The 71,796-nt window shown below is 45.8% G+C and overlaps 1 protein-coding gene and 1 pseudogene across 2 annotated transcripts in view; both read left to right on the forward strand.

Annotated features, from left to right (window-relative positions):
* Positions 1 to 15,356: 15,356 nt before the first annotated feature.
* Positions 15,357 to 16,197, forward strand: LOC116884935 (annotated as a pseudogene).
* A 48,560-nt stretch (positions 16,198 to 64,757) lies between these two features.
* Znf24 (zinc finger protein 24) overlaps positions 64,758 to 71,796 on the forward strand; it is a 9,038-nt gene continuing 1,999 nt past the window's right edge. The window contains exons 1-4 of one of the 2 annotated variants that reach the window (XM_032885834.1): positions 64,758 to 64,879; positions 67,372 to 67,872; positions 68,102 to 68,249; positions 71,387 to 71,796. The exon at positions 71,387 to 71,796 is cut by the window's right edge and continues 1,999 nt beyond it. In XM_032885834.1, coding sequence (XP_032741725.1) covers positions 67,453 to 67,872; positions 68,102 to 68,249; positions 71,387 to 71,796 — 978 coding nt within the window. In that variant the 5' untranslated portion in view covers positions 64,758 to 64,879; positions 67,372 to 67,452. Of the gene's footprint in view, positions 64,924 to 67,371; positions 67,873 to 68,101; positions 68,250 to 71,386 lie in introns of both variants that reach the window. The other variant, XM_032885835.1, reaches the window with a different exon arrangement.

Below are 71,796 nucleotides of genomic sequence, written 5' to 3' on the forward strand. Positions count from 1 at the left end.
TCTTTCCATGCTTGCTTTGTTCCTTTAGGAGTCATTGAATCTAACAGATCTGAACTTGGGCTGATGAACCTGGCGGGCCAGAGCCGGGGGCAGTAGGTGGTGACCTCATTTTCATTTCAGAAAAATTTGCCGAACCATCGTCACTCTGGAAAGGCTAGATTTTGTTTTTCCTTTTACATCGATGTAACGGGAGATGGGAGGGCTGGGAGATGGCTCAGTCAGTAAACAGTGCCTGAGGACCTGAGTGTGGATTTTAGCATCCACCCAAAGAGCATCAGGGCACACAGTGCCTATTGCTGGGGGTGGGGAGGTAGAAGAAGGGAGGTCCCTGGGGCTTTCAGGCCAACCAGTCTAGCAGAATTGGGGAGCTCACGGTTCAGAGGGAGATTCTGTCTCAAAAATAAGATACAGAGTGACAGAGGAAGGCACCTGACATCAAACTCTACCCTCCACATGCATGCACACACACACAACATGTGCCCCTCCACACACATGCACACACACTACATGCGCCCTGCACACATCCAAATGCACACACTTTAGGGGGGATGTTTTTTGTGCACTGCGTATTCAAATCTTGGTTTCCGTACCCAGAGATCTGGTTGTAGTCCGGACTTTTAGTATTATCATTATTAGGAGGCACTTCCTGTCTCAGTATTTTGTAAAATGTTGTACTCTATCACTCTGATTGGCTAAAATGAAAGAATAAACAGCCTACAGCTGGGTAGCAGAGGAAAAGGTGGAACTTGGGAGCCCAGAGGGAGGGAGAGCATCTCAGGTGGGACGGCTCAGATGGGGACATGTGTGTCACCATCGGGACACACATGAAGGAGTTGCCAAAACAAGACTCAGAAGGCAGGTGGTGGGTCACATGGCTGGGCAGTAGTCTAAGGCCAGCACGGTTGAATTAGGATAGCTCAGAATCTGCCCAGCTACAGTGTCAGAGGTTATAATAAATATAAAGGTCTGAGTCGTTATTTGGGAGCATGGGTGAGCATAAAAAGCCCCTACTTATACTCACACTAACACCCACAGAGTGAGCTGGGGCTGTAAGGGCCAGAAGATGAGCTACTGTGAGGAAGGCAGTCCTGTTGCCAGTACCTGGTATCTCTTGGCAACGCAGTCCCTTTCTCAGGGAAGGACCCAGCCCTGTTCTGTACTGGGTGACAACCTGATTGACTTTCCCCCTTTTCTTTTTCTTTCTTTCTTTTCTTTTTTTGTTTGTTTGTTGAGACAGGGTTTCTCTGTGTAGCCCTGGCTATCCTGGAGCTCACTTTGTAGACCAGGCTGGCCTTGATTCACCTTGTGCTCTTGCCTCGTGAGTGCTGGGATTAAAGGTGTGTTGGTGGATTTTGTGAGCAGGTCACATACTGTCTCATCAGTACTTACAGAACATCATTCTTGCTACATTGTTGACCATGAAGGAAACAGTCTTGGGAACCAAAGTTACATGAGAGTGGGTAGCCCAAGCCTGTGCTGAGGACTCTGGGAAGGGAGAGTTGTTGGGCGATGGGGGAGCATGCTGACTCCCCACCTCACCACCCTTACCATTGCTGAAGATCGGATCCTGATGGAAGCTTCACATCCTTGATACTGCATTCTGGCTATGGGGGAGTGCTTACGTCCCACTGACATGCCTGGTCTAGTTATCCAGAAATCAGTGATATCCCATGTCATAATCCTTTCCCCACATCATGGCAACTCCTTCTCTGTTCCTGTTTCTTGGAGCAGCCAATTATCCCTCAGCCCTCAGTTCGGTGGTTGCCTCTTTTGAGTCTGCGTCCCTTCCCTGGCCCCGCCATCCTCCCGTGGATCTCTGCTCCACAGCTCTCTTTCTCACCAGGCTGAGACTGATTCCCTGTAGACTCTGAATGCGGTAGAGCTCTGGAAAGGTCTCCCATTGTAGTTCTGCATGGCCTGTAATCCCAGCACTGGACTGTATAGTGGATCAGGAGCTCAAGGCTTTCCTCAGCTATATACTGGTTTGAGACTATTCTGGACTCCATGAGACCAGAAAAAAAATCTAAAGAAGCAAAGAAAAACCCACATGGGGGCTGGGATGTAGGGTGGATCACAGAAGGCTTGCTTTGCTTAGCATGCGAAAACCCAGGCCCAATCCCCAGAACTACATAGACTCAGACCCAGTGGTGTACTTGTGAGGTAGAGTCATGAGGATCAGAAGTTTAGGGTCAGCCTTGGCTACATAGTGAGTTCCAGGGGCCTAGAGTGCATAGTAGTAACCATTAAGTATCACTAAGCTAAGAAGAAGGGGAGAGTTTCAGTGGAAATAACTAGAAACTTCTTGGCACCTGGTATTGAGCAGAATTTACAGAATAATGAGTGTGCTGGGGTGGGGGGAGGGAGTAGGCAGTGAGATGGTTCAGGGCCTAAAGGAACTTGCTGCTAAGTCTTATGTGTGGTGGAGGGAGAGAATTGACTCCTGAAGCTGGTCTCTGTCTGTCTCTGTCTCTGTCTCTGTCTTTCTCTGTCTCTCTCATGGCAGAGGGAGAGAATTAACTCCTGCAGCTGTCTCCTCTGTCTCTCTCTGTCTCTCTCTCTGTCTCTCTCTGTCTCTCTCTCTGTCTCTCTCTCTGTCTCTCTCTCTCTCTCTACACACACACACACACACACACACACACACTGAATAAATGAAACCTAAAGTGGGAGTATTGTAAGGATAACCCAAGGGGACACTGGGTAGCACCACTCATCTGGGTAAAATTGCCCATGTCCATAAAGAGGATGCTTGCAATTTTAAGTCTTCTTCCCCTGCATTTTCTAAACCCATAATCATCCTGTTGCTTCTCTAGAATCTAGTAATTGAGAGAGAATGTAGCCCTAACTACATATTCATAATATAATTTATAATTATATAATTTGACATATTATATAATTTTAAATTTCACATGATATGATTGTAGTAGTTTTATTTAAGAGACTATAGTCTACCTGATCTCAAAAATTTTGGTTGATAAAAATTCAAAATTATTTGGTTTAGATGTTTGACAGCACAATCAGTCTATTATGTGTCTGTGTCTATGTATCTATCTTCTATCTTCTTTCTTCCCTTCCCTCCTTCCCTCCCTCCCCTTCTCTCTCACGAGAGAGAGAGGGAGAGAGAGAGAGAGAGAGAGAGAGAGAGAGAGAGAGAGAGAGAGAGAGAGAGATGCATATGGTGCATAGGAAGGGCAGGGATGGACACCACGTGGCCCTGCTCTATCATTCTCCATCATAAAAGACCTTGAGGCAGTCTTACTGAACCTGGAGCTAGGCTAATGGCTAGCAAATCCCATTGATCTCCCTGTCTTTAACCTTACAGGGATGGGATTGGAGGTGCACAGAGCCTTTCACAGGGGTGCTGGGTATCCGATCTCTGTTCTTCAGGTATTCCTTTCACGTCAGGTGCCTTTCTCTGTGGAGACGTCTTTATCCAGCTCCACTTCATTTCTTTATCCAGCCATGAGGAATGAAGACACATCCTGCCAAATGAGAGTTTAAACGACGAGCAAGGAAGCTGGGCATGGTGACATACAAGTATAATCCCATCACTTGGGAGGCTGAGGCAGGAGAATTATGAGTTTAAGGCTAACCTGAGCACTACAGCAAATTCAAGCCAGCCTGACTCACATGAGTCTCAACCTTATCTCAAAAGGGAGTGAGGAAAGATGTAACAGTGGTAGACCACAGAAGAGGGATGGCCAAGAAGACAAGACACTAATAAACGTAGGTCAGAAGTATCCAGAAAGACGGTGGGAACTGGATTGAGCCAACCACAGTTGGCTCTCTTCATCAAAAATGGTGTTGGAATATTCAGGGGGAAAGAAAGTAAAAAAAAGAAGTGTATTGTCTTATTGTAATCACAAGCAGGGATAAAACAGGCTAGATTTTTGAGGACACAGAAAAGTTAAGAACAGAAAACTTTCCCTGAATGATAGTCATTTCCTACAGCAATTTTTAAAAAGTTCGTGACGTGTGTTGGAGAAAAGGACAAGGGAAAGAGTGAACAGGCGGTGGCCTGGTTTCCACAGCGAGGAGCCCAGGCCGCACCAGTGACTCAGGAGGGAGGAATGTGGCCCAGGCTGCCTGCAGCTGTGATAAGGACAGGATGGGGCTCTGCGGAGGACATCCTGCAAGAACGAACGGCCTTGGGACTTTCCATGTGGGAGCAACCCACAGCCCCCCCACCCCCCAAGGACTCTGGCCAGCACAAAAGGCAGAGTGCTTGAGGATAAGCAAGAAGAAACTGGAAGAGTGCTCCCCCCATCACTTCGCCCACTAGCGAAGTCCAGTGGACCCCGTGGATGGCAGTGCTACAGGGCGTGCAGGCTTCTGCGCATGCGCTGTGTTGAATGCTTTCCAATGCTACACAGGGGCATTCCCGGTCCTGCAGCCCTGAACCCATGGTTCAAATTGCAGAATGTTTCTGCTGCTGCTCTGCTTTGTGTCATATACACACCAGGCTTGTGTCTTAATGTATTTAGGATTCTCTGCTCGAGCCAGGATGACTCAGCGATGGAGCAGTTGCCTGGTATGTTCAGGGCCTTAAAGTTCAACCCTTATTACTAAAGACAAAACCAAAAACTGAAAAAGTAGAATGCTTTGCTAAACAGGCCTCATTCTGAACATGACTTGTACTTGCTAAGCAAATACCCACAATGATGAATGACCCACCTGAACGGCTGCCATTCCCACCATCCCCAGGACTCCTGAGGCTTGCTTCCTAGAGACGCAGTCTAGAACCTTCCGGGGCATCTACTCACTACATACCCAGTGAGTCCAGGGGGCGGGTACATCCTCCCTCCTGTGAACCAATCACTTTCATTCAGTGATGGGTGTCAATGGAGCTTCCTGGAAGACAGATGAGGCAGGTAGATCCTGTTGGGTTAAGATTCTCACTCTTTCTCCATTGCTGAATCCAGAAAGCAACCTAATGCCACCCACAATACAAAGTCACCTTGGAACTTTGTGCATCATTTCTCCGTGCACCCCTCCAGCTCTCTTGTCTCCTGAGCTTCCCACAGTGTCCTTCTGCCCTTCCTTTCCCTGGCCGTTTCCTGCCTTCATTTGCTTTGCTATCTAGCACGTGACCCGCACCTGTGTACGAGCCAGTACAGAAAGCAACCAGGCGTCTTTGCCTACGTCTGCATAGCTGCGCTTAGTAAGGGGTCATCAAGAAATCAGAGCAACTAACATCGACTTGTGAGGACTGCAGAGGTGGCTCAGAAAAGTGTGTCCCATGCAATCATCAATCATGAGCTTTGAGGGAGTTAATCAAGCGCTCGCTCTCGCTCTCTCTCTCTCTCTCTCTCTCTCTCTCTCTCTCTGTGTGTGTGTGTGTGTGTGTGTGTGTGTGTGTGTGTGTGTGTGTGTGTGATTTCTCAGATGCTGTCCATCTTGTTTTTGAGACAAGGTCTTTCACTAGCCTGTAACTTACCAGGTAGGCTAGGCCGGCCAAAGTACCCTTGGCTGAGAAGGGAGGAATCTGTCTCTGCCTTCGCCAGTCCTGGGGTTCCGCACCTATACCACCACCCCTAATTGGTTTTACAGGGATTTTGTTTAGTTATTTTTTTTTTTTTTGAGTGGACACCGAGGAATAGAATTGCTGAGTCATGAAATAACCGTATGTTTGGCTTTATCTGGAGCTACTGAGCTGTTTTGAAGACTGGTGGCTTCGTGTCACACACCCCCAGCCATGTACAAAGGTTCCTGTGACTTCATGTACCCTACAGCGCTCACTCATGCTGTTTTGACTTTGTGGTACGAAGTGTTACCTCACTGCGTTTTGTGCTGCACTGGTGATGTTGAGTCTCTTTCCCTGTGATTATCGTCCCTTTGTGTTTGTGGAAGAAGTGCGTGTGAGTCCTATGGCTCTTGGCTGTCAGGTTGGTGTCGGTTTATTTGCTGTGGAGTTAAACAGATCTTTCAGTATTCCGGATCCTAGACTCTTATCAGACAGATGGCCTAAGAATGTTCTGTTCTCTTCTGTAAGCTACCTTTTTGCCTCTTGTGATCATGTAATTTAATTCACAGGAATTAAAAGTGTATGGGGGTAGATGCTTGATGTGTACATGTATGTGTGTGATATGCATGTGGGGTGTGTGTGTGTGTGTGTGTGTGTGTGTGAGAGAGAGAGAGAGAGAGAGAGAGAGAGAGAGAGAGAGAGAGGCATGTTGTGAATATTGACCAACTGTTGAGTAGTCTCTCACCCTTTGCAATCAAATGGAATTTGTAATAATTTTATCTTTCAGTTATTTATTATTGGTACCTAGAAATGCAGTTAGTGTTTGTGGAATGCTCTTATATCCAGACATGCCTGAAGTTCACTCAAAGCTTCTTTTGAGTTCTTTCTAGTCATTTTTAGCCTTCAGTTTACCTTCTTTGTTCTTTCTTTCTTTGTTTCTTTTTCTGTTGTTGTGCCAGTGAACACTGGAGTCTGGTAAACGCAGACTGTGCTATTCAGAGCAGACAGTCTTGCTACACTGTCCATTTTCCACTTTCAGAAGAAACCTTCTGTATTGTATGGTGCTAAATGGAAGGTTTGGAAGGTTTTGTTAAAACTCTTCGCAGACTGAGAACATGCCCCCTTCCTACTCTGCTGAGAATCTGTATCGTGATGAAGCATTACATTTTTTAAAAATGTTGTCCTCATGTGTACCGAGAGGGTTGTATGGTTATTTTCTCATTAATTCTGATAATGTGATGGGTTATTCTAACTGATTGATGTTGAAATAATAAAACAATCTTGCATTCCTGGGAGCAGATCCACTGGGTCATGCTGTATTGTCTCTTAAAAAAATATGCTGGGTTCAATTTGGTATTATTTTGTTAAGAATTTTTGTGTCTGTATCCATGAGGAATATTGGTTTGTGGTTTTCATTTCTTGTAATGTCTTTGTCTGGTTTTGAATTAAGGTTTGTGTTGGTCAGATTTCTGTTACTATAACAAATGCCTGAGATTATGAATTTACAAAGAGAAAGGGGTTGTTTTGGCTTGAAGCTTTGGGGGTGCCAATCTGATGGATTGACCCTACTGCCTTGGGCCCTGGGTGAGGCAGCACATGACAAAAGAAACCTGTTGGACCTAAATTTTGTACCATATGGTTTAGCAGTGAAGGGGAGGAACAGGCAATATTTGGGGTCCCATGCAGTGTTCACTATGTCAACCCCATTGTATGGTTCTGAGGGAAGAATGAATGCAAACCAGCATGCGGTCTTAATGCACCAGAAGCTGACCCCTCCTCTTTCTTTTCTGTCCAGCTCTCAGGACTGAAGTCGGACACAGAGCTCAGTGTGTCTTGTGTCGCATGATGTCACATCTTCAGCAGGCTTTTTGCTAAGGCAAGGTGTTCTGCCTCCTTCATGGTCCCAGCCTCCTCCCAGAGCAGTCAGCAGCTGTCATTCAACTGCTCCATAAGCAAACCATGATCAACCCAATGTCAAAGATAGCACTGGTCCTTTTCCTGCGACAGAAATGGAAGCCATGTCCTGGGAACCTGCTATAGATTTGTGCCCTCCATAAACTCTTAGGTCAAAGACTAAGATCATAATATATTTGGAAAGAACACATATAAGAAGGCATTAAGTCTTCATGTCATAAAGGTGGAGTCCTGATCCAATAAGATCAGGGCAGTCACTTTTACTTTGATAATATAACACCTGAAGCTGGTTGCTTTACAGTGAAAGAAGTTTATATAGGCCACAGTTTGGGAGACCGGCAGTCCAAAATCAGATAGAACCACTGACTCAGCCTCTGGTGAGGAACTCCTGGCTAAGACACATCATGGTAGATGGCATCACGGTAAAAGTGTGTGTGTGTGTGTGTGTGTGTGTGTGTGTGTGTGTGTGAGAGAGAGAGAGAGAGAGAGAGAGACAGAGACAGAGACAGAGAGAGAGAGAGAGAGACAGAGAGAGACACAGAGAGAGAGATAGTGTGTGTGTGTGAGAAAGAGAGAGAGAGAGAATGAATGTGTGTGTGTATGTGAGAGAGAGAGTGTGTGTGTGTGTGTGTGTGTGTGTGAGAGAGAGAGAGAGAGAGAGAGAGAGAGAGAGAGAGAGAGAGGGGGGAGATTACTTGGGAGATAGGGCTTCCGTCTTGGTCCACAAGTACAAGGCAGAAAGAGAGAGATACTGGAAATGGCTCTGCTTTTTGAAACCTCAAAGTCCATAGACACACCTCCTCCAACAATGCCACACCTCACAATCCTCCCCAAAGAGTTCCACCACCAACCTCTGGCCAAGTATTCAAATATATGAGCCGATAGGAGCCATTCTTATTTAAAGCGCCATAGGCAACATCTCAATGACCTAACCACCTCTCACCAAGTGGTTACAGGCTTAACCACTTCAACACAACACATGGAGAGCAAGGTCTCATTCCAAACATACCCATGGAGTTCATGTGCTCTCCTCTCACCTTTCTCCCCGTCCTTCTCCCTCTCCCTCTCCCTCTCTCTCTCCCTCTCCCTCTCTCTCTGTCTCCAAGAGAGGAAGAGGGCCCTTACAGAAATCCAACTGACTATAGATCTTCATCCTCCTTTTCCAGGCTCAAGAACTATGAAAACTAAGGTCTTGTCCATACAACTCATTCTGTGGGATTCTGTTATGACAGCCCAAGCAGGCTAATATAGCTGTTCCATGAAACAGGCCCATTTCCTAGCTCATCAACTCAACCTCTGTGGCCTCTGATAGGTGCTAAGGATATGGTTCTATGGTTCACTCTCTAGCACTTCAGGACTGGACAAGCACCTGCCTTTCCCCATACCCATGGCCCACAGTGCCCGTCACACTTGGTAAATTAGTCTTTGACAACTCCCGCAATTGGTTTTGTTCTCCTCCCACAAACTGATTATCTTCTTCAGAGATTGCATTGAAGCCTGAAGTGGACCTTCCTTCCTCAGACCCTCACATCCACCCCAGTTTTACAGAGTTCTCACGATGCCTTAGGTGAGCAAAAGAACTCAGGACTACCAAGTTAGGGTCAGGTTGCATGTAGTATAAAGCAGATCTGGCAGGAGCATGCTGAAGACTGCACTGGCCTATGTCTCCTCTCTAACTCTAGGCCTGAGCTATGAGCCTTTGGGTTGAAGAGTTACAAGATTCTGCTGAACATGGTGGCTTACTGCCCACAGCTTCCATGTCTTACACATATCCTCTGTGGAGACTGAGGCTTCCAGGTGAAGGCTAAGGTGTAACTAAGTAGTTTTGTAGATCTGGCCTAGTGTAGGAAGAAGAGGGTGAAGAAATGGAAGGATAGTCAGGAGAAAAACGGGTAGGGAATAAAAATGGGGAACAAAGCCATGGAGGTCTGATCACAGAGGACTTCAAGTTACAAGGCCCTGGGATGAGGGGACACAGGCACTTGTACACGGCAGTATCTGAGCCATCTCCAGAGTCGTTAGCCTCTGTTTTAGATGCAGAGACACAGAAATTCTAACAGCGAGATGCCCATCACATAGATAGATGATCATGGACTTTACAGCAGGGCCAGGTGGCAGAGGGGAAATATATATATGTATATAAAACCTTTCCCACTGTGACTAAAATACATGACAAGGCTAATTTAAGAAAGAAAGAATTTGTTTTGGCTCACAGTTTGAGAGGGATACAGCCCATCCCATCCGGGAAAGCATGGCGGGAGGAGAGAGAGCCAGCTGGTCACATTGCACCCAAAACCACGGAGCAGGAAGAAATGACCCGTGGTGCCCAGCTTACTTTTTCCTTTTTATTCAGGACCGATGGGGTGCCGATAGCACATCCAGTTAAACACCCTCCTAGACATACCTCAGGGTGGTTTCCATGGCAGTTCTAAATCGAGCCATGCCTCAGTGTGTGTATGAAAAAAAAAGAAAAAAGAAAAAAAAAAGGGCTCGAGAGCTTGGGCTCATCTGGGCTTGTTGGTGAAGTTTCCTCAGCTCCACATGTGTTTGAAACAGCAGCACAGTAGTTGGGCTGACACCATCTGGCATCAGGGAGAAGAGTATAAATGTTTCCATTTTAAGTCAGGCCAAAGCATTATTTTACAACATTATCAAATTGTTTCTTCCGGCAGTCACCTAGTTAAGTACAAATGCCGGAACAAGTGCCCAAGGAGATCAATATAATAGGAAAGTAAGAGATTAATTTAGGTAATAATAATACTACCTCTGGCGCAGGCTCTGGCCGGCTGAGTACATCAGATTCTGGTTTTGTTCCAGAAGCTTCCGCAGAACCCAGGCATGTTTTCGATGTCTACTCCCACAGCTGAGCTGGCCTGTTGCCCTGACAGGGAGTTTTATTTATTTGGTTTTCACTTTCCAGCATGAAATACAGGCCTGTCTTGATTCCCCCACATCTGGGGCTGTGCGAATGTTTCTAGCTAGAGTCTTTTCTGATCGTTTGTAAAGTGAGGGCTTCCCTGGGACTGGTGGGCTCCTGGAAGCTTCCCTGGAGAGGCATGTTCCACTCAGAATACAGCTCTGCTTGGACGGCTTACGCATCAGAAAAGTTGTGCTTAGCTTCCCCGTGGTAGTAAGTTTTATTTTGGGCTGGCGGTTCTTCACCTTTTGAAGTAGAATGATGTTCTCATAACCTGATGGGCTGCTCTGTCTGGAGATCACATGTCCACGTCTGGCTCCCCCTCATAACCAAAGTATACAATTGTGGGTGCTGAGGCTCTGTGTGTGTCAGGAGAGGACCGGCCTCAGCTCTGCTGTCTGCCTCAGTGAACCTTAAAGATCTTCAGGGCAAGAGGTGACAGAGAGGGGCAGGGAGAGTCAGGGAGGCTATAGTTAAGAATAAAATGGTCAGAGGCTCTTTAAAAGTTAATTTGTAAATAGCATGTGACCTAGCCATTGTATCCATAGGTATTTATACTAGAGAATTGAAAAACGTGTCTTTATACAAAACCTATAGGTGGATTTTCGTAGCATCTTTTTTTTTTTTTTTTTTTTTTTGGTTCTTTTTTTTTTGAGCTGGGGACCAAACCCAGGGCCTTGCGCTTCCTAGGTGGCGCTCTACCACTGAGCTAAATCCCCAACCCCTTTAGAAAGCATCTTTATACGTAATGGACACAAACTTGAAACAGGGTAGTGGCCCTTTAACCAGAAGATAGTGGAGCACACAGTGGTGCATGCATGCCATGGAATACTACTCAGCACCTAAAAAGAGAACAAACTACGCATGTCACCTAGTGACTCACCTCAGACTTGTTTTTAGTGGGAACCTCTAAAAACTGTATCCTCACACGTACACAATCTTCTTGATAGAACAAGGTTATAGACATAGAGAACAGATGAGAAGCTCCTGCAGGATATGGAGGAAGGGGAAGGGGCATTCTTGGCTATAAATGGGGGGATTGGGAGGGCTGTCCTGTGGGAAACACTTTGCATTTGACTGTGTGAATGTCCATATCCTGTTTGTGCTGCTGCGTGTACATTACAAGATGCTGCTGTAATGATGTCGCCCAGCGCTAGGGTGACACAGCATGTCCTTGCTGCTATCTTTCATGCTTCTGCAGGATTCCGGGGAGCCCTGGGGTTCCCTGGCTCCCATCAGCCTCACTCATCTCTGCTGTCTTCACACAGCAATCTGCCCTATGTCTGTGTGCCTTCATCTTTGAACCATTCCCCCCTCTCTTTCTATGACTCCAGTTGCAGTGGATTAAGACTCACCCTAATGAATTCACGTCAAGCAATTGCTTCTGCAATCGTCTTATTTCCAGACAGGAGCATAGCCTAGAGATTAGGACTTCAATAGGTGCTTTTGGGTGACACGGTTCAGCCCACAAGCAGAGCACACTTGGAAAGGAACAGCAATAAGAGAACTGCCCTTGTTCTGAGGAACCAAGCTGCAAACACCGGAGCAGAGCGGCCTCTCTGAGCTCATGTCATGTCCACGCCCTGGGTCAGCTGACTCTGAGTCATTCCCACTACCACCTTGGAAACGCATTTATTGCAACTGTTTCTGTAACTTTTTTTTTCACAGAAAACTGATTTTATTTTGTACTTTTTCAACTTGCAACGTTTATGACCTTGGGATTGCCACTCACTGCCAGATATATTTACTACTTTGAAAATAAGCATAAAAATTCAGTTATTTATTTTAAAACTTAAAATATGATTATGTTACTTCCCCTTCCCTTTCCTCTGTCCGACGCATTCCATGTCTTACTCTCAAAATCGTGCTCATTTTCTCTGTTATTGTTAGCATACTTACACACACACACACACACACACACACATGCACACGCACACGCACACGCACACACACACAAACTGCTCAGTCCATTTAGTATTACTCGATGAGTATATTTTTAGGGCTGACCATTTGGTGTTGGGTAATCAATTAGGGGGCTCATCCCCAAGGAGGATTATTTCTCCCGCTTCCAGCATTCCATAGTTGGAATTGTTATATTTCCCTGGGTCTCCTTTAGACAGCCATCTTGTTGCTGTATCAGGGGTGAGCTTCCACGTCACTTCTAGGAGACAATCCAACAGCAAATTGCCTGGTTGTTTGTTGCTTGCAATCTTTCCCCCTCCGCGTCCGCCATCTTCCTTGAGCCGTAGGAACAGGAGTGGCGTTGTGATGTATCAGTTGTGGCTGGGCACCCCGTAACCACTGTTCTCTGGATTTTGACCGGTCGTGAGTTCTGGTAATGGTCTTCTTCTGTTGCAAAGAGAAGGTTTTTGAGGGTGGGTGAGAGCTGCTCTGTGAATACAAGGGTAGATATTTAGGTCAAAGTTAGGGAGTGTGCTGGTTTAGTGAGGTGGCAGGGTAAGGGTCTCTGCTCCGAGACCCGTGACTTCACTAGCCCCGGGGAGCTAGTTAGGTTTCCAGTGCCAGGCATGGTTTCCCTCCTGTTGAGTTAAGTCCAATTAGAGAGCTGTCGGTTACCATCCAGATGTGAGTGCCAGCACTGCACCTGTGGGTTACCATGGTTACTGTGGTTCTTAGGCATTGCAACCTTGTGGTGCAGTGAAATTGAGGGGGCGGGGTTGGAGACTCATGTGATTTTTTTTAAACTGTCTTATGAGAAAATATTTTTGCAGAAACAGACACATGGGAGGATGTTTTGCTGAAGACAGACATGCATGTGGTGTTTTTTTTTTTTTTTTTTTGGAAGCAGCCTGGAAAAATGACATGTGATATTTTGCTGGAATAGACACTTGAGAGAACATGTGATATTTTAAAAGGGTATAAATAGAACCCTACAGAAAGCAGACGATGCTGTGTGGTATTGGTATGCCTTACCATTTTTGTTGGTCGTCCTTGGCTTTGCTGACGCTGGTCTTTGCTGACGACACTGTGTGGTAAGAATGCCTTACTGTACTTTGCTGGCCATCATTTGTCTTGACTTAATAGGAAAAAAAAGTGCATGAAAAAACTACTGGTGGTGTTTTGGCTTTGTGGTGTTTTGGCTTCGTGGTGTTTTGGCAGCTTCTTGCCACTTCTTTGGATTTGGGCCAATTGGCAGAGCCTTGAGGTTTCTTCTGGATCGACCTGCTGTTGCTGATTCATAAATGCTGTTTGCAAGTGGATCAACCTGTCACTGCGGGTTTGTGTACACTAAACTGCTGATATCCTGGCAGTGCAAGTTAGATTTGCTCCAAAAAACTATTTCTAAACAGGTCGAAATCTTCCTTTGCTCCATTAACCTTTCCTTTCTACTACCTCTGGTGGGTGGTGGGCTAGAAGGGAGGTTAAAGCATTTAAAAACTTAAGCTAAAAATTAATTTTTAAAAATATAAACCTACAGGGTAGGACCTCTGGTTGCTGCCTTTCCTTGAAAGATTACACAGCACCTTCCAGTACTAGAACAGCTAGTCTTTAGGAAGGAGGTTTCAGGTCAGATCCAGCTCAGATCCTCTAGGTCTTATATCTGAAATGCATGCTGTTTTCACAATTGGAATTTACCTTCAACCTCTGAGAAGCAACCAAATGATATCCTATATTATTTTAGGTGTCTCTTATATAACCCTGAGCAATAGGTCAGAAGGCTGGAGCTTTGACTGGCATTAAGGATTTTGTTAGGCAGTCTATGACTTGGGGTAAGTATTGTTGGCCCAAGTGGAATATCCTGAATATACATATACATATATATATATATATATATATCACATACGTTATAACTACTTTTAAACTAAAACAAAACAAAAACAACAAAACAAAAACAACAACAAGAAAACCCCAGATGTTTCTGTTCCTAAAGACAATGGTATTTAGCTAATAGTGAATTCTTCACAGTCAAGCAGATCTAATGCCTTGTCTTCAGCCCTTCCCCTCACTCCTCCAGTTGGGAATTAGATGGTTAAGATAATGAGGAGCCAACAGAACCTGCTTGGTTTGGGCAGCCTTTAGGAAGCTATGTAGGTCTTGTTCAGAGAAGTATATGGGAGACACAGTGTCTCCCAGGCTAAAGAGGATAGGTGAGGACACAAAGGACCAGGACTGGGAATCATCAAGATGGGGGCAGACGTCTCTTGGAAAGTCAGATATTGTCCATGGAGTCCTTCCAAGAGATGGAGAAGCTCTGGCCTAAAATTCAGAATCTGCAGGACAAACAAGCAAGGACTGTTCCAAGTAGAAAGGACAAAGAGGCAGTGCGTGGTACATCTAATAGGAAAGCCTTCCTCTTCCTCCTGCTCTGAAGGTCCTAGACCAGGCATGGACGTCTTCCTGATCCTCTTCCCATGTTGTACCAGCTGCAGAATGAATGCTCAGGCAAGGAGATGTGGGCTGAAAGGGACCCAAGGGAAGTGGTCAGACTGAGAACTGACATTGACCTCAGCAGCTTTCCCATTTGGGTGAGGATGGAAAATACATAAATCATGACCTCAAAAGGCCTTGTCTCCCACAGGATGGCAGGCAGACATTTATGATCTGCGCTGGTAACAAGGTCAAAATTAAATTGGGAATTCTGAAGTCTGGGCTCTAGTTAATGTATATCCTTGTTGCTAAATTGAATACTTGAAATAATTTTCCGCTGGGAAAAAATTTGAAACTCTTGCTGTTTGCACAAGTAGATTTTTCAAATCAAAGATTCAGATCTTCAGCTCCTAATGCCTATTGAGCACTTTTGGCTTTTGAGGGTGAAATGTCAGTCACACCATAGCAGTTTCGCTAAATTTAACCTTGATTTTTTTTACTACTCCTTTGTATCCAATTGCTCTAACATAACTGGTTTTCTTTGGAAATACATGTAGCTGAAACAGTTTTTATGGAAGTGAAGTAGTCAACAGAGCTTCCTCTCTCAACACAAATAGATCGGAATTATTGAACAACAAATGAAGAAACTCAGTTAGGCTTTCCACACTGCCAAGGGATGGGTCTGTATGGAGTTGTTCTTGATTCCCGTCATAACTTAAAAGGGAAACTTACACAATGTCTGGAGCCCTGGATGTCTTGCAGATAAAGGAGGAAGTTGTCCTCAAATTCTTTGCCTCAAAAACCCAGTTAGGTGGCACCCACCTTGAATTTAAGATGGAGTAATACATCTACAGAAGGAAAAGTGATGGTTTCTACATCATAATCAGAAGAGGACCTGGGAGAGGCTGTTGCTTGCAGCTCAAGCTGTCGTTGCCGTTGAGAACTTCTGATGTCTGCGTCATCTCCTCCAGGACACTGGCCAACAAGCCATGCTGAAGTTTGCAGCTGCCATTGGAGACACTTCCATTGCTTCCTGCCTGGGACTTCCACTAACCAGATCCAAACAGCCTTCAAGGAGTCAGACTTCTATTGGGAACTGATTCAGCCCCTCACAGAGGCGTCTTGTGTCAACCTGCCCACCACTGCTCTGTATGACACAGACTGTCCTCTGCACTATATGGGCATTGCCATCCCATGCAACAGCAAGGGAGCTCACTGCATGGGTCACACATGGTGGATGCTGGCCTGAGAAGTGCCAATATCTCCACGAGCACCATGGGAGATTACGACTGATCTTTACTTATTCAGAGACCCAGAAGTGGTTGAGAAGGAGAATCAGGCTGAGAAGGCTGTGACCAAGGAGGAATTTCAGGGTGAATAGGCCACGCCAGCTCCTGAATTTACTACTGCTCAGCCAGAGGTGGTGACCTGGTCTAAGGGTGTCCAGGTGCCCTCTGTAGCCACCCAGCAGTCTCCGAGGAAAGACCGGAGTGTCCAACTGGTCACTGAGGACTGGTCAGCAGCTCCCACAGCACAAGCCACTGAATGGGTCTTGAGCTGCTCTGCAGATGCCTGAGTGAAGGGGGAAAAGGCGTGAGGAAAATAAAGTTCCTAAAAGATGAAAAAAATGAAGGAAGAAACTCAGTCAAACAAACAAACGAAAAAACAAACCCCCTGCGAGCCCAGGTGAAACTGAGGGCTTTGTGGTGTTTTCCCTGGCCCTGGCCGTGTCCTCCAAGCCACTCATCAGTGTGTTTTCACTGTCAGGGTAGACATGACCTGCACTGGAGTTAGAGGGCAGGTAGGGAAACCCAGAGCCAGCAACAAGTGGGAAAAGTCTCACAGATCTGACCTGATGCTGCAGTCCTGGTTGAGATGAGCGATATTGGGCTGGACAGAAATTTCACAGGAAGATTCTGGAACTGAGGTAGTATGATGGGGCTTGATCAACATTTCATACGTGCCTGGCTGTGAGCATAAACAACAAAGACCTAAAAAGGGTCTATTGTTAAGGGAACACTGGGTCAGAATTGAAAATGCCTCAAATTTTAATACGTTCCCTAATTTGAGCAAAGATCTACCAGCAACAGAATGTAGCCTCTGACCAGTTTCTAAGTGACCACCAAGAAGCGAGTTCATACACCCACGTGGTGTTTTGAACAAGAATGGCTCCCATAGGCTCATATATTCGAGTGCTTAGAACTCTTTGATAGACTTAGAAGGATTAGGAAGTGTGAAGTTGTTGGAGAAAGTGTGTGTGTGTGTGTGTGTGTGTGTGTGTGTGTGTGTGTGTGTGTGTGTGTGTGCAGCTTTGAAGTTTCAAAACCTATGTCAGATGTCAGCACATGTTCTCTCTGTGTCTTTTGGCCTAAAGGTCAAGATGTAGCTCTAAACTCTAGCTCCAGGCCATGATCCCTCCCATGATGATAATTGACTAAGCCTGGGAAACTGTAAGCAAGCCTCCAATTAAATGCTTTCTTTTATAAGAGTTACCTTGGTTATGGTGTCTCTTCATAGCAATAGCTGGGTGATTAAGAGCTCCTGTTCTTCCACAGGGCCTAGGTTATACATCCCCAGCACCCAGGTGGTGGCATACAGCCATGGATAACTTCTTTTTTTTTTTTTTTTTTTTTTGGTTCTTTTTCGGAGCTGGGGACCGAACCCAGGGCCTTGGCTTCCCTAGGCAAGCGCTCTACCACTGAGCTAAATCCCCAACCCCAGATAACTTCTAACTGAAGGGATCTGATGCTCTTTTCTGGCATTCATGGGCACTAGGTGCAAACAGGGCAAGCAGATATGCATACAGACAAAATACTGGTACACAGAAAATAACTTGAAAAAAACACACACACACACACACACACACACACACGCACAGGAATAATAAGTAAGATTCTCAGAGGAGAAAAAGAAAACAGAATCAAGACTTGGTTCTATATGTTTCTGAAATATTCACATTTTAATGAAAAACTCGTGGGCTAAAGCAGAAGGCAGAAAACTGTGAGCCCTCCCAGGGAAAGCCCATGGCGACCGCCTTCTGAGTGGTCCAGATGTTGGATTCAGCAAACATTTGAAAGCTGCTATTTGAAATATGTTTTTTAAGAAGTGGAGGAAAACCACGTTTACGGAATTTAAGGAAAATATTATGAAAATGACTCAAGAAGTAGAAATATCAATAAAGAAACAAGATTTTTGAAAACCACATGGAAAAGCCACGAGTTGAAAAGCTTTGAAACAAAGAGTAGCATTGGTTGCGCAGGGGTCAGGAGTGGACTTGAAATATCTGAATTTAATGAGTCTGCAGGTAGAGAAACTGTTATTGTTGCCGAAAAACAAAGAGAAAAGTGGAAAGCTTGGAGTCTTCTGGGGGAGGAGTGGAGGGGAACAGATGGAGCCCACCAGCTGCAAACAATCACAGAGAGAGAGAGAGAGAGAGAGAGAGAGAGAGAGAGAGAGCGCGCATTGGCTGAGCACTCCCCTAACTTGAATGAAAAGCATTAATTTGAGGTTCAAGAACCCAAAGCTGGGCTTTCTTTTTAATCCTAGTGGCCATCAGTGCTCTGGAAACCAGACATAACTAGTCAATCCCAGTGGCCATCAGTGCACTGGAAACCAGATATGACTAGTCAATCCCAGTGGCCATCAGTGCACTGGAAACCAGACATGACTAGTCAATCCCAGTGGCCATCAGTGCACTGGAAACCAGACATGACTAGTCAATCCCAGTGGTCATCAGTACACTGGAAACCAGACATGACTAGTCAATCCCAGTGGCCATCAGTGCACTGGAAATCAGACATAACTAGTCAATCCCAGTGGCCATCAGTACACTGGGAACCAGATATGACTAGTCAATGAGGACATGTGTCACTCATTTAAAAACTGACTTTTTCTTTTCTTTTTTCTTTTTTTTTCTTTTTTTTCGGAGCTGGGGACCGAACCCCAGCCTTGCGCTTGGTAGGCAAGCACTCTACCACTGAGCTAAATCCCCAACCCCAAAAACTGACTTTTTCAAAACGGGAAATTTGTTTTTTGGGGAGGGTTCTAGAACCTGAATTTTTTTCTTTTCTGTTTAGAAGTGTATGAGACCATTCCATTACAGCCATATATATATAAATGAGATTGCTCCACACAAAGCAAAGCATTTGCTACAATTGAAGACAAGAGTTCCCAAGAATTCCAAGTGGAAAAACACAAATAAATCTGCACCTAATTGCATCAAATTTTCAAGAAGAAAAAGTAAAGTGAAAAGCAGAAAATGAGAAAAACCAATTGTCGCTTCAAGAAGCAACCATTTAAAAGCCTCTACTCTCATTCCCAAAAGTGGAGATGAAGGAAGAGGATCTCTCTCTCTCTCTCTCTCTCTCTCTCTCTCTCTCTCTCTCTCTCTCTCAGCAGCAGCAACAGTGGAGATGAAGAGGATTAGAACCTCAAGATGTGCAAGGAAACAACTGGCAGCCAAATAAACTTAGCAAGACCAACAATCAAACACACTGTCAGATAAACAAGGAATGACACACTATATTGCTAACAATCCTGATTTAACCCCCACCCCCACCCCAAATGCTAAGAGAAGTCTTCGGTGTGATAACTTGCTGACAACATAACAACACTGAGGTGATCAATGAGACCACAAGGAGAAAAGATGTGACATAGCAATTTCCTGCAGGCTGCCATGGCCACGGACTGTCATGGAGCAGAGCTGACAGTGGTGACCTTTGCTCTTGAAGCCATGGCAACAAGAAATGCACAGCAATGCAGTAATAGCTAGATCTGTGCTGGTCTCGATGGGATATTAACACTCTCCTTTAGAAAATGGGGACAACTAGACTCTTCCTTGAGAGATCAGCCCTCAGTTGCATGTGGTTTTGGGGAGTTCTGGAGTAGCAGGGAGGTGGAAGGTTAACTGAAAGAGGGGCCTACTGCTGCAGGATGGCTCGGCGGATAAAGCGCTTGCTGTAGAAGCTTGAGGACCTGAGTTCTGAACCCAACATCCACATAAAATCTGGGTATGGCAGTGCAAATCTGTACGTGTAGCATTGGGTTCTGGGTGAAAGGCAGAGCCCGGGGGGCTGAGGATGTGGTGAGCTCTGGGTTTTCATGAGAGACCTTGCCTCAAAAAGTGTGTAGAGAGGGATAGAAGAAAGCTACCTGACATAAGTCTCTGACCTCTGCAGGCATGCATGATAAACGCACATACGTGTGCGCATAACACAGACAGAAAACAAAGACCCAGAAAAAGCACAAGCCTTGTATGCTAAAAGCTTATTTGGATTCAGAAAGCACCATTATTACATGGTAGTTAGCTGGCACAGGTGGTACCAGTCACCTGCAGTCCTGGTGTTCAGGGGGCTGAATCGTTAAACATCATGGATTTGAGGTGAGCATGGACTACATGGAGAGACTCTGTCTAAAAGCAAAAATTCAGTTCTCGCTAAAATATGCGGTAGATTTAACAGGGTCCTAATCAAAACCCTACTGGCCAACCCAAGTGCCTATGACATGTAAAGGACCTAGAATAATGCTTAAAGCATTTTTTTAAAGGAAGACAAATCTAGAAGGCTCACTGTAGGTACGCAAGGACTCCAGCTGCGTGAGATGGTGTACACTTAGAACTCTAGCACTTGGGAGGCAGAGGCAGGAGGATCAAGTTGAAGGCCAGCCTATTATAAATAGCTCTAAGCCTGCCAGACTTTTTCTTAAGAATTCCTCCCCTCAGAAAAACAGAACAAACAAACAAACACCCCTCCAAAGCTGTAGTAATTGAGGCAATGGTGGCATTGGTAGCTTGGTGTAACGTGTAGATCACGTATATAGGTAAGCAAACTGGCCAGTTGCCATCTGGGGCTAGTAAGATTGCTTAGAGCTTGACAGCAAGATGGACTCCTGAGTTCAATTCCTGGACTCACCTCACACAATAGGAGGAGAGAGGTGACCCCCCATGACTTGTTCTCTGGCTTCCATGCTGTGTGGTCTGTGGTGTGTGCATGCCCACAGTCTGTCTGTCTGCCCCCCCCCAAGCAAGTGTTTAAATTAAGACAAAAAATTAACCAATTAACCTGTGTACATATCATCAACTAATTTTAACAGAGCTGGTGAGGTAGTTCAGTTGACAAAGAATAGCCTTCCACAGATCTTGTTAGGACAATTGATTATCTGTAAATTGGAAAATTAAGATATATATGAAAATTGACCCTAAATGAACCAATGGTTTAAGAGTCATTGTGAAACATCTAGAAGAAAACATTGCTGGAAATCTCTGCAATTAGGGTTTGGGGGTAGAATTCTTCTATTCCACTTGCAAAACACAGACCACTGTGAACAAACAAACAAAACAGACTTCAACAAAATTTAAACGTTTGCTTTTCAACCAACCAGTTCAAGAAAGGATCTGGAGAAGCAGCTCGGGGAACTCGTAGAGTCTTTGTATCATGAACAAGACCCTGAGTCCAATCCTGGGACCACACAGATCAGGCATGGAGGTCCATGGCTATAAGCAAAACACTAGGGAGTGGAGGCAGGAAGATGGGAATTCCAAGGTCATTCTCATCCTGAGCTACAGGAGACCCTGTCTAAAAACAAAACAAACAAAAGAACATGTGAAGATAAGGTATAAACTTTGAGAAATGTTTACAGATTTGTGTGACATAAGGATTTTGTATCTAGAATATATAAAGAGCTGACTATATAAAGAGGTGACTCAGTTAATAATAGCACTGGCTTGGTCCCTATGATGGTCCCCAACAACTTGTAATTCTAACTACAGGGGATCCAACACCTTGTTCTGGGCTGCATGGGCACTGACTGCCCATACACATATATGTATGCAGCCATGCACTCATATACATAAAAGAAAATACATTGTTCTTTAAAAAAGATTTCACAATTTGTTAGTGTTTAAGTCAAATAAATTACTCAGAATAAGCCAAAGGTTCTCATAGGAATTTCAGTAGCAGTGACATTCAAACGACTGGAGAGGTGCATAGAAACATGCTTCTGACGAGTGGGAAGGTTCATAGCATCTAGGCTCTAGACAGCATCTAGATAGCATCATCTTGTTCTAGATAGCATCTGGCTCTGCAGGGGACAGGACACGGGGTAGGGCTGTCTTGCTGTCCTAGAATCTGATGTCTACTTCAAGTCTCTGAATAGCTGATACAGCAAGAACAGCTCTAGTCTGTAATGTATTCATTGCTGATAACCACGATGTTCTGTCTCAAAACCCCACCTTTCTCAGAGATGTTGTCACCGCGTCATTGGAACCTCATTCACACATTGTTCCCAAGACTGCTCTTTGCTGGCTACCTGACTGCCTCTTTGCGTCCTTCCCATAGCCTCACCGTATCCTGAGTGGCAGTGGTCCAGCTCTTGGCCTGCTGCTCCTGATGGATTGCACTGTACCTGGCTGGGACGGAATACTTGCAGTTTTCTGATCTGGTTCTTTTGAACTATAAAGCTGTATCCTATCACCCTGTCATGTCTTATAAAGAACAGAAAGAGAAGTGAAAACATTTTCCACAACATTTACGAGCAGTCCATAGCTGAGGCTTGTAAAAGGCAGCACACAACCACAGTAGCCAAGACAGAGAGGGAAGTGTGGTTTTTCTGAGCTTTGCTGAACAGAAGGAATTTCTCTTGTGGGGCAACTTGCTTGGAAATAGAGAGAGGTGCAGCCGAGACATGTGATTCTCATTACCAGCTACAGCCTTTCAGACAGGACACAGAAATAATTGGACACATTTCTATTTTAATTATAACTCTTCAGCTTTTAAAGAAATGACCAGTGGAAACCTGCAAGCCACTACAAAGCTGCATTTCAGAGTCTCTGGCGTGGATTTGCTTCATCGGGGCCATGGTCACAAGCCACAATTGATGCTTCTTGTTACAGATGTAAAGTTTGCGCCCAATCAAAGACGAACCCGTCTATTTCTTTGCGTGTTGCTGGCTTCTCCAGTTCCCTTCTTGTTCATTATGCTTACCCTTTCAGGGCACATAGGGACTTTTAGATCCTCCCAACCTCCCCTAACAAGGAATAGGAGACAGGAGCCTCATGGTGAATAATGGTAGAGTACAGCGCACACAGTATTCCCTTTTGTGACTGTTCAATGCTCAGAATGGCTCCCCAACCTCTCAAGAGTTCTAGGCTCAGGGACAACCATGAATCTTGAGAAACGCTTCAGATCGTGGCACTGGCTTCCGCAAAGGTCAGCAGGTCAGCGACAGTGAGACCCTGTAGCTGAACTTCACTGAAGCCCAACCCCCTCGACTTTCCTCCTATCCGTGGCAACAGAAATGGAGAGACAATACAGTTCCACTTGTCAATCACAGACGCCTGGGGCATTCCATTGGTCTTTTAAGGACCTTGACTTCAACGTAAGAAAGGACGTCAGAGTGAGCCAGTATGCAGTGGAGACCGAGTTTATTAAAAGAGAAAGAGAGACTCCTGTCTCTGAACCCTGAAGACAGACCACACAAAGCAAGAGTGGAGCTGGCTCTTCGTCGAAGCCCAATGAATAAACATGAGTACAATCTGTGCCGTAGCCACAAGTCCCAGTATAAAATAAGGATTCAGATGAAAGCCACGCCCTCCACTGTGCGGCTTGCTCCGACTTGCCCCGCGCTCATGTGTCTTCCCCGCACTAGTTCCACAGTTCCTTAAAAATCCATCCCGGTGCACGTTCTGCTTTCATTTCTGTTGCTGTGACAAACTCGGACAAAAAGCAACGCAGAGGAGGAAAGCGGTTATTTGGGTCACAGTTCCACATTTAGTCTATCATTTCGAGGAATTCAAGGCAGGAACTCAGTCAGCCAGTCATATCACAGCCACGTTCGGAGAACAGAAACAAATGCCTCCATGCTGTCTTCTTGTTTGCTCTTAGCTAGCTCTTAGCTCTCTTCACTCTTTTTTTTTTTAAAGAATTATTTATGTATTTCCTGTATATGATATTCTGTTGCAGATATGCCTGCATGACAGGAGGCAGCGACAGATAGGAAAGGTCATCAGATCTCAGTGATGGTTGTGGGCCACTATGTGGCTGCTGGGAATTGAGCTCAGGATCTCAGTGCTCTTAGCTACTGAGCCTTCTCTCCATCCCCTCTCTTCACTCACATAGCTCGTAGCTTATGGAAAGATGCCCCTACATTTAGGGTGGGCTTTCCTACCCCAATTAACTATCAAGACACTCCCCCACAGATCGCCTCTCAGTGATTACTTAACCTTATTTAGACTGTCCATCATTCGAACTTTCCTCTAGGTATCTGTATGTTGTAGCAAGTTGATATTTAAACTAACCATCACAGTGTGGGAATAGAACACTGTTTAATTGTTTCCTTTATGCAAATATGTAAATGAAAGTGTGAAACAGGCTTGGACACATAGCTACACACATCAAGACACAAACAGTAAAGAATTCCTAGGTAGTTAAACAAAACACCTCGATTTAAACTTTCGGTTTTTTGCATTTATTTTTGTGTGGGCGCGTGCACTGGGAATCAAACTCTAATGCTTTGGCTTGGCAGAAAGCACCTTCACCCAACTGAGCCACTGAGCCAGCCCTTAATACCAAGATTATGTCATACTAATAACACGACAATTATGTACTATAGAAAATACATGGATGAGAAAAAAACGAAGGGATAGTATCTGGAAATGGTTTTCAAGAATTTCTCAGTGAATGGAGAAGCAGCAGCAAGTGTGAACGAGTGTACGTCAGCGTAGGAATGGTCCCGGGGATCTATGTGTGGACCATCTCGCAAGTGTGACTGTGGTTGCCTTGCCATTTTACTTCCCCTTCTTTCAAACATCCCCTAATAAACCTGATCACATGAGGTTGGATATTCCCAAGTGCTTTGAAAGAGGACATAAACCACAGCGATAGGATCCCTCAGCCAGCACCTTCTCCTGGGTATGTGCTCTTGTACAGAGTACGCGTGACCCGCATCCGCAACCTCAGCCTCGTGTAAACTGACCACAGATGCTGGTCTTTTCACTCTGTGACAGGTCCTCTAGCCCTGTGTCCATTCTTTGCAATAGTCCTCTAGCAGTGAGAACCACCCATGCCTGGATGGGCCAAAGGCTTGCCATCGCTGGTTGATAGTGGACAATTTGCCATCACACACACAGGACCCATGGAGTGTGGCTGAATCTCTTGAGGAAGAAGAAAGCGACTCAGGTCCTTCCCTCTCCAACAAGATCCTCGATGTACAGCCCGGCTGGGCATGGTGCAAATGTGTCTTAGTTCTCCTTGTACCTCCCTCATAGGACTTTGTATTGCTTTTCTTAAGAAAGTTGAGAACCACTGCCTTAGAGTGTGGTTGACGCTCCACTGGAAACCACTGATTTTCCTTTTGTAGCAGATTAATTACAACAACTTCTTGGTTGGGAGTATGACTTTGTGTCAACTTTCCCTCCTTGTGCTGGGATTTCATTTTGTTTGAACTTTTTCAGGTCTTGTACATCCTGTCACAGTCTCTGTGAGTTCATATGTGCATCAGTCCTGCGGTGTGGAGAAGACATTGTTTCCTTGGAGTTTCTGGCCACCTCTGGCTTTCATGATCTTTCTTCTTCCCTCTCCCTCCTCCTCGTCTTCATCCTCCTTCCATATAGGTCCCTAAGTCTTCAGGGGAGGTTTTAATGAAGACATCTCATTCAGGGCTGAGTGCTCCAAATCTCTCAGTCTCTGCACATTGCCCCATTGTTAATTACCATGCACTGCAGGAAGACGCTTCTCTGATGTGGGTTGAGAAACACTCTGACCTATGAGTATGGAAGTATGTCATTAAGAGTCATTTCATTGCTATGTTCCTTTAGCAGAATAATAATAGTAGATTTTATCCTAGGCCCACGACTTGTGTGGTTCTTGGCCAGACTAGCAGTGAGGTATGGATTCCATGTCATGGTGTGGGCCTTAAACCCAAACTGAAGATGGTTGGACGGTTGCTTCTACAACATCTGTAGCACTATTACACCGGTATATCTTGCACGCAGGCGCTGTTGTAGGTTGAGGGGTTTGTAGCTGGGTGATATTGAGGTTGTATTTCTCCTCTGGTAGTATGCTGAGCACTTTCCAACACCGTGAATGCTTGTCAGGAGGGCTGGTGCTTCTACTTGGGCACCACTTGTTTTTCCGTGTTTGATGGCATAAGAACATGTTATCTTTAGCACTCGGACCTCACCATTAGATTGTGTAGAGTAGCGAATAGCCTTGTATATAGCCCCACTGTTTCTGTGGGGTCAATGGGATCCTTTGGGCAAACACTCAACAAAATGTAACCCATTCCTGGCACCAAGAGTTACTTGCATGAGATGTCCAGTTGGTACATTTCCTTGCTTATCATATGGTGACTCCATTTAACTTTCTTTCTTAATGTTTATATTTTAGAAAGCTTCTACAGCCGTAGGTTTCCATATGGCTTCCCCTTCCCTCCCTCCCTCTCTCTCTCCCCCTCCCTTCCTTCCTCTCTTTTATTTGTTCGTTTGAGGCAAAGTCTGTCTCACTATGTAGCTCTCCCTGTCCAGGAACACACAATGTAGACCAGGCTTGCCTCAAACTCACAAAGAACTGCCTACTTCTGCCTCCCATAAGCTGTGGCTTCCACATGAGTCTCAAAGGGCCTTTAGTGCTAGTTGTCTCTCCACATATGCTTTCTTTTACCCTTTTCCTATCCCCGTCCACATTTAATCTTCATATTCAACTTTACCCCAGTCTGTCTCTCTGTAACATCACATTTTATTTCCTCTTGCTTGGAAGATTTTGCTCCCCCAACCTGGTCCTTTACTAGCTACCTAACCTCGGTGATTCTTCTGATTGAAGCACAGATACCTAAAGCTTAAAAGTTAATACGTGGACTATTTGTCTTTTGTGGTCACTCAGGATAACTCGTTTTAGCTCTATCCATTTATATGCAAATTTCGTTAGTTAACAGCTGAATAATATCCCATTGTGAAAATGTACCACACTTATTATCCATTCATCAGCTGGCGGACATCTAAGCTGTTTACAATTTCTGGCTATTATGACTAGGACAGCAATGACTATGAATGAGCAGAGGAGTATCTCAGTAGATATATGGATATATGCCCAAGAGTGGTAGAGCTGGACTTTGTGGTAGGTTGTTTTTTGACTTTCTGGGAACTTCCACATGAATTTCCATACTGTACCAGTCTGCACTCCCACCAGAAATGAATAAATGTTCCCCTTCCCCTGAACTTCCCCTCACTCCTCCACAGCATCGCCGTCCATTGTATCATTGATCTTACTCATTCTGGGGTAAGATGAAATCTTAACGTGGTTTTAATTTGCATTTCCTTGATGTCTAAAGATGTATTTTAAAGTTTCTCAACCATTTGTCTTTCATCTGTTGAGAACTTTATTTAGTTCCGTACCTCATTCTTTTAAGGTGTTATTCGCTTCCATGATGTTCAGGGTTTGTTGTTGCTGTAGTTCTTTATATAGTCTAGAAGCTAGCCCTCTATCAGGTGCAGAATAGGTAAAGGTTCTTTCCCCATCCTGTAGGCTGCTGCTTCACTCAAATAATGGCGTCCTTTGTCCTAAGAAGCTTTTTATTGTTGCGACACCCCATGTGTTAACTGTTGGTCTTAGTGCCTGCGCTATCAGTGTTCTGTGTGGACACTCATGAGTTCAAGACTATCCTCCACTTTCTTTTCTATCAGATTCAGGACATCAGGTCTTGAACTGGGACGCATTTGAGGTTGAGTTTTGTGCAGAATGATAGGTATGGATCCATTTGCATTTTCTACACGCAGCCATCCAGTTTGGCCAGCATCATATGTTGAAGAAGCTGGGTTTTTTTTTCTTCAGTAAGTATTTTTGGCTTCTTTGTCAAATGTCAGATGTCCATAGGTAGGTGAAATTATATCTGGGTTTTCAGTTTGTCTTCATTGATCAATGTCTGTTTTTGTGTCAATATCATGGTGTTGCTTGTATGACTATAATAATTCCATGGTATTGTTTTTATTACTATAGCTTTGGAGGACAACTTGAAAATTGGGCTGTGATACCTCCAGTGGTTCTTTTATTATTCAGGATTATTTTAGTTATTTCCGGATATGAAACTTAAAATTGTCCTTTCAAGATCTGTGAAGAATTGTGTTGGAATCTTTATATAGATTGCACTGAATTGTAAATTGCTTTCAGTAGGGTAGCTATTTTTACAAAATTAATCCTACCAATCTTCTGGTGTCTTGTTCAGTTTCTTTCTTCAGTCTCTTAACATTTGATTATACAAGCCTTTCACTTACTTGCTTGGTTAGAGTGCTTCCAAGATGAGGCCATTGTAAAAGGCGCTGTTCTCCTGATTTCTCTTTCAGTACTGATTTTTGTGTGTTCGTTGTGTATCCTGATACTTTACTGAAAGTGTTTAATAGCTGTAGAAATTTTCTGGTGGGAACTGCAGGCTCTTTTATGCATAAAATCGTATTATCTGCAAATAAAGATATGTTGACTTCTCTACTTCCTATTCACATCCCTTTGGTCTTCTTCAGTTGTCTTATTGCTCTAGCTAAGACTTCAAGTACTGTATTGAAGAAGTTTGGAAAGAGACATACTTGTCTTGTTCCGGATTTTAGTGGAAAAATGGAGGTTTATCTCTGGGTTGATGTTGGCTGCAGACTTATCCCTGGTATCTTTAGTCTTTCTAGAACTTTTATCATGAAGAAATGTTGGATTTTGTCAAAGGCCTCTGCAACTAATGAGATGATCATTTGTTTTTGTGATGGATTACACTATAACTGTATTAGGATCAATATGTGATTTTAGTTACTATGTTTTAGGTTTTTTTTTTTTTCTGTCCATGAACTTGGTTGCCCTTGTGTTTGGTGCATAGATGTTAAGAATTGCAATATCTTCTTGGTGGATTTCTCATTTGAAGAAAATGTAGTGTCCTTCCCTCTCTCTTCTGACTTCGATAGATGTCTATTTTGTCAGGAGCATCTACTCACTTCTTGGTTCTATTTGATTGAATTATCTTTTTCTATCTGAGGTAATGTCTATTCTTGATGGTGAGATGTACTTCTTGGATAAAACAAAAAGATTGATTTTGCTTTCTAATCCAATCTATTAGTCTGTGTCTTTTTATTGGAGAATCAAGACATTGTGAGTTAGTAATGAGAAGTCTCTATTAATTAATGATGTTGTGTTCTCATGGTAGGGGTTCCCCCTTTGATGAACTGTTCTGAGATTTCTTTTATTTCCTGTGTCCTCTAAGAGGTAGTTAACCTTCTTTTCAGACCTAAGTTTTCCTTCTAGTACCTTCTATAGAGCTGGACTACTGTGCAGAAATTGTTTAAATTTGTTTTGATCGTGTGATGTTTTTCTTTGTCTACAGTGATTGATAGTTTCGCTGGGTATAGTAATTTAGGCTGTATCTGTAGCCTCTCAGAGCTTGTAGAACACCCATTTGGCTTGTAGAGTCTCCATTGAAAAGTAAGCTGTGGTTCTAATGGGCCTGCTTTATATATGACTTAGTCTTTTTCCTTCCAAATTTTAATATCCTTTCTTTGTTCTGTTCATTTTGTGATTGGTTATTGTGTATCATGGGGAATTTCTTTTCCGATCCTGCCTACTTGATGTATCATTTATGATTTTGTATCATTTATGATTTTGTTTAAAATATTTTCTGTACCTTTAATCTGGGTTTCTTCTTCCTCTATCCCTATTATTTGTAGGTTTGGTCTTTTTATAAGTGTCACAGATTTCTTGGAGTTTTTTAAGACTTAAATATTCTTTGATTGAGATATCCATTTCTTCTACCTTGTCTTTAAGACCTAAAAGTCTCTTCTGTTGGTGAGGCTTACCTCTGACGTTTTTGTTTAACATTCTAAGTCTTTCGTTTCCAGAATTATTTCAATTTAGGTTTTTTTTTTTTTCAGAGATTCTATTTCATTGTTAAATTTTGCTTTCATTGTTAAATTTTGCTTTTATCTCAAATTGTTTTCATTTTTACATCCAACTGTTTATATTTTCATTATCTTCCTTAAAGCATTTTCTCAGATCCTCTTTAAGGTCCTTGAACATATCCCTAACTGCTATTTTGAAGTCCTTGCCTTATGCTTCAGTTAATGTGTTTTCTGCTACTGCAGTAGGCTTCCTGCCCTCAAAATGAGATCTATTGTCTTGGTTATTCATGGAACCTAGGCATCTGGAGTTATGTTCTAAGTGTTTTCAGTCTGCCTTAAGATATCTGGTCTTGCCTTTGTGGGTGGGTGTTTTATTTTTCGGTTGGCCACCTTGGGCCCTAGCCAAGTGTGGCATCTGTGGGGTCCATGGTACAGCTCTGTTCTGTGGTTTGGCAGGGAGTCACAAAGGAACAAAGATGGGCTGGGAGAAAAGGATCAAGGGGAGGCAAGGAAACCCAGGGTCCTCATCAAGAGGCCCAGTCAGAAGCAGTGCAGTTCTTGTTGTCTTGTCTCAGGGGAGCCGTGACATATGACATGGGTGTGAACAACAGACTCCTTGCTGGAAACAATGTAATCAAGAAAACATTCAGCAACATCTTTAATATATGGGGAGATATTAAAATCAAGCATCCTAAAGTTTCTTATTCAGCAAAATATCTTTCAAAACAGAAGACAAAGAAGAGCTGTTTTTCAATAGAGGTAGAAGGAGTCCATCACCAGAAAACTCATATACAAGAAGCATTTGAGAGAGGTCCTGCAGACAGGACAATGACATCAGACAGAGAATTGGATTTCCTCATAGAAATGAGAGCTAGAAACAGTAATTGTATGAGGAAATAGAAAGATGTTTTTATTCTTTAAATCTCACATGAAGATAACCGGCTGCTTAGAGCAGAAGCAATAACCATATGTTGTTAGGGACAGAAGGAATATATATGACAGCAGCGCTAGAAAGGCCTGGAGGGGAGAAGGAGCACACTGCGGTAAGATTCTCACAATCTACAAGGATGATATAATTTGGTGCATTAAAATTGGATACTATGGCCCTAAAGCAAGGCAAAAATAATATACCGAAGAGTGACCACCAAAGAAGCAACAAATGAAATAAGACGCCGTCGTAAAATATGATCAGCAACAAGCAAGTCAGAAAAGGAGGGGAGAGGAACAAAGAACTGGGGGTACACACGGGAAATAAACGTCAAGATGAAAGATTACACCGCAGCTACGCTGGTAGCCAGGGTCAGCGAGAACGCTCCGAGTATTTAGACTGGGCGCTTTAAAAGCAGTGCTCGGGTTATGCCACCTACTAAAGAATGCAGTCCCGGTATAACACATACAATCATCTCTATAGCTGAGCTAGTCTGATAATGGGAAGCAAAGAAGGGCGAGCTGTCCTAACAGTTACCCGTAAGTGCTGCGGAGGGGTGGTGGCGATCCGGGCGCCACTCGGGAGCGAGATGAGCGCGCAGCACAGAACTAAAATGTCCCTGTGTGACTGGAGCTTTTCGACCTTTCCAAAAATGCTCCCACACTCTGGAAGAAACGGAGGTGGTGTCAGGTAAGTGGTGAGAAGACTGCCGTCCCGGGACAAAATGAAGGACACGGTTTGCTTCGCACTGGGTATAAATGGGAGCACTGATAGAATTAAAGAACGAAAAATTGAAGGAAAAACTTAAAAATCATAGAAAAGTTTGGAGAATGTTTGAGTGTGTGTGTGTGTGTGTGTGTGTGTGTGTGTGTGTGTGTGTGTGTGTGTGTGGGGTGTGTGTGCGCCACGTGCAGAGGTCAGACAACATTGCCTGCTCTGTCATGCTCTCCCACCAGAAGAAGAGCATTTACCAAACATAGCAAGAAAGGTTTCTGTTTTGTTTGGATTGTATTTTGCTTGCTTTTTAAATGTTTCTTTGACAGTTTCATACATCTCCACAATAAATTTACTCATTTTCTTTTTTTTTCTTTCTTTTTTTTTTTTTTCGGAGCTGGGGACCGAACCCAGGGCCTTGCGCTTCCTAGGCAAGCGCTCTACCACTGAGCTAAATCCCCAACCCCAAATTTACTCATTTTCACCCGCACTCCTCTCTCTCATCTCCTTCCTTCCACCACCAAGACCTTTCTTCTTCCCAGGAGGTCCTGCTCCTACTTTCATGCCTTCTTTTGCATGTGACCCACCAAGTTTAATTAGTTGCTTGAATGAGTGTGTGTCGAAGGTTATTTACAGTATAGACGACACTTCAGTGGCTACACCACAGAAGACTGACCTCCCCCTACTCCCAGACTGCCTGCCCCCAGAGCCCAAGGGATCATTAATTACTAATAGACCCTGAGGGAGAGGTGGGAGCTCACAGCTCTTTTCCCACTTATGCTGAAATATTGCAAGTACAATTCAGCGCAGGTCTTGAATGGCCAGCCAGAGCTGGGGAGAGTTAAAATGTGCGATGGTTATGCCTCATCCAGAAGAGAACTTTCTGTTCCAGGTCTCCTAACCACCTCAGTCTTTCTGCCCGAGCCTTGGAGGAGATCCCCCATTTAGTGATAAACACCCACCATCATTTATTCTCTGTATTCTGGCCAGTTATAGGTTTCTGTATTAACCATCACCCCCTGCGATAAGAAGCTTTTCTGATGAAGCCCGGGTGTAGGACTAATCTATAAACATAAACACCCATATTTAGAACACTAATATTCTGAAACCATGACTAATAAAGCAACAGGGTGTAGGTTTCCCCTCCCACAGGGCCTATGACCTCCCAACCACAAGCTCACGACCAGCTTTGCAGAACCAGCCATGAATATTCCCTCCTGTGGAGTGGGCCTCATAGAGCAGCTGGTTACCTCCGTGACAGCATACCGCTGTGGCCCAAATTCTAGAGCTTGCCTGGGAGGTCAGTGTTGTGCTATGCCCTTTACAGCGGGGTAAGACCGTCGCTGATCTTTCTCCCATCAGCGTCCTGTACAGCACCTTGACAGTGTGAAAGCTAACCAACCAGTAGGGAAACGGCTCCTAGCTCGTTTCAGCTTGATTTCTGTTTTCAGCCATAGGCCTTTACTGTCCAGTTATGATGGGGAACCGAGAGCAATGGCAGGGGCCTGTTTTGGAGGCCTCTGCGGCTCTCCCTGAACATTTTATTTCTTTTTTTTTTTTTTTTGGTTCTTTTTTTCGGAGCTGGGGACCGAACCCAGGGCCTTGCGCTTCCTAGGCAAGCGCTCTACCACTGAGCTAAATCCCCAGCCCCGAACATTTTATTTCTTAGCTGTGAGAGGATGTCTTGCTAAGTAGCCCTGGCTTGCCTTATTCTCACTGGGTAGCCCAAGCTGTCCTCGAACTCATGACCTCATCATCCCACCTCAGTTTCTTAGGTGCTGGGAGTATAGGCTTGCACCACTACGCCCAGTTTATAACTAAAGTGTCAGATGGCCAAATGTTAAAGCTGAGAAATTCCAAAGCAGCTAGAGTATACCAAACTAAAACTATTTTGTCTAGCGACGCAAACAAAATAAAAAAGATTGGGAATATAGGTTTGGGACTACTAAGCCAGATCATCGTGCCAGGATCCTAAAGGTACCATGCCACTGATGAAACTTGAAATGTCCACTAGACAACACCATGGACGTCTGTATGTTTGTTTGATTGGTTGGTTGTTGTTTCAAGACAGGGTTTCTGTGTGTAGCCCTGGCTCTCCAGGACTCACTTTGTAGTCCGGGCTGGCCTCAAACTCACAGTCATCCACCTGCCTCTGTCTCCCAGGTACTGGGTTTAAAGGCATATGCCTCCAGGCCCAACAGATTTCTTTAAAAGGCTCATAAATTACATAAAGATGTATAGCAGACACACCACAGTAGACTCCAGAGGAGTAAAGCAAACAGAAGTGCATAACCATCGGCTTTTTCACTCACACCCAAGTTCCTGAACTCTGACATTGAATTATTTATGAATAAATGCCTAGGCCAAAAGCTTTGGCTCATTCCCAATAGCTCGTAACTTAGTTATCCCATTTACTATATTCTGTGTCCTGCTACATGGCTAGTGACCTCTCTTCAGGTCCGCATGACTGTCTTCCTCAGTGTTTGGGGTGAATCTCTTCTGAAACCTGGCTCTATCCCAGAATCCCTGTAGGAACTCCCACCTCCTATTTCCTGCCTAAGCTAATAGGCCAACAGCTTTTTTATTGACAGGTGATGCTTCCATATGGTACATAAGAGATCCTCTCTACAGAAGGGACCTTCAGAGATGAGGAAAACAGAGCAGTTCAGAGGTCATGTGGGCTGCTCGTGACGTTGTGTGGATTCATGAGGAATATCAGTGCTCATGGAGACAGAAGGAGGAACAGAAGCTGTGCTTAGAAAGAAAAATTAAAGGTCAGACATGTATAAGGGGAACCAGCCTGCTTTCTCTGCCCTATGACTGTCTCCAGCTGGCCCCAGGAGAACAGTAAAAGTAGAAATGAGGTTCCTGTGCTTGGATTCTTTCAAAATGGCAACTTAGTAATACTTCCTCTCAAGGGAGCAAATCCCCGTCTAGGTCGAGCCCGAAGTTTGTCTACAGTTGACAGCACTCCAAGTAAGGAAGAAAGAAATTGCTAGACCGAGCAGTACCTGCACAAGGGAAGTGAGATTGCCTCTGACTAGGGAGTCCCATCAAGAAACAAGATGGAGACACTGGAAGCCCTTCAATACCCCATTGCCTGTAGATCCTTCTCCATCCGGCCTCCACTGCCCCTATCCTGCCTCAACATCCGTGCCCCTCCCAGTGCCAGAAGCTCTCCTCCCTCCAATCTGACTCACTCGCTGTTCCAGCCACAGGCAGGTGATTAATAATAATAATAATAATAATAATAATAATAATAATAATAATAATAATAATAATAAATAATTTGTATTTCCTCAGCCTGCTGAAACTCATCTTCTGAAGCTTCCTGAGACACCTGCCCAGCCCCCTCCCCCGACCCTTCATCCTCTCTCCGTCTCCATGGACCCTGCATATGAACTGCTGGGACGCAGGTACACGGTGTTCACTACCCCGAGTTTTATTTCTACAGCATCCTGTTGTCTTCTAGATCCCATTGTTTTTGCTTAGAAATCAGCTATGAATCGATGGTTTAACTTCAAATGTTATTACTGTTACTTATGATTGTGCGTGTGCACACGCGTGTGTGTAGGAGTACAGGAAAGCACATCCGTGGCATGGTACACTGTAGAGGTCACAGAACAACTTTCAGGAGTCGGTTCTTGCCTGCCACTATGGGATCCAGGTCATCAGGCTGGTGCAGTAAGTGCTTTTGTCCTCTGAGCCGCCATCTTGCTGGACTGTGTTTAACTTAACAATTTTATGTTCACTGTGTGTGGTATGCGTTCACAGTGTGTGCATACGAGGGCGTGCGTGGCCGTTTGAGTTGATGCCATCAGTTTTCCTCTCTCTCCGTCATATTCTCTGAGGCAGGGTTTCTGACCGAACCCAGAGCTCACGAATACAGTTTCACAATGCCCTATCTCCACCTTCCAAGTGCTGGGACAGCAGGAGGGCTGCCATGCCGCACCCAGCATTTACAGACAGCTTTAATATTTTAGTCAACCTTAAATCAACTATAAACTCTTGAAGTGCAGTTCCCGTCTCTTCTATTCTCTCCCCATCTCAGGTCCACTTCCATTGTTCCTTTGTTGTTTGTGACTCTCTTCTGACCCATCGGAAGCACAGTAAATTCTTCCTCGGGTCTATTCTTCTCTGCTCACAGTTATTGAATTGGTCTTTGATTCTTTTCAAATAATCTCATCTTCCAGTTTTCAAGGATCACAACAAGCAATTATTTCAGAGTCAGCTTTATTCTCTGGATTTCCTGCTGGCTTCTCAGGGCGTGAAGACGAAGAGGAAATAATTTGCTTCCCTCACAGGGAGGTCAATGCTTTCGCTGCTCCTGAGAGCCATTGTTTCTGTGGTTTTCATCCTCCCTGCCTCAGTGTGTGGGGGTCGCTTCCTATCAGAGGGTAAACAATGTCTCTTTCATTTTACCTTGGTTAAGAGCAAAACATAATTCATGTGGGCTGGAGAGGTGGCTCAATCTGTAAAGCGTTTGCCACACAATCGTGCGGACCTGAGTTTGATCCCTGGAACCCGTTTCTAAAGAAAGTCTGGTGTAGTGGTCGCCCTTGTCATTCCAGGCTGGAGAAGCAGAAACAGGCAAACCCTTGGAGCTCGCTGGCCAGCCCAGCCTAGTCTGCTTGTTGAGGGCCAGGGAAAGGTGAAACCCGTATCTCAAAACCAAAAACAAACAAGTTAGGTTTAGTGATGAATGCCTTTAATTGCAGTTTTCAGGATGGGTGTGGGGAGGTGGATTTATATGAGTTTGAGTCCAGCCTGATCTATGTAGAGAGTTCCAGGACAGTCAGGAATATGTAGAAAGATTTTGTCGCAAAAACAGCAACAGGGGCTGGAGAGATGGCTCAGTGGTTAAGAGCACTGGCTGCTCTTCAAGAGGCCCTGAGTTCAATTCCCAGCAACTATATGGTGGCTCACAACCATCTGAAATGGGATCCGATGCCCTCTTGTGGTGTGTCTGAAGACAGCTTCAATGTACACATATAAATTCAATAAATAATTCTTTTTTTTTTTTTTTTTGGTTTTTTTTTTCGGCGCTGGGGACCGAACCCAGGGCCTTTCCCTTCCTAGGCAAGCGCTCTCTCACTGTGCTAAATCCCCAACCCCTCAATAAATAATTCTTAAAAAACAAAACAAAAAGAACAAAACCAAAACAACCCAAATAAAAAAATCAACAAGGTGAACTGAGCCTGAGAAATGGTTAGTCAATGTCTTTTGGCCTTGACAGTCATATGTATACACACACATACACTGTGTGCACTTTAGCTTAAAGAGTTATATTTATTCTGATCTAATTTTAATTAACTCAAATGTTCATTTCCACTTTCCTGGAGACATGGACATTTCATTATATTTTAACCAAGACAGCAACCGATCTGAAGCTCTGTCCCCGCCAGCGGGGACCCAGTTATTCAGGGTCCCGAAGAGGCTTTCTACCTGTGGGCCAAAATGGGGGTGAAGAGAAGAAGGAGACCAAGCAAAAGTTCTGTTGTCAAGGTCTCATTTATTGGGGTGAATGTTACAGCTTTTAAGGCTTTCAGGTAGGGGGAGTGTCCTTTGTGAAACACAGAGGAGGGGGAGGTGCGGATATAGGTAGTGATAGCTGGAGGCAAAGAGGTCAGGCGGTAGACAATGAGGGCAGGCGGTGGAGACATTGGGTGTTGATTCAGGAGGTAACAGGTATCTGCTAAGGGAGCTGAGGCACCCCTTGAATATTATCTTCCTGTGCTGTAAATTCATGGGAGAGGCTTTCATTCAACAATCTTAAGACTTAAGGCAGTCATCAAAAAGCGGCTAGGCCCAAATCCAATATGGCTCCGTGCAAAGCTCCCTTAGTAGATGGTTTGTACAAGATATGCCCATTTCTTTGAAGCTCACTTTCATTGCCTATAATCGGCGACTGCCAGGCAAACTTCAGAGCTTCTTTTCCCAGAAGGAAAACTGGGGACAGCAGTTCTATAAGCTGTTGTTGGCCCTCAGATGTACTGTGACTATAGCTGACTTCTCCTGGATTAGGTATGATCACATTGGCCATGCCCACCCACAGTCACCAGTGGTCCCCTGAAGCCCTGGGCTCTATACAAACCTGGGGCTCTGGAAGTTTTTTTTACTTATGTTTTAAAACCTAGCCCAGTTAACTTTGGGGTATTCGTAGTCTCCATTTACCCAGACATATTTCTGAGCATTTTTCTCCTCTTTATTCCCATCTCCCGGTCAGTAGTGCTTCCACAAGCTCCAGTTTCCTTGCTGCCCAGCCCGGACACTGCTGGGTGTGAACTCGACCCTGTGGGCACTATGGTATGCATATGAGCAGTGACATCAATGATATTGTTAGAGGTAGACACTTGTGTGAGTCCCTCCCCACAGGCCAACTCGCTTTGACGTGCTACGAGCAAGAAGCACCTAAAGGAAAAGCAGGCCTTCTGTTCAGTTCAAACCTCACCTGTCAGACACACCGTCCTTACGATATTGCTCCATCCTCCTGCCCTTTCCCAGATGTCTTAAAGGAACCATCTGTGCTTGCTTTCTTCACAACCTCACAGCTGGCCCCGTGCTGATCTAGCTGCAGTGGGTTTCTCTCAGCCTCCCAGAGCGTCTCCCAGCCCTGCAAGTCTCATCTTGCTTATAGAGGCAGAGCCACCCTCTTCCCAGCTCTCCTCCATTCTCCACCTGACCTCTTCTTGCTTGTGCACTAGTCCTTAGGGCTACATCCTGATCTCCTGCAGGAGAACCCACAGCTCCGGCCGCTTTGACGACTACAGCTTGATGAAGGTCTGTATCAAAAGGATGAGTCCGCTTTGTAATCAAGGGAGTTTACCACTATTGGACGCCGAGAGGGTTTCTGCAGAGGAGAGTCAAGCCCATGCCTGGAGCTCCTAGAAATGGTATCTGAATGTTGATAAGTCAACAATGGTTTGGGTATCCAGAATACGACAGGTAAGAATCCTCACGGTAAGAATAGTATCCCTCTGACATATGCAGAGGAATACATCAGATTGGGGAATTCCACTGTTACACACTGCCGAGACTGTTCAGATGTATCTACTGCTGCTGGCTTTACGTGCACATGTGGACAATAAGCTGTCCTATGGCTGCTGGTCTAAACGAGCTCAGCCTGGAAATCCTCTTCCCTGCCTCCTCTCTACCCTCCTTCCCAGATCAATCTAAAGTCACCTTACTAAGGAGCTCATCCATCGTCCTACGTGAACATCTGAGGATTCTCCGTCATTCCCCTGTGCCCTTAATGACTCGTGGCCAAGCCTTTCACCTGCCACTCTTTGGCAAGGCAGCAGCCAGTGAAGTACTTCACACTCTGACCGCCAGGCAAGCATATCTGACAGATGAGCCTGGAGATTCCTGAGGAAGGTGGGGATGCTTGAAGATGGATGGCGAGGCTTGGGGCAGCTCAGCCACACCTGCCAGTCATGAAGCATTGCCACAGAGGCCCAGTGTGACAACCTGACAGCCAGTGAACTACACAAACAATTTCCTACTCTGAGAGAAGAGAAGTGGCTGTGAAATTCTAGTCCAGGCTCTCCCCGTCCCGCACTTCACCATGTTCTACCAACAGACTGGAGGGGATCAGCAATGTGAAGGCAAGAAGAGGGTAGTCAGTCTATGCAGGCCCAAGTCAACTCAACATGGGGAAGGAGGCATCTCAGGCCTAACTTTCTGATCATTCCAGTCACCCAAATCCCTTTCAGATTTGTTTCTTCTTCCTTCTGCTTGGGCTTCTGAGAACTCCTTAATTTTATTTATTTTGGGGTGTGTGTGTGTGTGTGTGTGTGTGTGTGTGTGTGTGTTGCGTTGCATTCATGGATGTTAGAGGATAACTCGAGGGAGCCAATTTTCTCTCTCCAACATGGAGATTCTGGAAGGTTCTAACAGGCCTGAGCAAGGCAAGCAAGCGTGGCCCCAACAGGTTTCCCCCTTCACTTTCCCCCTCCGCCTGCTAGAAGCCCTTAGAGTACAGTCCTGGTGCTAGCGACCAAGGTCTATTCCCCTATTTGGCCACTCTCTCGTCCTGAGGCTGATTACCAAGGTCCAGCTATTGGCTCACCTAATTAATATGCCCAATTAAAATGAAAGCCTTACCCTAACACAAGAATATAAACTGTAAGTTGCCAATAGGTCATGTCTGTCTCCTCTCCAACCGAACACAGTCCTCTGTCTCACTAGGAAAAATACCTCTCCTCCCTCTCCTTGCGAATCCCACCCCCTTGTCCCCAATCCTTTGTCTTTGTCCCTCAAGGGCAAATGAATCTCATTCATGCTGAGAATTTGATCTTGGGGTGTCCTGTGCCAACTCTGGTCCTTTCCGATTCCATGAGGGAACTCAGGTTGTCAGGCTTGGCAGCAGGGTCCTTCACTGACTCAGTCACTCTGCTGTCCCTCTGTGTGAGCATCTGAAAACTTCTGTAGCCACACCCCTTCCTAAGCCTGAGTGTGCTCACCCCCTGCTCACCCTGTGTGTTCCACACCTCCACGGCAGCTTTCACAGCTGCCCTCTTTGCACCAACACACTGGCTTCTCGAATCCCTTCTCAGCCATGCTCAGTTCTTCTCTAGGCCAATGGTTAAAGGCTAGCTGGGGCACGGGCCAGGTTTTAGAAACGTCTTTGGTTTTAGAAGTAGGACAGTACTGGGAACTGGAACTCAGGACCTCAAGGACCTAGAGGCAAGTGCTCTACCACTGAGATAAAGCCCCAGTCCTGACAGTGTCCTTTGTAATTAAAAGATTCTTTTTCTCCTTCCCTCCTTCCCTCCTTCCTTCCTTCCTTCTTTTATATAAATATATCTCCCCGCGCCCTCAGGCTGGCCTTGAACCCATGACTCTCTGCTTGAGAACAGAGCACTTGCAGTCAATCAGCCCAGACTGAGCCATGTGTTGCTCTGGCTACAAATGTTGCCAGGCCTGAGTGTGCGCCCAGTGAGGTTTACTGCTTCCTGCTTGCAGCCGTTTTAACTCAGGAAGGCAGGGAACGGCCAGAAGACCAACTGTCAGCAAGGGAGAAGGGGTCAGGATTTGGTAGCAATGAGGGGCCAGCCTTTCCCTCAGGCCCCCAAACCTACCTATCCTCCTGCTGTGCAAGCTTTTGCTAGAGTAGAAACAAGAGTTTCTGGAACAGGTACCTTGCTGCAGCCCATAGGCTGCCCTCAGACCCTACTAATAGCCAGAAATCTGAATGTGAGCGAGTGCATGCGGGAGGGGGGCTGGGGGAGGGGGGTGAGGGAAGGGGTATGACACCTGTGATCTGGCTGTGGCCCTCAGTTGCCTGTGGCTGGCTCCCCAGGTGGTGGATTCCTGTAGATCCACTCACTCTTACAACACAGTTTAAGGGCCAAGGTGTTACAAAGAGTGGGGCTCACCAGAGAACCATCCAAGATGGGGGCTCCCAAGAGATCAGAAGCCAAAGCCAGCTTGGGGACAAATTCCTTGTCCCCCAGTTGCCCCTGTGCTGTCTGAGGTGTCAGGGACTGGAGCTGCAGATGGGATCACGGTCATTTGTCAAACTTCTGGCAGAGCCCAGCCCAGCTTCCTACAGGACAGCTTTGCAGTATGAAGCCTTCGTGGAAGGAGGCCGTGAGAACCTCAGCCCATAGAAGTCACTGGAACAGAGCCAGGGAGAGTGTGTCCCTTTTCCTCTGGTGTCTTTCTTCTCTTCTTTCCACAAGTTATTCAGACTGTGGTCTGTAAATCAACAAAGTGAGAAAAAGATCATGAAGGAGGGCCCAGGAGAACATTCTTTTCCTCTGAGACGTCTCACCTGAGTTTCAACAATGAGGAAATAGCGATAATTGTAGTTCCCAGCACACATAGGTTTTCAGTGAGTGTGAGACTTGAAGGCACCATGGGTCTCTCAGGACAGTCTGCAGAGCTGACAGCAGCACTTCACAGGAAACGAAACAGATTCACTTGCCTCAGGTAGCCTTGCCAGAAAGGGACAGCCCCAGGGGAAAACACAGCCTTATCGACTCCTGTTCCCTTATGCCAAGACCCTGTCCAGCCGACAGTTTAATGGGAGTGATCTTCTAGCTGTTACTAGAAGCATGTTGGGGATCTGAAAGGTAGGGCTACACTGCTGGGTGCTTTACTGTATCAGAGTGACATGTTAGAAGGGAACACAAAGACCAAGCAACAACAGAAAGGATGGAGACAGAAAACAAAACAGAACTGAACTAAACAAACAAAAACAAAACAAATAAAAACAAAACAAAACAAATAAAAGCAAAACTAAACGAAACAAAAACAAAAACAAAAACAAAATAAAACAAAACAAACAAAAACAAAAACTAAACAAAACAAACAAAAACAAAAACAAAACAAAACAAACAAAAACAAAAACTAAACTAAACAAAAACAAAACAAACAAAAACAAAAACTAAACTAAACTAAACAAACAAAAACAAAATAAAACAAAACAAGAAAACCCTGTGTCCACTGTGTCCACGGGACCGTCTGGGTTCCAAGGGCCAGAGCACTCTGGAGTCTGGCCAGTGGACAGATGAGAGACTGTGGGAAGAAGGAGCTAGACCTAAGAGGCCTAGAGGGCCTGATGGCACACACCTTTAATCCCAGACCTTTTGAGGCAGGGGCAGGTGGATGTAAGTGAGTTAGAGACCAGCCTGGCTTGCACAATGAGTTGAGTTCCAGAACACCCAGGGCTCCATAGTGAGACCCCTGTCTAAAAATAACAAAACAGACAAAAGAGGCCTGGAGAGCAAGGAGGGAAGAAATAACCTAAGACGAACAGAAACATTTGTTAGAAGCGTTCGTAATCCTGAACTAGACAATGTCTGGCTTGGTATTTGAGGAACACACACACACACACACACACACACACACACACACACACACACACACCATGGGGAGGAAGAAAGGAGGGGAAGAGGGAGGAAGGGTTGAGGGGGGAGGGGAGGGAAAGACATGGGGAAACAAGCAGACGCCTAAGTAGAAATTTTCCTGTGTGGAGAGGAGGGTAGGAATGCAAGCGGTCTGTACAAGGTCATAAGCTAAGGGAGGTGGAGGAGGGCGGCTGGGCTGGGAGGGGCTGTGAAAATCACAGTGTGTGGGAACAGAGCTTGTGGGTGAAAAGAATGTTCTGTTCTGTGTTAGATGCACCAGGAAAGGCTGTTGAAGGACCTGAAGAGAGGGCATCTCAGAGTCTGCCCAGTGCTAGAAGCAGTCTTGGCGAAGAAACCCCACCTCTCCCATCAGCTGCCCACGAGTCGAGTGAGTGATTACCCACACTCTCACAGCCACTCCGAGCCCTTCATACTCCCAAACTTGGCTTTCTCAAGTGCTTCTAACTCATCCTCAATGTCTTACCCAGACACACGGACGAGGCTGTGGAGTCCACACCCCTCCTTAGCTCCCTGACCCTACTCAGTACCTCCAACCCCACTGCCCTTGAGATGTGCCCTCCACGTGTGTCCTCTCAAAGTTTCTATTTCAGGCAAGTGTTCTGCCCCTGAGCTATACCCCAGGCTCACTGTCTGCATCTTATGTCCGACCACTGTAGAGAATGCTTTGAACTGTGTCGTATCCATCTGGGCGGTCTTTGCCAGCTATTTATGTAGGGATGGGGAGGGGCGGTCCTAAGGGTGACAAGCAACGTTCCTCTGAGACGGCTTAGACAGGTGTTGTGGTCTGAGTATGAAACGGTCTCTATAAACTCAAGTATTTGAAAGTTTGGTACCCAGCTGGTGGCTATGTTTAGGAAGGTTGTAGAACCTTTAGGAGGTAGATCCTTGCTGGAGATCCTTAGTGGGTCACTAAGAAGCAGGCATTGAGTTGTCATAGTGTGTCCCCACTTCACTTCCTGTTCATGCTCTCTGCTTCCTGTGTGTAGACGCAGTGTGGCCACCCAGCCCTCTGTTCCTGCCCTCATGCCTTCCCTGCCTACTCTCATAGATTCCCTGCCATGACGGGCTGGAGCCCTCTGGAGGTATAAGCCAAAATGACTGTTCTCTTCCTTGTTTCTTTTCTTAGGGTTTCTTATCACCATAACAAGAAAGCAGCTAAGACTACAGATTAACAAGCGCTGAGCATAATAGGATGTATTTGATCACAGTTTTACTTAATTCAAGAGCCCTCAGAAATGAAGACCAAGGACAGGGAGGATGTTTTTTTTTCGGAGCTGGGGACCGAACCCAGTGCCTTGCGGTTGCTAGGCAAGCGCTCTACCACTGAGCCAAATCCCCAACCCCTAAGGATGGTTTTTTATTAGAATTTTTAATTGTTTGTGTGTAAATGTATATGTGGTGTTTATCTGTGTGCATTATATGATTACGCTAGGGCTGCATTTCTGGTTTTTGGTTGAGCTGGGGTCGCATTTAGCCTAGACTGCCCTCAAACTTGCCAAGTAGCTAAGGCTGGCCTTGATACGCCTAACTCTACCTTTAAGTGCCAAATTCCAGAGGGGCGGCACCATGCCCGGCTGGCAGAAGCTAATGGGAGAGGGCATGGGCACAGCCAGAAAAGCCTCTGTTGTGACTCTTCCTGGACTCTCAGAGCAGCATTCCTTCTGCTGGGACTGGAGGGGGACGGCCATTCTCGATTTTATAGCTTGCACTTGAGGAAAGGGCTTCCAGTCTCCACCACTCACCTTGAGAAAGAGGAATCTGGCTTTCCAGGACGCACTCAATGGGAGGGCAGAAGTCAGGGAGGCTTCCCTGAGGGCTTCCAAACCCCTTCAGCTCAAGGGCCTCACATGCTAAGCTCCCCCCTGCCTTGAGCCATTTACTTCTTTTAATAGAGCGAAGTGATTTATTTTAAACTCGAAAAGGGGGATTAAAAGTCCTATTTATTAGACTTTATTTATTTATAGACCCTGCGAATGACAAGAAGATGTCTGAAGAAGAAGTCCAGGAATGTGACACTGGTGAGGGTTAGACCAGACCAGGTTGTAGGAACTGGAACAGTGGGCGTGCTAGAAATTAAAGAAGCAATGGAACAGAGAAGGAGAAAGCAACCATTCAGCAGACAGGTCAACAGCGAATGGCTTGAAAGCGGCATTTCAATCTGGGGTGGAAGGAGACAATTGGTCAATGTTAGGACGATCGCGGTGGCTGGGGTTAGTGGTGGAGAACTTGTCTAGCAGCAGGAAGCTCTACGCCCAAACCCCAGCACTGAAACAAACAAACAAAAAGATGGTTCTTTATTTTGTTCTCTAAGTAATTATAAAATGCAGAAATATTTTTCAATTATATCTTAATTATGTATAATGGGAAAAGTACTTCCCACGGACCCCAAATAAATTAGAAACTATAAAAGAAAAAAACATAGACACAAAAACTAAAAATAATATCAACCTTTAATTTTGTTGATATTAATATTAACATGGGCATTGATATTGAAACGTAAAGGGGGGTGGCTGGAGAAATGGCTCAGCAGTTAAGAATATTTGTTTGTCTTGCAGAGCCCATGTTGGGTTCTCAGCACCCACACAGCCACTCCCAACTCCAGTTTCAGGGGCTGTGATACCCTCTTCTGGCCTCTGCAAGCACCAGGCATACATGTGGTATACATGCTTGCATGCATACATACATACATACAGCCAGGCAAAAACACACATAGCATAAATTGCACTTAATTTCTTTTTTGAAAGATTAGAAGTAGCAATTCTAAAAGTCAACCTTTCCTCTGCTGCCTTGCCCTACAGCACAGGCAACAATGTGGCCACAGGAGTTTTTTTTGTTTATTTTTTTTTTCTTTTTTGTTTTTTTTTTTTTTTTGGGGCTGGGGCCTTAACCCAGGGCCTTGCCACTGAGCTAAATCCCCAACCCCTGCCACAGGAGTTTTTTAAACAGTAAAAAATTTTCTACAAATTTCAAAGTATGAAAAAAGACTCTCAAAACTCTCAAGACTCTCAAATGACAAATGCTGGTTAGTATGCAGCAGTGTCTTTAAAGTTATTATAATCTGCTGGATGGTGGCGGCACCCGCCATTAATCCCAGCATCTGGGAGGCATAGGCAGGTAGAGCTCTGATCTTGAGGCCAGCCTGGTCTACAGAGCAAGTTCTAGGACAGCCAGGGCTACACAAGAAATCCTGTTTCAAAAAACAAAACAAAACGAAAATTTACTATAACACAGAGATAGTAAAAGGCTGCTGAGACAAGACTAAACCCCAGTGGGCTATGCACACACGCTCAGTATTAGTGGAATTTAACTAAATACAGATGAACTATTGCCTGTGGTGTGTGCTCATGCTTATGTGTGCGCGCGCGTGTGTGCGTGTGTGCATGTGCATGTGTGCATGTGCGTGCAAGTGTGTATGCGTGCATGTGTGTACATGTGTGTACACGCCTGTACGTGTGTGTGTGTGTGTGTGTGTGAGAGAGAGAGAGAGAGAGAGAGAGAGAGAGAGATGCAGAAGCCAGATGCTAATGACAAGTATCTTCCTCAATAAGTCTCCACCTCAGTGTTTGACACTGGGTCTCCCCACCCCCGCCCCCGCTCTCCCTCTCTGAACCTGGAATTCAGTGGTATGGCAAGCACTTTGCTGACTGAACCATCTCCCCGGAGCCCAGCATCAATTTTTACGGTCAGACTGCAGGCTAATGTGCCAAGAGTGCCCGTCGTGGCACAGCCCGTAGAGCTTAATTGATTTGTGGTCCCGTGTCTAGGTACGGAACTAAACAAACAGAAAAGGGACTTGGAAAGGATGCGCACTCCCACATCCACTGCAGAATGTTCCGGAAAGCAATCTAAATGAGCTGTAACAGATGCAGGGATGAAGGAAGTGTAGCACATTTGCACGCAGGATGGAAAACCTGCCGTGCACTATAACCTGCATGAACCTTAAGTCACGTGAACTAAAATAAACCTGTCACAAAGTCCAGCACTGTGTGACTCTCCTTAATCAAGGTAAGTCACACTCTTAGAAAGCACAGCGGTGGCCACCAGAGCTGGGGAGGTTAAAAGGAGACATTTATTGGGCAAACGATGTCTGTTGTCTTTTTCTTTCAATGCAATTAGTCTTATTAGTGTATATTAATTACACATGACAAAGGATGTCATTGTGACATTTTCATCCACACATATAATTTCCTTTGGTCACATGTATCCCCTACGACCCTTTCTTGTCCTAGCACCCCTTCCCTTTCCCTCAGAGTCCTTCTCCCCATGTGCTTCTATGTCTCGGCTCACCACCAGAAATTCCACGTATGTGAGAAAACATGATGTTTGTTCTTTCTGTCTGGTTTATTGTGCTTAACGTGATGACCTCTAGATCCATCCATTTTCCTGCAAGCGACAGTTTCTTTACAGCAGAGTACTACTCCCATTCCCCTCCATCCCAGTGGGCAGTTTGCTCTATTCAAGCCATGGTACAAAGCCCTGCTATTTACTCCTTCAGCAGCTTGACGAGCCAGAGCCAGGGTTGGCGTTAGACAGTGTACGCATGGTTACAGCCACGGGCACCTCATTTAATTCTATAACTGGAGGAGTGGGTCTAGAGCCCCGGTAAACATGGGTGTGCCAGGAGCTCTCTTGTAGGACTGCCTTTCAGTCCTTTGGTATAGACTTTGAAGCGCTGTAGTTATATCATGTGATATTTGAGAAGAGTCTTTTCTGAGCCCTAAAATTAAATGAGCATGTTCAGAACAGTTTGTAGTAATACGTGCCTTTAATCTCAACACTCACGAATCAGAGACGAGTGGATTCCTGTGAGTTCGAGGCCAATCTGGTCTTCATAGTGAGTTCCAAGCTAACGAGAGCTATGCCTTACAATGAATAGTAAGACTCTGTGACAAAATTCACGTAAAAAGAACTTGTTAAATCCACTAAAATGAAGGTAGTCTGCTGATAGAACTCCAGTTGAAAACTTTCATTCGGTTTCTGCCCTCTAGTGGTCAAAAGGACAGAACCCACTGTTTGACCTAGAGGATAAAGGTCCTCCTACCTTGTCCTGTCCTGTCCTTTTAGCAACAAGCATGTAATTATTTAGTTTGGTTCTGCAAATATTGTCACAAGTTATCCAGTTGCTATTGTGCCCTTATGTTCCATTGCTGACAACATTCTCCTGCATTTTCAGAATGAGTCCTGCCTGTACATTCCTCAAGCGTCTCTCAGCTCCTCTTCACAACTTGTATTTCCCACTGGGTCGCCCTGGATAACCCCAGGTACCCCCTATCTTAGAGTCAGCCTCCTAGCAAGCTTCAGCCTGTCCGTGAGCTTAAAGCTCACACCACAGGTTCCTGTGGCTAAGCGGTCCTAGGGGGAAGATATTTTGTGTAGCACACTTTCCATCTTCAGCTGTTTGCATTTCATATTTCTGTTTGTCTCCACAGAACTGGCCCAACCTAAAACTGCCTTCAAGGGAGGAATAAATGGTGGGGGGTTGGGAGGACTGGAATGTTTTCTTTGGTCAAAAATAAAAGTCTTCCCCGCAAAGCTCTCCGGAGCTTTTAATGTGTTCTTATTAATAAGAGTAAGTCTCTTTGCCAGCTCTGACTGCTAATGTGGTTTTCACTGTGCAAATGTTAGATGTGTCTGACCCTGTCTCAAAGAGAGAGGGGAAGTGTTATTCTGACATATTCATACATATGCACCCACCCATTGCCACGCTCGACCCCACAAAGCCCCTCTCAGCCTCTTCTCACCGACTCTCGCCGGTCTCTCCTCTCTCTTTAAATGGTTCCACTTCTGCGTTCATGTCAAAGACAAGTTCTTATAACGCAAGAAAGGAAAGAAAAAGAGTGAAGAAATTTCTCAAGAAGCCTCCCTCCTCCTCATTTTAATGAAAAAGTCCGTTTCTCCAATAAGAAGCCGTGGCTTTAAAGATTGATGATGCTCTCCGGTTTAAAAATGACTTGGAAAAACTCTCCACCTTTCTGTCACCTGAAACTCTGACGGGTGATAGAAAGAGCGTGGCCCCCGTGTTGGCAATCCCAGCCTCTCTCTCTCGGGACAGTGTTCACTTGATGCCTCCTCTCTGCTCTGAGAACTTAGCTCTGCTTGAGGAGACACCTCAGTTGGTGAACTACTTGCCGCAAAGGCATGAGGAGCTACGTCTGAGCTTTACTTTCAAAGCCCGGCATGGCAGTGAGTTCTATAATCCCAGCAGTGGGTAAGTGGAGCCGGGGTTTGATAATCAGCCACACTAGTTAACTTGGTAAACTCCAGACTCCAAGGGATTGCCTCAAAAAACATAGAAGATGATATAGTACCTAAGGAACACTACCTAAGAATGACCTCTGGCCTCCATACTCGTGTTCATGGGAGCATACGTGCACGTGCACATATACGCAAACCCCTTAAACACACAAATACACAGAGAGAGAAAGAGAGAGAGAGAAAGAGAGACAGACAGACAGACACAGACACAGGGCAGTTCTGGGAAGAGGGAGCAGGAATGTGTGTCTGTCAGTCAGAGTATTCAGCAAGGAGTTTGTAATGGTTTGAGTAAGAATGCCCATCCCCAGGCTGGAGGGAGGACAGGGAGATGTCCCCACCCCCTCAATCCTTGCCACCTGAGACAGTCAAGAGAACTCACTCTGGGTTAGTGAAAGTGTGTGAGTGGCCCTCAGTGAGCTGGCCCTGCCCCTCACAGCTTCAGCACTCGTGAGCAGGCCCTGCCCCTCATCTGCACAGTAGAACTGCCCCTGGTGGGGGAGGGGGGTGCAAGAGAGCAAGAGTGAGGGAGAGCTGGCCCTGACGCTTATCTGGTATGTGGTGGTGTAGGTGATGCCCTGCCCCTTACCAACTACAGTAGTCAGGAGAGCTGGCCCTGGGGTCATGAGAGCAGGAGAACTAGCCCTACTCCATCACTGGCTGCTGCACTCAGGAGAGCTGACCCTGCACCTCACCTGGGCAGCACAGTGGAGTTGGCCCTGATAGCAAAGGCACAGGTGAGCCAGCCCTGAGTGTGAGAGCAGGAGACCTGGCCTAGCCCCTCACAGGCGTCAGCACTTGGGAAAGTGGGCCCCTGCATCATGACTGGCCAGCACAGTGAAGCTGACTCTGGAGGCCCCGGGTGTGGGTGAACAGGCCCTGAGGGGAGGGCAGGGGAGCTGACCCTGTCTTCTACAGATGGCAGATGGCGGCATTGGGTTGCCAAGCCAAAACAGTGGTGCAGAGTGAGCCCTGGTGGTGAGGTTAAGGGAGACCTGGCAAGCTGACCAGCTCAGATCCAGGGCTCTGAATTGGCCCACCCCAAAACCCGCCCCCCCCCCAAATCCATATCATGGGTTGGGACCCATGAAAGGGCCAATCCTGCTGTTCCAAAGCTGCAGGATCTCCACGTCACAGGGCAAGGACAGGATAACTGGTAGGAGTCCCAGGAGACTCCAATATTGATGGTGTCACAGAAGCCAGGGATCTTGAGGCAGACCAACGACCCATTGCAATGAGCATTTTTGTTGGAGATGTGTGGACAGAGGTGTAGGCTGATACACAGTGGGACACAGTGGGGCACACCATGGCTTCCACAATGAGATGTTTCCCATGCTTTGCTGTTGTTGTTGTTGCTGTTGTTGTTGTTGTTGTGTGTTTATGTGGGGAGGTTGCAAAGGCAAAAGGCAGATAAGAGTGGACAGGGTGATAAGTGGGACTGGGGTGAAATGTGAGACTCATAAAGAATCAATTAAAAAGTTTTAAAAGAGAAAAAGAGAAGAGAATGCTCCCCCACTCCCCTCTCCCCATGGGCTCATATACTTATGCTAAGGGAGGGGCACCATTTGAAAGGATTAGGAGGTGCCCACTAGAAGGAGGAAGAGTGTCAGCGGTGGTGGTGGGCTTCGAGGTTTTAAAGGCCCAAGCCAGGCCCAGTGGCTCTCTCTTCCTGCTCCCTGTGGATTCAGATTTGGAATTCTCAGCTACTTCTCCAACACCATGTTTGCCTGTGCGCTGCCATGCTCCCCACCATGATGATACTGGGATAACCCACAGAAACTGCAGGCTAGCCCCGATTAAACGCCTTCCTTTATAAGAGCTGGTTCGGTTATGGCCTCTCCTCACAGCGATGAAACACAGGGTTCCAGCTCTTTCCAGTCAGCACCGAGAGGTGAGCATCTCTCCAGACACCTGGCCCAAGCACAGAACCACAGTGTGGGGGTGGGGAGTCAGAGGGAGCCGTAGCACAGGAAGTGGGAGTATGGGCTGGGCCGGACTGCTGCCAACACTGAGCTTGGCCCTCAGCAGATACACACAGTGTGAGAAGGCAGTAAGAGGTACTGTGCCCTGAGGGATGTGGGGGATTTTCCTGGGGCTCTGGGCGCTGTGCTCATGAAACAAGAATCGCTGGCATTTTCTGCTGTGCGCCCAGTTATGAGCTGACCCGCATCAAGACTGATGAGCTGCATTGTGCTTACTGACAGGACACGGTGCTGACAGTGGTAAGAAGCCCACTGTGCGGGGTTGGGGATTTAGCTCAGTGGTAGAGCGCTTGCATAGCAAGCGCAAGGCCCTGAGTTGGTCCCCAGCTCCGAAAAAAAAAAAAAAAAAAAAAAAAAAGCCCACTGTGCAACTGCTCCTGGGCTGCAAAACAGGAACCAAGCTGACTCCTGAGGAGAAAGATATTTTAAACAAACAAACAAACAAAAAGATGAAAGAAAATGCAAAAGAAATATCATGAAAGGAAAAAGAACTCCAGAATCAGCAGTCTCCTGGAGGAGCAGTTCGGGCAAGGCAAGCTTCTCACCTATGTTATCTCAAGACCAGGCCAGTAGGATGTGGCTGACTATATGCTAGAAGGCAAGGAGCTGGAGTTCTAACTGAGGATGATCAAAGCCTGAAAAAGCAAATAAACCATCACTCATAGCTGTTTATTGGTCTATTAAAAAAAAAGACAGGGCTTTAGGCAAAGTGGCCCTGGTGAAGTCTCTTTCAGCTACTGGGATGGCCCACTGTCCTGAGCAGCATTTACCCCTCAAATCTCCCTGCTATAGGGTTGTCTGAAGTACAGAAGGACTGGGTTCTGGAAAGGGAGTGAGCCCTTGTCCAGTGGCGATGGCCCCTTCTGGTGTGCAGAGGGGCAATGGGCTGAAGAGCTTGTCCCAGGACATTAACTTCCGCAGTGCAGCACTGCAGTACAATGTAGCAGTGTTCGTGAACTGACTTCCCAGATAGGAAAGGAAATCTAGCATGTGAGCTCCTTGGCTAGCTACTGTGGAAAAGAGAATTTGGAAACTTTAGAATAATTCCACACCAGGCTTCATTTCCCCAGAGGAAGGAGTGTCTCTGTTTTCATCAATGTATAAGATTTCAAGAAATGGCCCTTTATCTGGGTCACCAGCACTCGATACAACAAAGCAGTCCCCTTTGGCAGGGGGAATTCCTCGTGATTAGAGCTGTTATCTTAGGTGTTCCGGCTCCTTATCCCGGAGTTGTAACAAGTGCTTAAAAAAGCTCTTCCGGACAAAGAAAGCCATGGTTGTGTACATAATAATGAAGTTATCTGAAATGCTACTCTGATAAGCTTATTAGATGGAGGATCTGGAGAGGCCTCTGGTCAGCAAACGGCTTCCCGTGCAAGTGTGAGGACCTGAGCTTAGTTCCCAGCACCTATGTGCAAAGTCATGTACAGCAGCACAGCGGTTTGCATCCTTAATTCCTGTTTGGAAGGATGGAGACAAAAGGAACCTGTGGACCACACCTTCTAGCTGAATCACCGAGATCCAGGTTCAGTGTGAGAGCCTATTTCAGCTTTCCAAAAATAAGATTGAGAGTGACTGAGAAAGACACACAACAGCCACCCCTGGCCACCACAAGCCCATGCATTGGTACCCAAGCTCGTGCTCCAGCACGTGCTCCCCCACAAAGCATGAGCACACACAAACCAACAAACAAAAATGTATCCAAGGTTGCCCTTCCTAGGGGACATGGGTGTCCCAATGAAGGATTGCATTTTGCCATTGTGAGTGATTTTTGAAAACCAAACGCTCATAGTAGTAACTGTTCTCGTTCAAGTCACAGGCAGGAGTCTCGGGAATTTAAAGAAATCCCTCCCCTATGGGTTCTCTAGGCTGAAAACCGCAGAGGAACAAAGCAGCAGAGGCCAGTAGCTGAGAGCAGGAACACAGCGTGCTCTGCTGGAGCAAAGCCACTGCCAGCGACCACAGATCTTTCTAAAATATTCCAGGAAAATTTGCTAGCCAGCTTTCCCTGGCTCTTGTATAGATCCGAGCCTCCTTCACAATCCGCGCCAGCTGGACTTGGGACCAAAATGCATGCAGAAGGGCACTGTCTGGTGCTGTGGTGCAAGACCCTTCCTGGGTTTTAGTCTGCAGAGCTCTGATTTGACTCCAGCAACAATAGAAAATAGAGACGCTGAAAGTCTGCTGAAGACCAGCCTGTCTTTTTAGGAGCTGGCCAAGGTCTACCAGGACACAGTGATCGTGTTTACATGTTTATCTCTCTGTGTGTCTCTGTCTTTGCTTTGTCTCTGTCTCTCAGGGTGTGTGTGTCTGTGTGTCTGTCTGTGTGTCTGTGTGTGTGTCTGTCTGTCTGTGTGTGTCTGTGTGTCTCTGTGTGTCTGTGTGTGTGTGTGTGTGTGTGTCTGTGTGTGTGTCTGTCTGTGTGTGTCTGTCTGTCTCTGTGTGTGTGTGTGTGTGTGTGTTTGTGTGTATGTGTGTGTGTGTGTGTCTGTCTGTGTGTCTATGTCTGTGTGTGTGTCTGTGTGTGTCTGTGTGTGTGTCTGTGTCTGTGTGTCTGTGTCTGTGTGTCTGTGTGTCTGTGTGTCTGCGTGTGTGTGTCTGTGTGTGTGTCTGTGTGTCTGTGTGTCTTTGTGTGTGTCTGTGTGTCTGTCTGTCTGTGTGTCTGTCTGTCTCTGTGTGTCTGTGTGTCTGTGTGTGTGTTTCTGTGTGTGTCTGTTTGTGTGTGTGTGTCTGTGTGTGTGTCTGTGTGTCTGTGTGTGTCTATGTCTGTGTGTGTGTCTGTGTGTGTGTCTGTGTGTGTGTCTGTGTGTCTGTGTGTCTGCGTGTGTGTGTCTGTGTGTCTGTGTGTGTGTCTGTATGTCTGTGTATGTGTGTGTTCCTGGGGTCCAAGTCCAGGGCCTCTGCAAACTACCTTTCATTCTACCACCAAGCAGCACTCCCAACCCTTGTGCTGCTTTTCGTCCCAGTCTCTTGCCTTGCCTTGTAAGAGTTTTATAGAGTCTACTGTCAGATTCACCACTGGGAATATTGTGCAAAATGTTTCTTTCCATTTGCCTTTTTTTTTTTTGCTGTTGTTATTGTATTTGTTTTGTTTTTTAACTTTTTTTAAAAAAAACTTTATTTATTTTTCACTTTACATCCCAATATCAGCCCCCATTTCCTCCCAGTACCCCCTCATGAAGATCCTCCCCATTCCTCCCTCCTCACCACCACATCCACTCCTCATCCACTCCTCATCCACCAGGCACATCGAGTCACTGCAGGTCTAGGTGCAGCCTCTCCCAGGGAGGCCAGACAAGGTGGCCCAGTTAGGAGAACAGGATTTACAGGCAAGGCCCCGCTCCAGTTGTTAGGGGACCCGCATGAAGACCAAGCTGCACATCTGCTACACATCTGCAGGGGAGCCCAGGTCCAGCTCATGCTTGCTCTTTGGTTCAATGTTCAGTGTCTGGGAACCCCCAAGGGTCCAGGTCAGTTGACTGTTGGTCTTCATATGGAGGCCCTGCCCTCTTCGGGCCCCTCAAACGTCCCCCCAAGTTGTCCACAAGACTCTCTGAGCTCCATTTAAAAAAATCTCTTTCCATTGGCTGCTGGGTGGAGCCTCTCAGAATTGGTTTGATTTTTAGGACAGGTTCTCACCATGTCACTCACGGGGCCTGAAACTCACTAGGAGGATCAAGCTGGCCTCAAACTCACAGAGATGCATCAACTGCCTCCAGAGTGCTGTGGTTAGAGGTGTGCACCACCAAGCCTGTCCCACTTGCTTCTTAATGGAGTTATTTTTAAAAACACTTTCAAGATTCTGTGTGTGTGTGTGTGTGTGTGTGTGTGTGTGTGTGTTCTTTATTTGCGGGAGACAGTATTGACTTCTGAAGTTGGAGTTACAGACAGTTGAAACCCACCTGGTGTGACTGATATTGTTGCTGGGAGCTGAATCTGGGTCCCCTTGGAGAGCCATGAGCACTATTAACCACCGAAGCATCTCTGCAGCCCCGTAATGGAGCCCTTCGAGGAGCAGAGTGGTATCTTTCACATTCTGTCATGGTTCACCCTTGTCCCCTATCTTTGTGTATTCTGAGGCCTTAAAGGTGGGGATTTTGCTGGGAGTGGCAGCACTTGCCTTTCAACCAAGCACTTGGGAGGCAGAGGTAGGCTTATCTCTGTGAGTTCCAGGACAGCCGGGGCTACACAGAGAAACCCTGTCTCCAAATAATAAATATGATAAATGAATGAGTGAATGAATGAATGAATGAATGAGTTTTAGGTCTTGCATAGTGTCTTCCTTCCCTTCCGACAGCTGTGATAAAAACACTAGACCAAAAGCAGCCTAGGGAGGAAAGGGTTTACTTTGCCTCATAGTTTATACCGCCATGGTGGGAAGTCAAGGCAGGAGTGTAGAAATGGGAGCTGAAGCAGAGACTGTGTAGGAATGCTGCTCACCAGCTTGCTCTATTGGTCATTCAGCTTCCATTTAAATAATTTAATACAGCACAGAACCATCTGCCTGGGAGTGGCCCCGCCCACAGTGATCTGGCCCCACCCACAGTGATCTGGCCCCACCCACAGTGATCTGGCCCCACCCACAGTGATCTGGCCCCACACGTGATGATCTGGGCCCAACCCACAGTGGTTAATGAAGACAGTCTCACAGACTTGCCTGTAGTCAATAATACAAAGGCATATCAGTGGTTAAGAGCACTGACTGCTCTTCCAGAGGTCCTGAGTTCAATTCCCAGCAACCACATGGTGGCTCATAATACAAAGGCATAGTCTCCGTTGAGTTTTCCTAGTCCTAGCTTGTGTCCAGGTGACTTAAAAACCAACCAGCACATGGGTAATTGCTTTCCATGTTTAAAAAAAAATGTTTATGTAATGTAAGGCAAGAGTCAGAGTCCGTTTCTGAGGCTGGGATACAGCTCAGGTGTTAGACTGTTTGCCTAGAAAATCCTGGATCCATCTCTGGCACTGTACAAAACAGAAATGGAGCTCACACCTGTCTATCCTGGTGGAGAGAGAGGATCAGGAGTATAAGGCTATCCTTGGCTACATAGCAAGTTCAAGGCCAGCCTGGGCAGCATATAGCGTGGAGAAAGGGGCGGGGCATAAGGGGGCTGAGAGAAAGATTGATTTACTTTCTAGAAGGTTTGCCAATTAGGAAGCATTAAAAATTTCCCTTCTTCAATGCCTAACAAGGGCGGAAAACAGATACGTTTAGGAGTCAGTAGAAACCTCCCACGGGTGGGGAAAACACAAAGTCTGTACAGAATCACAGGGCAGTTTTGAATAACCTAGGTGGCTGGGGACGTTTTGAGGCTTGTGTGCCGTTTTAAGTGACCTTGGACAGGTAGCACCTACTACGAGTAGCTTCACATACAGACGAACAGCCAGGTGCTGTGACACATACTTCCAGTTCTGGCTACTAGTATCCACGATGGTAATCTTGCTTGCCCGGCACCGCAATGTACAATCGTGGTTTACTAGACAGCAGAAAAGCCAGAGTTGGGCCACAGTATTCAAAGTGACTGAAAACCTGCCCCCTGGAACTTGCCAGAAATCTTCCCTCTAAGGTGCAAGAGAAAGCCAAATACAGCCAGGTAGCTTAGGCACGGTGCAGCAAAACTGCCTAAAACATACATGTCAGAGAAAGCAGATACAAGTACTGGGAACTGGGGCTACACGGCTACTCAGCCGCGGCTCTCTTCCGCCCTCTAGTGGCACATCATAATATTACGTCTTTTGCCACAGAAGAAACTGCTTTTCTGGGGCCCATTTCGCTTGAAAAAAGAACCAAATAAGCACGAATTTTTGTGAACTGTTTGTGCCCTTCCCCCCAGTTCTGGTCTATGTAGGACCCCATAAATGTGATTTTATTTGCAAATGGCCTTCTTTTTCTTGTGGAATGAGTTAAAATGAAGTCCAATTGTATGGTGACTTTTAAAGAGAAAAGATGGCAAATTAATAAGCAGTCAGTGAGGAGAACAGCCAAGGCAGAGACTGGGACTCTGCGGCTACACGCCAAGAGACAGAAAAGATTGCTGGCAATTACCAAGAGCGAGCAGGGGGAACCGGAAGAGAGTTCCTTCGGTTTTCAGCCTAGTACGGCCTTTAACATCTTAACTATAGACTCCGCAAATCTCGGAATCATGAGGTAACAACCTTGCCACGTTTTAAACCACTGATACTTTGTGGTGATTTGTGGTAATATACCCTAAATGTGGCATCATCAAATGTTTAGTTTCAGGGCCCAGAGAGAGAACTCTGTGGGCAGAGTGCTTGCCGCACAGGGGTGAGGACCTGAGTTCGGATCCCTACCATCCGCATAAACGCCAGCGGGTGGGGCGTATCTGTAACACCCAAACCGGAAAGGGTGGATCTAGGTAGATTCCAGGAGTAGCCAATCCGGGGAAAATGGAGAGTTCCTGGCTCAGCAAGAGACCCTGTCTTAAAGTAAGACAGGAACTGAAGGCGATACCGCACATGCGCACACGTGCACACACGCGCACGCACACACACACACACACACACACACACACACACACACCCCCCACCCCACACCCCACCCCCCACACCCCACACCCCACACACACCACCACCACCCCACCACAAGGCTTAGTCGCAGTCTGTGAATTTTCGTCTCATCAGCCCCATGACTGGCAGGAAGCAAGACTGCATGGAACGCTGTGCTGGAAACACAACTAGAAGACCATGAAATGCTAATCCATCTCTCTCCTTCCTTGTGTGAAACCGTCTTTTAGATGTGTATTTTTAGTATTGCATAAAATGTATATTCCTCGTCGTTCACACTCAAAGAGTCACGAAGCCATCATGCTCTTATTATAACCTGTGTGTAATTGCAGCCATTCTCTGAGTCCTGAGGCCCTCCTGTCTCACTGACAACTGCGGAACGTCTAACGATCTCCGTTCAGTTTCAGCTCTCGCATTTTGGCTGCATTACTTACCTGCTTTTGATATCGCTTTGGGCTCCCATTACCAACAAAATAACATTTCTCATTCGTTGGTATGCAGTTCACGCTCAGGATGCCGTGACTGATGGGAAACTGACTCGTATCATTCTTCTATTCCTCATGCTTCTACCCATATGCTTGTAAAGCATGGGTTTCAGTAGAGATCGATGTGCCAACCACTGTACAGGCAGCAATGATATATCGAGCACAATGGTGACTGCACATAGGCTCAGCCTGATACATCCATACCCAAGTGAAAGACATCGTAAGAGAGGCCATGTTTCTTTTGGAGAGAATGAATGGATGGTGTGGTTTGCCCAGAAATAGAGAACAGGAGAGTCAGTGGTGAGGAGTAGTTTATGATCCACTGAAGGTGCCTATGAAAAACCTTTGGTGGCAGTCGTTCCATAGAGGATTAAAGGAAAAGCCAGATTTGAGATCCATGTCAGGTCTCACGGGGAGCTGAAGACCTATGGGTTTGGAACGGGTGAGCCAGCTCACAGGGAGCCACACAGACTGGAAAGAACAGGAAGTAAAGGTGGATTGTGGAATTAGAGAACCAGTTGGGTGGGGTGATCAGGACCAGAGAGTAGAGGACCGAGGATCTGGGGATGCACCTCAGGGGCAGAGCAGCCTAGTGTGCACAAAGTAAAAGTAGACTTCCCCCCACCCCCATTTTTCTGAGACAAGGTTTTTTCCTCGTAGCCCTGGTTGTCTTGAAACTCACTCTGTGTGTCAGGCTGGCCTAGCACTCAGAGATCTGCTTGCCTCTGCTTCCTGAGTTCTGGGATTAAAGGGATGTACTACCACCAGCCAAAAGCCCACTTTTAAGTGTGTCTCTGACGGCTTTCTAGAGAGGTGTGGTGGCAGGAAAGACCTGCTTGGATGTGTAAGGCTCCATCCAGGAAGCTGAGGACCCAGAGGGAATAAAGGTGACTAGGAGAAGGCCAACCAGCACGCACGAGCTCGGCTCTCCCTGAGTGTGGAGCTTCCGTCCAGCCAGCCTCAGACTGGAGGGCAGCATGGGTGCCCTTTGCTCTGAGGTTTGCCTGTGTAGGCTTAGAAGACACCAGGTTCGCCCTGGGCATGCCAAGGCCCTGGGTTGGTCCCCAGCTCCGAAAAAAGAAAAAAAAAAAAAAAAAAAAAAAAAAGAAGACACCAGGTTCTCTACTTTTCGGAGCCAGTGTGGGAGCGCACAGCCTCTGAGCATGTACCAAAAGGAAACTATCTTGTGGCCCTTTATGAATTAACGGTTTTCGAGCATTAGACTTCTCCTGGCTAAATTCCTTATTTCCTTCTACAAGTGCATTTTCCAGAAGTCTATAAAGTCTCACCTCCAGGCCCCTGGAGCAGCATCCTTGTGATGTTCAGGAATTCATTTCCCAACTCAGTTGTAAACTGAGAGCAATTGTAGAATTGTCTCCAGCCCCACAGAGCAGGCTGGCAGAGGGAAAAACTGCATTTAGTCACAATCTTATTTTCGACTGCAGTTGAAGATATTTGAGGATATATAAACAAATGTTTTAGTGATAGAATAAATGGTACAGGCTGGTTCTTTTTTTTTTTTTTTTAACAAGGCTACTATGTTCTGTGTATAAAAGGGGGTGGACGTTTGAGTATGTGTCAAACCACTTCCTTAAAATGTAGATATTTAGAGTATAGCTACAGTTAATGTACAGATGGGGCCAGCAAACTGTGACAAACCCCAGCAGCCTCCCAGTTTCTGTCATTTTACATGAGGTTTGTTTTCTATAAGTTTATCTAGCTGTTGACCGAACTCTGAGAAACGACGATGGTTTTATTTGAGTGAGGAATGTGCCCTCCCTGAACTCCAATTAGAGTTCATCAAGTTCACTCAGCTTATCCCCTGGCTGCACCAAATTCCAACTAAAGGCAGCTGGTCTCCATGACAACCTTTCTGACGTCGGGAGGGTGCCTCCATCAGGCCCCCAAGGCCTGAGTGGCATGGGGTAGGCTTTCCCTGGGATTCGAGACGGGAGCATCACCTCTCTTGTTTTCCCATGTACACTCACCTGCACCAGTCTGTCCCAGTTCTCTGCTCCCTTGCTGCCCACTGAGGCACATAGGACTCCCTAGGTCCTGGGTCTGGATAAGGACGCCTTTGCGCCTGGGACCCTGTCCCTTCAGGCCACTGTAGGTGTTGGGCCACCTGTTCTACCATCTCAGGTGCACAGCTGGGAGCAGTTGTGATTCCCTCCAAAATGGTCAACAGTCTTCTCTCCTGTGACTTCCAGAACCCAGCCTTAACCTCTATGGTCCATCCACAGAGATGTCAGCCCCATATTCTTGTTCTGACCTAGGACTCATCATGTCTGCTGTGGTGGGCCTCTTACTCTGTGTTGGACTGTCACTTCAGTATTCAGGGTGGCACCCTACCCCTTAGGCCCTGGGAACCTCATCTTGATATGATAGATTCCTCTTTTAGAACACAGTGATAAAAGTAACCTTTTCCAGCTTTATGAAGACACTTTATGAGGACTTAAGCAAGTTTTACTAAGTGCTGTAGAATACAGCAAAACCTGTCTTCTGCCACGGTTTTCATGCTATCATGTTTCTGTATTATTTGGTAACATAAGTTTTATAAAACCTCGGGCTTACTCATGTCATGGTTATATTGTCACCGTCTTGTATTGGACTTGGAGTGAGGCAGGATAAAGCCACAGGCTACATAAGGAGGGAGAACCGGGGCACTGGTAAGATTTGTGGATCAGTTGTAGCTGAACTTACAATGTTATACTCCCTAGATTTTAAATTTGGATACTAGTGATTCATAGACTAAAACAGTCTTCCTTTTTGATAGCAAAGGAATATATGCAGAAAAGGCTGCCGTGACAGAGTATTGTATTGCTGGTGACACTGTGATAGATATTCCACAATTCTTTGACCCTAGTATCTAGCTGCCTTGGGATATAATCAGGAAGGAGAAAACTTGTGTGTTTGTAAAGATGTGCCTGTTGGCAGTGTTCATAGTACTGAAACTTAGATAGAAGGTGAGGAGTCAACAGTAAAGTAATAGTTAAGCGAAAATAGTGATGGTCACAATAAGAAATGCAACTATAAAATTAGGAAACATTAAGATGAGGAATATGTGATCGTTTTTAAAAAATTATTCTAACATCAAAATAATATTGTTGGGGCTGGAGGTAGCTCAGTGGTAGAGCACTTGCCTACCACACAAAAGGCCCTGGATTCTATGCCCCATAAATAATAGTTTTAACAGTTACCAGAAGCTGAAAAGTCCACAGCAAAGTTTTCCCATGAGGCTATTTCTTTGGGCTCTTTGAGCCTGCTCCAGGGAGAGCAGGGAGAACGCTTTTCTCAGCTCCCTCTTGCCCCTGTTCTCTGGCAGGCCCTTTACAGCCCCAGCTCATACCCTACCACATCATCACCCTCTTTGGGCAAGGGTTTCTTAGAGGCTTGAAGTCACATACATTGAGATTTAGCTCTTTGGTTGTCCTAAGAAAGGCATCCTTGAAAACGGTTAATACTAAAGACAAGGGCAGGAATTTCTGTAGTCTTGAGTTTCTAATCTTGTTTAGTTTTGCCCTTTGTCTTGTTTCTATTTCTATCTTTACTGTATTTTAGGAGTGTATGTAAGGAGAGTCCTACACCCTTGGGATCAAGACTATCAGCCTTTAAGAGTCATCAGCACACTTTCTCAAACCCTGGACGAACCTGATGGGTTCTCATAGGAAAGACAGAAGAGGGGCGGGCCTGTGATCTGGACCAGCGCCCTGAGTGGTGCAGCTCTCCAGCCTGGAGACCTTCTGCCAGAGACTCAGGAAGTTGCCTGCTGGGATTCCCCAGTCCTGGAGGCTCTCGGCCACTCCTGGGACTTGGTCTTGCTAGCTTGCTGTAGTTCCTTTCCTACTACTGTGACAAAACACCATGACCAAGACAACACATGGCAGAGGGTCTGGCAGCAGGTAGGTAGCCATGACGGTGAAGCTGCAGCTAAGTGCTTACATCTGAGCCAAACCAGAGGCAGAGAGGGGTTAAGGGGAATGGGTGAGCAAGTGCACAGCGATTGAACTGGGACTACAATTTTGAAAACTCAAAGCCCACCCCTAGTGACACAACTCCTCCAACAAGGCCTCCTCTTATTCTTTTAAAAACAGTTCCACTGGGGCTGTAGAGATAGCTCAGAGGTTAAGAGCACTGTCTGCTCTTCGGGAGGTCATGAGTTCAATTCCTAGCAAACACATGGTGGCTCATAACCATCTATGAGATCTGGTGCCCTCTTCTGGCCTGCATGTGTACATGCAGGTAGGACGCTGTGTACATAATAAATAAATCTTTAAAAACACACACACACACACACACACACACACACACACACACACACACACACACAGTTCCACCAACAGGGGGACTAAGCACTCAAGCTGGTGGCCATTCTCATTCAAAGCATCACCTGGTCCAGTGCTTTTGACCTCCACAAATACCTGCTTGCACATGGTGTACACAAACATACACATAAGTAAGAAGCCTTTAAAAAAAAGACCTAAAAACAAAATCAAGCCTATTCCTACAAACCTTATCCATGGGCGGTTCCATTCACGCCTGGGCCCATCCACTCAGGGTGCCTGCCTCCCCTCTCAGCACATGTCCCTCCATGCTCCTATTCTGTTCTTTTTACTTTTTCCACAGTCCGGAGAAATACTTTCTAATCTCGTTATTTCTTAGCAAGTTAGTCCTCTTAAAGAATCTTAATTTCATTTTATTCATTTCTAAGACTCTGGCACCCAGGCGATGCCTGTCTACTTGCTATTAGCTTGTTTTTGCCAATTAATAAACGAGACATTTTTATAAAGAGGTTAAAAAGATTTAGCTGGTCAAGAAATGAGGCCAGCAGTTAAGGGCACTGGCTGTTCTTCCAAAAGACCCAGATTAGGTTACCAGCAATTTACAACCATCTGTAACTCCGATTCCAGGGGATCCAATGCCTCCTCCAGCCGCCAAGGGCACCAGTCACACAGGTGGTGCACGTACATCCATACAGCGGGGGAAACATCCAAAGTCATAAAAGTGAATAAATCTTTGGGCTGGAAAGATAGGTCAGTGCTTAAGAGCTCATACTGTTCTGGGAGGGGACTGTGTGGTTCCAAATGCCTACGTTAAGTAGTTCACAAATGCCTGTAACTCCAGCTCTAGGTAATCATACCCTGACACCCTCTGACCTCCAAGGGTGCACAGGGACACATGCATACACATAATTAAAACTAAAATTAAATCTTAAGAAAAATTAGAAATGAGCCTCTTTAGGGTTGAGACAGGGTCTCACCATGGTGCCTTGGCTAGCTTGGAACTTAATATGTAGATCGGCCTGCCTGTCTCCCAAGTGCAAGGATTAAAGGTTTGTACCACCGTGTAGATTGGGTTCTACAAGAAGAGAATGCAAGCAAGATCGGCCAGAGGTGCTAGATCGTCTCTTACACCCAAACGATATAAAGGGGAGGGGGGGGGTGAATTATAGAACCTCTTGTAGCTAATCAATTTGGGTTTCAAAGTTTAGTATCTAAACTAAGAAGGCAAGGCAGTGCCATGAGTACCTAAGAGGAGGTGAAAAGGTGTCAAGGACAACCTGGTAGGGAGGCACAGAGAGAAATGGTCCGGTAGTAAGTATTCACAAGCCTCCCATCTATCTGTTCCAATAGGATCTGATATTCCACCGAGCCTCAGCTATGAGGCCCGTGTGGATGGAGTGCAAGGTCATCACCTCTGGTATGGGACTACTCCCTCACTTGGGCTACCCAGAGGAACAGGATGCTCTAAATATTTTAACATTTATCTTTTAAATGTATGTTGACTGTGTGTGATGTGTATGCAAGTGTGGTAGAGACAGAAGAGGTTGTTGGACCCCCTGGAGCTGCAGGACAGGCGGTTGTGAGCTGGAAAGCAGATATGGGCTATTAAACAGCAGGCCAAGTTCTTAACCGACAGTCTCTCCAGCTCCAAGCTCCAGGTTGCCTAGACTTTTAAGAAGACAATGAGGGTTACCATTCTGGAAAAAGGGGCTTGAAATGACAGTTTTCCAAACTGGGTGCATGCAAAGAAGTAATGTCATAAGGAAATTCCCACTATGGTTCCCATTCGCTACTTTAAAATTAACTGAGAATGGATCAAAAGGCAAAGCAAATTACAAAATGTCACATTTTTTACTTGAGTGGGTTTATTATGTTTTTCAGTATTAACTTGCTATAAAATCTCTTAAAGAAACAAAACAAAGTATGCTTTGAGTTAGCTCTTCGGAATCACAATAGACAAAAAGGTTGCAGAGAACAGCCAAGCCGGATCCTGTCTACAGCCAAACAGGAGGGGGGGAAGGCTGTACTAAAACCTCACAGTGAAGAGAGAAAAGTTACAGGGGTTGTGGGAAGGTGAGCTCTGGCTGGAATGGGAAGTCTTGCTATTCTGTGAGCTGCTTGTTTACTGCTCTCTCATTCACTAACAAGCAAAGGCTGAGGACACTTTGCAGAGGCCCTTCTGAATGAGACAATAGGGCAAGGCTTGAGGATCCTTTAAGTGTTCTGCAAACTTGACCTTTGCTTCTAACAAGACTTTTTCCAAAACAGAGCTCTTTTGTGCGATTTCCGAGACTTGACATGTGACCTAGCAAAGGCCGCAGGCAATGTGACCAGCCCACAATTGATGCATTTATTCAAAGTGTGCTTACTGAGTTTTCTATGTACCAGCCAGCATCTTGAAACTAGGTGTGTGTACTGTGGTAACCGGGACAGGGAGGACCCAACTTTTTACAAGACTTTCAAACAAAGCACAGCTAAGTAATTCGATCACTTCTCAGAGTGTCCACAAACATCTTGGGGGCCACCTGGAGGAAAGGGCGTTCATTGGTCAGTGAGGCTGAGGCTGTACAATAAGTCCAAGTCACGCATGGTCAGAAGGCAGAGGCAGGCAACAGACCAGTGATGGCCTACAGAACAATGTAACAATTATTTAATGTCAAGGTAGTTGAGGTAGCTGAGATCCACTTTAAATAGGGAAATGAGGCGATCTAAGTGATTATGCCTGCAGCTGCTTTTTGGCATCAAACAACCAGCATGCCTATATTCTGCAATTCTCTGTGATAAAGGTCTCAACTAGTTTTATCTTGTTTCTTTGATAATCTGTCATAATCTTTGAAACACAGTAGTGGAAGACAATGGTTTGGGGCATGTTTAGAGGCAAACCTTGTTTCAGGGCCAAAGGCTCAATAAGTAAAGATGTGCGGGTAGAGAAAAACGATTTACACGTATTGTACAGCGACGGTGCCTGACACGATTATGGCACGTTTTCAGAAATGTCCTCTTTCGCTAGTTACTCCAGAGGGCTCCGGCGAGGAGCACCGGGCACTTGTGAAACTGCGGCCCACGTTCCTCCTGCTCCCCTTTCCTTTCTCTAAAGTGGAACAGAGAGCAACAGTCACTCAGCGAGAGGCGCAAGGCCAAGCGCAGCCTCAATGCGGCCATTGTCATCAAGCTGCACCTCCCCCGCTCACCGCGCGTCCCCATGGCAACTCCGGGCTTCGGCTTCCCCATTCCCTCCCCCCACCCCCCGTCCTGCGGACCGGAAGCCGTGCGCGCCGGGGGCTTGTGGGAAGCGGCTGAAAGCGGCGGCGCAGCGTCTGCCCGGGACGACGAGGCTGCGGCGGGTCCCGAGCCAGAGGTCAGCAGCGCACGGGGGTAGGGTTCGAGGAGGCGGGGGCTCAGGTAAGGGTCCAGAGGCCGGCGACGCTCAGCATTCCGGACGTGCGCATAAAAGGCCGCGGCGGCGGAAGGGCGGCGGCGACCTGCGGCACTTCGGGGGTCCGCAGAGCCTCCAGCGCCCGCATCCTCTCCGGCCTGCTTTCCCCTCCCCCACGGGCCGGTTTTGTTCTATTTCGAGGCTCTAGCGACTCGCGGAGGATTCTGGGAGACGCTCAAGCCGAGGTGGGATCCGGCCGTTCTCGCGCACGACCTGCTGGGATTTGTAGTCCCGCCGGTCCCGGGCGGAAGTGCCTGTCCTGTGTGGCGGGGTGGTTCTGGGGCTTCTGCAGCCCTTCCTGGTGAATGCTGGGAAGAGGACGTCCGAGTTGCTGGGGCAGGCTGGGCTCAGCGCTGTGAGGCGGGAGGTCGCTGAAGACCAGGATCCCGCCGAGTGTCGGACGGCCTTCCTCCACATCCCACGAGCTTGGTGCAGTACAAAGTAAAAGAAAAAGCAGTTTCTATCACGTAGAAATGCTTGACTGCTGATAGAATCGGGTCCAGGAATAAGGACTTAGATTTTGATATCAGGCCATCCCACTCCTGAGTGTCTATATGACCTGTCAGTTTGAGACAGCCTTTTCTGATCTTTTGTCTTCATCTTGATCGGTTTCAATATGGTTTTCTTAAGTTTCTGTTTCTTAAGTTCTTGGCTCTAATAAACAGTAGCCGTAAACTTATTATTCTTTATGTGCTGTAAACCGTGGCACGGCTATGATTTTGCAAATTCCAAAAGCATCAGAAAGTAGCTCAGATTTCCCCAAAGGAAAAGTTAGGGGAAGCTTCGTCAGGGAAAAGACTCCCGTCCACTGAGAAGTTGTGAGTGCTTTTTCCTAATAGAATTTGCTGTGGTTGAAGCTTGTCACTGTAAGTTTAAATGTATGTATGGTGTGGTGGAAGCCTGAGTAACATTTGTATGTTATGTGAAATAGTTCCTTCTCCAGTATTATGTGATCTGTTACTGATCTGTGTAAAAGAAAGTCTGTGACAAGATCTAATAGCCCAGGTTGGATGACGATAATCTTGCTTCTGCATGTAAAGCCTACATGTTGGGCTTTTGGGCGCATACCTAGCTACTAGTGAACATTTTTCACATATATTTTAAGTTTAGGGAGTTCCTAAACAAACATTAGAGTATTTGTGACAATTCTGGGGATTAGCTCAGCAGTAGAGCATGATGGGTAAGGATAGTCTCTCATTCCAGGGGATTCTAACTGGGAGAACGGTTGATCTGTTTCCTACTCCAGGTTTGCAAAAAGTGAAAAGTAGGGTGCCTCATCAGGTCGGGGGCTTGTTCCCAAGATCCCAGGTTGCACATAGCAGGAAGGAACTAATGTCCCCTGACCTCCACACCTGTGCTGATGTGTTCCAACACGAAATAAATGTCAAAAAACATGTTTTATGTGTCCTACTGTTCTGAATACTTAGTTTGTTATTTTATGTATATTTGCACTGTGTGTTTGCCTGGTGCCTGAGGAGGTGAGAAGAGAGAGGGGTTTGTGGTGCAGGGAAACAAACCAGGGTCCACTGCAGGGGAATGCGTTCTTAACTGCTGAACCAACTCTCCAGTCCCAAGCTTCAGGACGTTTGGAGAACACTGAGGTAGACTGCATCTTACCCAGATACTGTAGGTTATTAAATTACCCTTTGTAGACTATATGTCCTAAAAAGAGCAAGCTGGTAAATATTACATTGTTTTAGATCTTAGCTGAAATCATTGAATACTGTCAACTCTACCACATTATAGCCCAAACCACGATTAAATTTAATGACTTATATACACAAAATGTAAACATATTAATGGGGCTGGAGAGATGGCTCAGTGGTTAAGAGCACTGGCTGCTCTTCCAGAGGACCCAAGTTCAATTCCCAGCACCCACATGGCAGCTCACAACTGTCTCTAACTCCAGTTCTAAGGGGTCTGACATCCTCACACAGACATACATGCAAGCAAAAACAACAGTGTACATAAACCATTTTTAAAGACATTTTTACATCTTGTGTGTGTTTGTCTGTCTCTCTGTGTGTGTCTGTCTGTCCCACTTGTGAAGACCAGACTTGCAGAAGTAATTTTTCTCTTATGTACATGTTGGTCATTGGACTCAGGTCATCAGGCCTTTGCCAGATGAGTAACCTTGCTGGTCCTAGACAGACACATTATATTTTCTCAGCATGAAGTGTTTCTGTACTTTTTTAGTCATTAAAATGTTTACACTACTTCTCTACGGATGGTGTAGCAGGCAGCAGGCTAAATAGGCTGTGGTTTACCAGCTATGGCAGACTTTCAGTCAGTATAAGTTATTGATTACAAGTTTTAATCAAGTAAAGCAATGTATCTCTTTTTTTTTTCCTTCTGCTTTTCGAATATCATGGGGTACTTGGTGATTTATGTGTTTTTTATTTCTTGTACCTTAGGAGTACTTTTGAGGAAAACAGGTATTTCTCTGAGGTCTGTACCTTGCCTCTGTTGCCTTTTCTTGGAGGTATTGTAACAGGATGTCTGCCCAGTCAGTGGAAGAAGATTCAATACTTATCATCCCAAATCCAGATGAAGAAGAAAAAATTCTGAGAGTGAAACTAGAGGAGGATCCTGACGGTGAAGAAGGATCGAGCATTTCCTGGAACCATCTCCCTGACCCGGAGATTTTCCGGCAGCGGTTCAGGCAGTTTGGATACCAGGATTCACCAGGACCGCGAGAGGCGGTGAGGGAGCTCCGAGAACTGTGCCGCCTGTGGCTCAGACCGGAGATGCACACGAAGGAGCAGATACTGGAGCTGGTGGTTTTGGAGCAGTTTGTCGCCATCCTCCCCAAGGAGCTACAGACTTTGGTTCGAGAGCATCACCCAGAGAACGGAGAGGAGGCAGTGACTGTTCTGGAGGACTTGGAGAGTGAACTTGATGACCCTGGACAGCCGGTGAGCATGCTTGACTCATTTCCCCGAGGCAGGACACTAACATAGCAGTAGGCAAACTGCTGGATTAACTGCACTTGGCTAAGTTACGTCTGTACCTCCCTCCAGTGTCCTTGCAACTCGGCAGGACCTCCGCTGTGCTGCTAGCTAGGGTTCTCATGTCTTTTGTATGTTCTGTTATACTGCTTAGTGTCAGAGTCCCTTCTCAACCAAACTCAAATCTTTTTTTCAGGTTTCTCTCCGTCGGCGGAAACGGGAAGTACTTGTAGAAGAGATAGCATCTCAAGAAGACGCTCAGGGATTACCGAGTTCTGAGCTTGACGCCGTAGAGAACCAGCTCAAGTGGGCATCCTGGGAACTCCACTCTCTGAGGCACTGTGGTGAGGACCAGGACACCATGTGGCCTTTCCCCAGAGTGCTTTGCTTGTTCTTGTGGCAAACCCCCTTTAGTCTGCAGTTTTAGAAATATGTCTGCACTAAGAGCTTGTCTTTTTCTGCTGACTGATTCACTGGCCTGAGGTACTTTTACTCCCAGACATTAACCTCTTCAGCGGTTTTGCCGTCTTCTTTCATGAAGACCTGCCTGTGTAGGGCTCACATTTGTGCCCATGTAGCATTTGTGTGTTTCCCAGCCAGGACCTGTAGCCAAGGCTGCTTTGTTCATGGGATTCCTGAGCTGCAGCGTTTCATGCTCTTTTGCTTTCCATCTCCTTTGTACTGACCTAGTGAATTTTTTTTTTTATTGTTGGATTATATTTTATTCTTTTAACTTACACTTTCAATGATTTTGGCTGTGTGTGTATGTGAAGTTATAATCAAATCTAAAAACAAACCATAAAACATGACGAATTATGTCAAAGTCCTGCGGACACAAAGCAAATTCCCATCGTATTTCCTTTATCTTTTTTCCCTCCAAATTCTGAGCATATTTAACAGCTGTGCAGACAACAACTCACTGCTTGTTTACTGCGGGCGCGCGTGTGTCTTTTATCACTTGACCTGGTGAGTTTATCTGAAACCTCCCACAACCTTTTTATTTATTGTATCACTGAAGTTTTCCTAAAATTTCAGCTATTTCAGTTTTTCCCTGTAATATTCCCTAGAGTCTTTATTTGCCTTCATGTGTGTCTTTGTAGCATGTGTGTGCTGGGTGCCCTTGGAAATCAAAAGACGATGTCAGCTCTCCGGGAGCTGGAGTTACAGATGTTTGTGGGCTGCCTTGTCGGTGCTGGAAATTAACCCTGGAAGAGTAGTCCGTGCTCAACCACTGAACTTCTGCCCAGCTCCCTTAAAAAGATTTATCTGTCTTTTAAAGCTTATGTGTAACTTGTGCACGAGTGTGTGCATGTGGGTGCAGGTACCATCAGAGGTCAGGAGAGAGCATTGCAATACACTGGTACTTAATGCTGTGCACTTGTTTATGTGACCTAGTATATGCTAAACTGGCGGGCTGCAGTTTGCTTCTGTGATATCTTGTTTGAGATTGCTTCAGGATCAGTCCTTGGAGTAGGTGGAAATAATAACCAGCATGCCACAAATTAAGATATGAGCAGCGTTCTTCTCCTTAGAGGGGTGCTACAAACCAGAACTGGGGTTCAGGTGTAATCTGCAACACTGGTTTTACCTGTCATGGGACCTCGTTCCATTGGATAGTTCCGGAACTGTATCCTTTCAAGATGTGCTTTCATGGGTAGAAAACATGTCCTCTTCCTGAATGTCAGAGTAGTTTTTCCCTGTTGGCCTCATTTTAGCACTCTAGTCGCTTTCACATCCAGAACATTCCATTTATTTCAGGTCGTGTGTCCACCGGCCCCTTGACTTTTCAAGTCTGTCAGCCTCATGCCCTCAGGCCCTTGGCTCTCCCGCTCTTCTGCTTTCTCGCTTGATCAACTCTTGTGTCATTCATCACTGGTGACTTTTGAGTGCTGCTGCTCTGTGTGACAACTGTCCTCTCTCTACTGTTACAGTTCCAGGAAAATTGGTGCGACTTGCTCTTACCCCTGCCTGTGGGCAGACAGTGCTGCCACTTAAACTTGAGGCTTTTTTTCTAGACATAGACTTCTAAGACTTGAACAGTTTTTCCAGCTCTCATGACAAATTCCAAGTTGGAGCACATTTCTTTAATGGGGAACCTTTCATTTATTGTGTATTGGAGTTTGAAGTGTCATGGCTTTAGTTAATGTAGGTGGCCTCAGATTAGCCTTAGCTTTTTTGTCCTGTTCTTTGAGACTTGGTCTTTGTGTCCTGACTGGAACTTGCTTTGTTCTTGGAATTGGCGTTGAATTCAGACTTCTTCCTCCCCTTGCCTTCTGTGAGTGTTGGAGTTAAAGTGTAAGTTACCATACACAGTTCTTGGCCTTTTTTTCCATCAGGACTCCTGTGTTCTGCTCTAAGTTCAGCATTGGCCATGACATACTAACCTCTTTCAGCAGTAGCTACTGTTTGACAGACTTTTTTTTTTTTTTTTTTTTTAAAATTTTATTTATTTTATGTATGTGAGCACACTGTCACTGTCTTCAGACACACCAGAAGAGGGAATCAGATCCCATTACAGATGGTTGTGAGCCACCATGTGGTTGCTGGGATTTGAACTCAGGACCTCTGGAAGAGCAGTCAGTGCTCTTAACCTCTGAGCCATCTCTCCAGTCCCCTTGACAGACTTTTTATGTTATACCTTTATTTTGATGTAATTTCTTTAAAAACATTTTTTAATGGTCATTGTTTTTTATTCCAAAGTTTTTTCAGACCTAACCATATCAGTTTGATTTCCCCCCTTATCTGATAATCTGCTTGTCACCTATTCTATTTTTTTAAATGTGTGTATTATGTATGTGTGTGTATGTCACTTGTTCCTGTACCCAAGAGGTCAGAAGAGGAAGGTGGATCCCCTAGAGCTGATGTTGTAATGGTTGTGAGCTTCCTAGGATAGGTGCTGGGAACCGAACTTGGGTCTCTGAAGGATCAAGTGCTCTTAATGGCCGAGCCATCTCTCTAGCCCCTGTGTTAAATTTAGATAAAACCTTTCGTGTCATTTTGCTGCCATGCCGTTAGCTCATTAACTGCATAATCTTCCTTTTTTTTTTTTTTTTTTTTTTTTTTTTTTTTTTGAGAGTAGTCAACCTTATATACTCAGATGTGCACAAACTATTTATTTTTAGTTCATGAAAAAGTTATCTTCTTTTTTGCCAGGCATGGTGGCACATTTTTTTTTTTTTTTTTTTTTTTGGTTCTTTTTTTGGAGCTGGGGACCAAACCCAGGGCCTTGCCTTCCTAGGCAAGCGCTCTACCACTGAGCTAAATCCCCAACCCGGCACATACTTTTAATCCCAGCACTTGGGAAGCACAGGCAGGCAGATCTCTGAATTCGAGGCCAGCCTGGTCTGCATAGGAAGTTTGAGGCTGGCAGCAGCTGCATAGTGAGACCTTGTCTGAACAACAACAAAACCCACTTCTTTCCTTAAGTTCTTCTCTCTCCAACTAGGCACTGAGTGATATTTACATTTTCTCTTTATTTCAGATGATGATGCTACGGCAGAGAATGGAGCTCTGGCCCCAAAGCAGGAGATCGCTTCAGCGGGAGAGTCTCACGAGGTTCCTGGCACTCTCAACATAGGTGTTCCTCAGATTTTCAAATATGGAGAAACCTGTTTTCCCAAGGGCAGGTTTGAAAGAAAGAGAAATCCTTCCAGAAAGAAACAACACATATGTGATGAGTGTGGGAAACACTTCAGTCAGGGCTCTGCCCTTATTCTTCATCAGAGAATCCACAGTGGGGAGAAGCCTTACGGATGTGTCGAATGTGGAAAAGCCTTCAGCAGAAGCTCCATCCTTGTGCAGCACCAGAGAGTCCATACTGGAGAAAAACCCTACAAGTGTCTTGAATGTGGGAAAGCCTTTAGCCAGAATTCTGGGCTCATTAACCATCAG

This window comes from Rattus rattus, chromosome 15, assembly GCF_011064425.1.
Source record: "Rattus rattus isolate New Zealand chromosome 15, Rrattus_CSIRO_v1, whole genome shotgun sequence".
NCBI lineage: Eukaryota > Metazoa > Chordata > Mammalia > Rodentia > Muridae > Rattus > Rattus rattus.